The sequence below is a fragment of the Pseudophryne corroboree genome, chromosome 1, assembly GCF_028390025.1.
Source record: "Pseudophryne corroboree isolate aPseCor3 chromosome 1, aPseCor3.hap2, whole genome shotgun sequence".
NCBI lineage: Eukaryota > Metazoa > Chordata > Amphibia > Anura > Myobatrachidae > Pseudophryne > Pseudophryne corroboree.
In genome coordinates, this window is record NC_086444.1 from 976,289,959 (window position 1) to 976,359,356 (window position 69,398).

Sequence of the window (69,398 nt, forward strand, 5' to 3'; positions counted from 1 at the left end):
CTGTGTCTGCTGCTAATATATAGACTGGTTGATAAAGAGATAGTATACTCGTAACTAGTATGTATGTATAAAGAAAGAAAAAAAAACCACGGTTAGGTGGTATATACAATTATGGACGGGCTGCCGAGTGCCGACACAGAGGTAGCCACAGCCGTGAACTACCGCACTGTACTGTGTCTGCTGCTAATATAGACTGGTTGATAAAGAGATAGTATACTCGTAACTAGTATGTATGTATAAAGAAAGAAAAAAAAACCACGGTTAGGTGGTATATACAATTATGGACGGGCTGCCGAGTGCCGACACAGAGGTAGCCACAGCCGTGAACTACCGCACTGTACTGTGTCTGCTGCTAATATATAGACTGGTTGATAAAGAGATAGTATACTCGTAACTAGTATGTATGTATAAAGAAAGAAAAAAAAACCACGGTTAGGTGGTATATACAATTATGGACGGGCTGCCGAGTGCCGACACAGAGGTAGCCACAGCCGTGAACTACCGCACTGTACTGTGTCTGCTGCTAATATATAGACTGGTTGATAAAGAGATAGTATACTCGTAACTAGTATGTATGTATAAAGAAAGAAAAAAAAACCACGGTTAGGTGGTATATACAATTATGGACGGGCTGCCGAGTGCCGACACAGAGGTAGCCACAGCCGTGAACTACCGCACTGTACTGTGTCTGCTGCTAATATATAGACTGGTTGATAAAGAGATAGTATACTCGTAACTAGTATGTATGTATAAAGAAAGAAAAAAAAACCACGGTTAGGTGGTATATACAATTATGGACGGGCTGCCGAGTGCCGACACAGAGGTAGCCACAGCCGTGAACTACCGCACTGTACTGTGTCTGCTGCTAATATATAGACTGGTTGATAAAGAGATAGTATACTCGTAACTAGTATGTATGTATAAAGAAAGAAAAAAAAACCACGGTTAGGTGGTATATACAATTATGGACGGGCTGCCGAGTGCCGACACAGAGGTAGCCACAGCCGTGAACTACCGCACTGTACTGTGTCTGCTGCTAATATAGACTGGTTGATAAAGAGATAGTATACTACTAATATTATATATACTGGTGGTCAGGTCACTGGTCACTAGTCACACTGGCAGTGGCACTCCTGCAGCAAAAGTGTGCACTGTTTAATTTTAATATAATATGATGTACTCCTGGCTCCTGCTATAACCTATAACTGGCACTGCAGTAGTGCTCCCCAGTCTCCCCCACAATTATAAGCTGTGTGAGCTGAGCAGTCAGACAGATATATAATATATATAGATGATGCAGCACACTGGCCTGAGCCTGAGCAGTGCACACAGATATGGTATGTGACTGACTGAGTCACTGTGTGTATCGCTTTTTTCAGGCAGAGAACGGATATATTAAATAAACTGCACTGTGTGTCTGGTGGTCACTCACTATATAATATATTATGTACTCCTGGCTCCTGCTATAACCTATAACTGGCACTGCAGTAGTGCTCCCCAGTCTCCCCCACAATTATAAGCTGTGTGAGCTGAGCAGTCAGACAGATATATATAATATTATATATAGATAATAGATGATGCAGCACACTGGCCTGAGCCTGAGCAGTGCACACATATATGGTATGTGACTGAGTCACTGTGTGCTGTGTATCGCTTTTTTCAGGCAGAGAACGGATTATAAATAAAACTGGTGGTCACTGGTCACTATCAGCAAAACTCTGCACTGTACTGAGTACTCCTAATGCTCCCCAAAATTAGTAAATCAAGTGTCTCTCTAATCTATTCTAAACGGAGAGGACGCCAGCCACGTCCTCTCCCTATCAATCTCAATGCACGTGTGAAAATGGCGGCGACGCGCGGCTCCTTATATAGAATCCGAGTCTCGCGATAGAATCCGAGCCTCGCGAGAATCCGACAGCGTCATGATGACGTTCGGGCGCGCTCGGGTTAACCGAGCAAGGCGGGAAGATCCGAGTCGCTCGGACCCGTGAAAAAAAACATGAAGTTCTGGCGGGTTCGGATTCAGAGAAACCGAACCCGCTCATCTCTAGTTGTTATTATTATTATTATTATTATTATTATTATTATTATTAGAGATGTGCACCGGAAATTTTTCGGGGTTTGTGTTTTGGTTTTGGGTTCGGTTCCGGTTCCGTGGCCGTGTTTTGGGTTCGAACGCGTTTTGGCAAAACCTCACCGAATTTTTTTTGTCGGATTCGGGTGTGTTTTGGATTCGGGTGTTTTTTTTCAAAAAACCCTAAAAAACAGCTTAAATCATAGAATTTGGGGGTCATTTTGATCCCAAAGTATTATTAACCTCAATAACCATAATTTCCACTAATTTTCAGTCTATTCTGAACACCTCACACCTTACAATATTATTTTTAGTCCTAAAATTTGCACCGAGGTCGCTGGATGACTAAGCTCAGCGACCCAAGTGGCCGACACAAACACCTGGCCCATCTAGGAGTGGCACTGCAGTGTCACGCAGGATGGCCCTTCCAAAAAACACTCCCCAAACAGCACATGACGCAAAGAAAAAAAGAGGCGCAATGAGGTAGCTATGTGAGTAAGCTAAGCGACCCTAGTGGCCGACACAAACACCTGGCCCATCTAGGAGTGGCACTGCAGTGTCAGGCCGGATGGCCCTTCCAAAAAATACTCCCCAAACAGCACATGACGCAAAGAAGAAAAAAAAGAGGCGCAATGAGGTAGCTGTGTGACTAAGATAAGTGACCCTAGTAGCCGACACAAACACCTGGCCCATCTAGGAGTGGCACTGCAGTGTCACGCAGGATGGCCCTTCCAAAAAACACTCCCCAAACAGCACATGACGCAAAGAAAAAAAGAGGCGCAATGAGGTAGCTGTGAGTAAGCTAAGCGACCCTAGTGGCCGACACAAACACCTGGCCCATCTAGGAGTGGCACTGCAGTGTCACGCAGGATGGCCCTTCCAAAAAACACTCCCCAAACAGCACATGACGCAAAGAAAAATGAAAGAAAAAAGAGGTGCAAGATGGAATTGTCCTTGGGCCCTCCCACCCACCCTTATGTTGTATAAACAGGACATGCACACTTTAACCAACCCATCATTTCAGTGACAGGGTCTGCCACACGACTGTGACTGAAATGACGGGTTGGTTTGGACCCCCACCAAAAAAGAAGCAATTAATCTCTCCTTGCACAAACTGGCTCTACAGAGGCAAGATGTCCACCTCATCATCATCCTCCGATTCATCACCGTGTACATCCCCCTCCTCACAGATTATCAATTCGTCCCCACTGGAATCCACCATCACAGCTCCCTGTGTACTTTGTGGAGGCAATTGCTGCTGGTGAATGTCTCCATGGAGGAATTGATTATAATTCATTTTAATGAACATCATCTTCTCCACATTTTCTGGAAGTAACCTCGTACGCCGATTGCTGACAAGGTGAGCGGCGGCACTAAACACTCTTTCGGAGTACACACTTGTGGGAGGGCAACTTAGGTAGAATAAAGCCAGTTTGTGCAAGGGCCTCCAAATTGCCTCTTTTTCCTGCCAGTATACGTACGGACTGTCTGACGTGCCTACTTGGATGCGGTCACTCATATAATCCTCCACCATTCTTTCAATGGTGAGAGAATCATATGCAGTGACAGTAGACGACATGTCCGTAATCGTTGGCAGGTCCTTCAGTCCAGACCAGATGTCAGCATCAGCAGTCGCTCCAGACTGCCCTGCATCACCGCCAGCGGGTGGGCTCGGAATTCTGAGCCTTTTCCTCGCACCCCCAGTTGCGGGAGAATGTGAAGGAGGAGATGTTGACAGGTCGCGTTCCGCTTGACTTGACAATTTTCTCACCAGCAGTTCTTTGAACCCCTGCAGACTTGTGTCTGCCGGAAAGAGAGATCCAAGGTAGGTTTTAAATCTAGGATCGAGCACGGTGGCCAAAATGTAGTGCTCTGATTTCAACAGATTGACCACCTGTGAATCCTTGTTAAGCGAATTAAGGGCTCCATCCACAAGTCCTCCATGCCTAGCGGAATCGCTCAGTGTTAGCTCCTCCTTCAATGTCTCCAGCTTCTTCTGCAAAAGCCTGATGAGGGGAATGACCTGACTCAGGCTGGCAGTGTTTGAACTGACTTCACGTGTGGCAAGTTCAAAAGGTTGCAGAACCTTGCACAACGTTGAAATCATTCTCCACTGCGCTTGAGACAGGTGCATTCCACCTCCTATATCGTGGTCAGTTGTATAGGCTTGAATGGCCTTTTGCTGCTCCTCCAACCTCTGAAGCATATAGAGGGTTGAATTCCACCTCGTTACCACTTCTTGCTTCAGATGATGGCAGGGCAGGTTCAGGCGTTTTTGGTGTTGCTCCAGTCTTCTGTACGTGGTGCCTGTACGCCGAAAGTGTCCCGCAATTCTTCTGGCCACCGACAGCATCTCTTGCATGCCCCTGTCGTTTTTTAAATAATTCTGCACCACCAAATTCAAGGTATGTGCAAAACATGGGACGTGCTGGAATTTGCCCATATTTAATGCACACACAATATTGCTGGCGTTGTCCGATGCCACAAATCCACAGGAGAGTCCAATTGGGGTAAGCCATTCTGCGATGATCTTCCTCAGTTGCCGTAAGAGGTTTTCAGCTGTGTGCGTATTCTGGAAAGCGGTGATACAAAGCGTAGCCTGCCCAGGAAAGAGTTGGCGTTTGCGAGATGCTGCTACTGGTGCCGCCGCTGCTGTTCTTGCGGCGGGAGTCAATACATCTACCCAGTGGGCTGTCACAGTCATATAGTCCTGAGTCTGCCCTGCTCCACTTGTCCACATGTCCGTGGTTAAGTGGACATTGGGTACAACTGCATTTTTTAGGACACTGGTGAGTCTTTTTCTGAGGTCTGTGTACATTTTCGCTATCGCCTGCCTAGAGAAATGGAACCTAGATGGTATTTGGTACCGGGGACACAGTACCTCAATCAAGTCTATAGTTGGCTCTGCAGTAATGATGGATACCGGAACCACGTTTCTCACCGCCCAAGATGCCAAGGCCTCAGTTATCCGCTTTGCAGCAGGATGACTGCTGTGATATTTCATCTTCCTCGCAAAGGACTGTTGGACAGTCAATTGCTTGGTGGAAGTAGTAAAAGTCGTCTTACGACTTCCCCTCTGGGATGACCATCGACTCCCAGCAGCAACAACAGCAGCGCCAGCAGCAGTAGGCGTTACACGCAAGGATGCATCGGAGGAATCCCAGGCAGGAGAGGACTCGTCAGAATTGCCAGTGACATGGCCTGCAGGACTATTGGCATTCCTGGGGAAGGAGGAAATTGACACTGAGGGAGTTGGTGGGGTGGTTTGCGTGAGCTTGGTTACAAGAGGAAGGGATTTACTGGTCAGTGGACTGCTTCCGCTGTCGCCCAAAGTTTTTGAACTTGTCACTGACTTATGATGAATGCGCTGCAGGTGACGTATAAGGGAGGATGTTCCGAGGTGGTTAACGTCCTTACCCCTACATATTACAGCTTGACAAAGGCAACACACGGCTTGACAAATGTTGTCCGCATTTCTGTTGAAATACTTCCACACCGAAGAGCTGATTTTTTTGGTATTTTCACCTGGCATGTCAATGGCCATATTCCTCCCACGGACAACAGGTGTCTCCCCGGGTGCCTGACTTAAACAAACCACCTCACCATCAGAATCCTCCTGGTCAATTTCCTCCCCAGCGCCAGCAACACCCATATCCTCCTCATCCTGGTGTACTTCAACACTGACATCTTCAATCTGACTATCAGGAACTGGACTGCGGGTGCTCCTTCCAGCACTTGCAGGGGGCGTGCAAATGGTGGAAGGCGCATGCTCTTCACGTCCAGTGTTGGGAAGGTCAGGCATCGCAACCGACACAATTGGACTCTCCTTGTGGATTTGTGATTTCGAAGAACGCACAGTTCTTTGCTGTGCTTTTGCCAGCTTAAGTCTTTTCATTTTTCTAGCGAGAGGCTGAGTGCTTCCATCCTCATGTGAAGCTGAACCACTAGCCATGAACATAGGCCAGGGCCTCAGCCGTTCCTTGCCACTTCGTGTGGTAAATGGCATATTGGCAAGTTTACGCTTCTCCGACGATTTTATTTTAGATTTTTGAGTCCTTTTTTTACTGATATTTTGTGTTTTGGATTTTACATGCTCTGTACTATGACATTGGGCATCGGCCTTGGCAGACGACGTTGATGGAATTTCATCGTCTCGGCCATGACTAGTGGCAGCAGCTTCAGCACGAGGTGGAAGTGGATCTTGATCTTTCCCTATTTTTGGAACCTCAACATTTTTGTTCTCCATATTTTAATAGGCACAACTAAAAGGCACCTCAGGTAAACAATGGAGATGGATGGATACTAGTATACTTATGGATGACGAGTGACTGACGACACAGAGGTAGCTACAGCCGTGGACTACCGTACTGCGTCTGCTAGTATAGAGATGATAATGATATAAAAAATATATATAGATCACTACTGCAGGTATATATAATATAATGACGGACCTGCTGGACACTGTCAGCAGACTCCTAAACTACTAGTATGAAGAAGATAGAAAAAAAAAACCCACCACAGGTAGGTATACAATTATGGACGAGCACTGACGACACAGAGGTAGCTACAGCCGTGGACTACCGTACTGCGTCTGCTAGTATAGAGATGATAATGATATAAAAAATATATATATATCACTACTGCAGGTATATATAATATAATGACGGACCTGCTGGACACTGTCAGCAGACTCCTAAACTACTAGTATGAAGAAGATAGAAAAAAAAACCCACCACAGGTAGGTATACAATTATGGACGAGCACTGACGACACAGAGGTAGCTACAGCCGTGGACTACCGTACTGCATATGCTAGTATAAAGATGATGATATAAAAAATATATATATATCACTACTGCAGGTATATATAATATAATGACGGACCTGCTGGACACTGTCAGCAGACTCCTAAACTACTAGTATGAAGAAGATAGAAAAAAAAACCCCACCACAGGTAGGTATACAATTATGGACGAGCACTGACGACACAGAGGTAGCTACAGCCGTGGACTACCGTACTGCGTCTGCTAGTATAGAGATGATAATGATATAAAAAATATATATATATCACTACTGCAGGTATATATAATATAATGACGGACCTGCTGGACACTGTCAGCAGACTCCTAAACTACTAGTATGAAGAAGATAGAAAAAAAAACCCCACCACAGGTAGGTATACAATTATGGACGAGCACTGACGACACAGAGGTAGCCACAGCGTGGACTACCGTACTGCGTCTGCTAATATAGAGATGATAAAGATGATAGAGATGAACAAAAAAAATATAACACTACTGCAGGTAAATATTTATATAATATAATGAATGACGGACCTGCTGGACACTGTCAGCAGAATGCGTTTATAGAATAAAAAAAAAAACACCACAGGAGTGTTTAACTTTTTCAGGCAGACAATATACTGGTGGTCACTGGTCAGTCACACTGGCAGCAAAAGTGTGCACTGTACTCCTGCTATAACTGCACCCCAGTCTCCCCCACAATTCAGCTGTGTGAGCAGTGAGCACTCAGCACAGTCAGATATACATATAGATGATATTATCATGCAGCACACTAAGGCTGAGCACAGATATGGTATGTGACTGTGTATCGTTTTTTTCAGGCAGAGAACGGATTATATTAAATAATAAATAAAACTGGTGGTGGTCAGTCACTAGTAACTATCAGCAAAACTCTGCACTCTGAGTACTCCTAATGCTCCCCAAAATTACTAAATAATCAACTCAAGTGTCTCTATCTATTCTAACAGAGAGGACGCCAGCCACGTCCTCTCCCTATCAATCTCAATGCACGTGTGAAAATGGCGGCGACGCGCGGCTCCTTATATAGAATCCGAGTCTCGCGATAGAATACGAGCCTCGCGAGAATCCGACAGCGGGATGATGACGTTCGGGTGCGCTCGGGTTAGCCGAGCAAGGCGGGAAGATCCGAGTCTGCCTCGGACCCGTGTAAAAAGGCTGAAGTTCGGGGGGGTTCGGATTCCGAGGAACCGAACCCGCTCATCTCTAATTATTATTACCCTTTATTTATAGGATGCCACAAAGGGCCCACAGCACTTTACTTAGTACAGTCACAGATAAAGTACAATATAATATAAGGTGCATAACATTACAATACAAACAAGTTCTATATTTCTCTGACGTCCTAAGTGGATGCTGGGGACTCCGTCAGGACCATGGGGATTAGCGGCTCCGCAGGAGACAGGGCACAAAAGTAAAAGCTTTAGGATCAGGTGGTGTGCACTGGCTCCTCCCCCTATGACCCTCCTCCAAGCCTCAGTTAGATTTTTGTGCCCGGCCGAGAAGGGTGCAATCTAGGTGGCTCTCCTAAAGAGCTGCTTAGAGTAAAAGTTTGTTAGGTTTTTTATTTTCAGTGAGTCCTGCTGGCAACAGGCTTACTGCTACGAGGGACTTAGGGGAGAGAAGTGAACTCACCTGCGTGCAGGATGGATTGGCTTCTTAGGCTACTGGACACCATTAGCTCCAGAGGGAGTCGGAACACAGGTCTCACCCTGGGGTTCGTCCCGGAGCCGCGCCGCCGACCCCCCTTGCAGATGCCGAAAAGTGAAGGTCCAGAAACGGCGGCAGAAGACTCTTCAGTCTTCATAAGGTAGCGCACAGCACTGCAGCTGTGCGCCATTGTTGTCAGCACACTTCATAGCAGCGGTCACTGAGGGTGCAGGGCGCTGGGGGGGGGCGCCCTGGGCAGCAATGATAGTACCTTATTCTGGCTAAAAATACATCACATATAGCCCCTGGGGGCTATATGGATGTATTTAACCCCTGCCAGGTCTCAGAAAAACGGGAGAAGAAGCCCGCCGAAAAGGGGGCGGGGCCTATTCTCCTCAGCACACAGCGCCATTTTCCCTCACAGAAATGCTGGTGGGAAGGCTCCCAGGCTCTCCCCTGCACTGCACTACAGAAACAGGGTTAAAACAGAGAGGGGGGGGGGCACTTATTTGGCGATATGTATATATATATTAAAATGCTATAAGGGAAAAACACTTATATAAAGGTTGTCCCTGTATAATTATAGCGTTTTTGGTGTGTGCTGGCAAACTCTCCCTCTGTCTCCCCAAAGGGCTAGTGGGGTCCTGTCCTCTATCAGAGCATTCCCTGTGTGTGTGCTGTGTGTCGGTACGTGTGTGTCGACATGTATGAGGACGATGTTGGTGAGGAGGCGGAGCAATTGCCTGAAATGGTGATGTCACTCTCTAGGGAGTCGACACCGGAATGGATGGCTTATTTAAGGAATTACGTGATAATGTCAACACGCTGCAAGGTCGGTTGACGACATGAGACGGCCGGCAAACAAATTAGTACCTGTCCAGGCGTCTCAAACACCGTCAGGGGCTGTAAACGCTCATTTACCTCAGTCGGTCGACACGGACACTGACTCCAGTGTCGACGGTGAAGAAACAAACGTATTTTCCTTTAGGGCCACATGTTACATGTTAAGGGCAATGAAGGAGGTGTTACATATTTCTGATACTACAAGTACCACAAGAAGGGTATTATGTGGGGTGTGAAAAAACTACCTGTAGTTTTTCCTGAATCAGATAAATTAAATGAAGTGTGTGATGATGCGTGGGTTTCCCCCGATAGAAAATTATTGGCGGTATACCCTTTCCCGCCAGAAGTTAGGGCGCGTTGGGAAACACCCTTTAGGGTGGATAAGGCGCTCACACGCTTATCAAAACAAGTGGCGGTACCGTCTCCAGATAGGGCCGCCCTCAAGGAGCCAGCTGAGAGGCTGGAAAATATCCTAAAAAGGTATATACACACATACTGGTGTTATACTGCGACCAGCGATCGCCTCAGCCTGGATGTGCAGCGCTGGGGTGGCTTGGTCGGATTCCCTGACTGAAAATATTTATACCCTTGACAGGGACAGTATTTTATTGACTATAGAGCATTTAAAGGATGCATTTCTATATATGCGAGATGCACAGAGGGATATTTGCACTCTGGCATCAAGAGTAAGTGCGATGTCCATATCTGCCAGAAGATGTTTATGGACACGACAGTGGTCAGGTGATGCAGATTCCAAACGGCACATGGAAGTATTGCCGTATAAAGGGGAGGAGTTATTTGGGGTCGGTCCATCGGACCTGGTGGCCTCGGCAACAGCTGGAAAATCCACCTTTTTTACCCCAAATCACATCTCAGCAGAAAAAGACACCGTCTTTTCAGCCTCAGTCCTTTCGTCCCCATAAGGGCAAGCGGGCAAAAGGCCAGTCATATCTGCCCAGGGATAGAGGAAAGGGAAGAAGACTGCAGCAGGCAGCCCATTCCCAGGAACAGAAGCCCTCCACAGCTTCTGCCAAGTCCTCAGCATGACGCTGGGGCCGTACAAGCGGACTCAAGTGCGGTGGGGGGTCGTCTCAAGAGTTTCAGCGCGTAGTGGGCTCACTCGCAAGTGGACCCCTGGATCCTACAAGTAGTATCCCAGGGGTACAGACTGGAAATTCGAGACGTCTCCCCCTCGCAGGCTCCTGATGTCTGCTTTACCAACGTCTTCCTCCGACAGGGAGGCAGTATTGGAAACAATTCACAAGCTGTATTCCCAGCAGGTGATAATCAAAGTACCCCTCCTACAACAAGGAAAGGGGTATTATTCCACACTATATTGTGGTACTGAAGCCAGACGGCTCGGTGAGACCTATTCTAAATGGGAAATCTTTGAACACTTACATACAAAGGTTCAAATCAAGATGGAGTCACTCAGAGCAGTGATAGCGAACCAGGAAGAAGGGGACTATATGGTGTCCCTGGACATCAAGGATGCTTACCTCCATGTCCCAAATTGCCCTTCTCACCAAGGGTACCTCAGGTTCGTGGTACGGAACTGTCACTATCAGTTTCAGACGCTGCCGTTTGGATTGTCCACGGCACCCCGGGTCTTTACCAAAGTAATGGCCGAAATGATGATTCTTCTTCAAAGAAAAGGCGTCTTAATTATCCCTTACTTGGACGATCTCCTGATAAGGGCAAGGTCCAGAGAACAGTTGGAAGTCGGAGTAGCACTATCTCAAGTAGTTCTACGACAGCACGGGTGGATTCTAAATATCCAAAATCGCAGCCGTTTCCGACGACACGTCTGCTGTTCCTAGGGATGGTTCTGGACACAGTCCAGAAAAAGGTGTTTCTCCCGGAGGAGAAAGCCAGGGAGTTATCCGAGCTAGTCAGGAACCTCCTAAAACCAGGAAAAGTGTCAGTGCATCATTGCACAAGAGTCCTGGGAAAAATGGTGGCTTATTACGAAGCGATTCCATTCGGCAGATTCCACGCAAGAACTTTTCAGTGGGATCTGCTGGACAAATGGTCCGGATCGCATTTTCAGATGCATCAGCGGATAACCCTATCTCCAAGGACAAGGGTGTCTCTCCTGTGGTGGTTACAGAGTGCTCATCTTCTAGAGGGCCGCAGATTCGGCATTCAGGATTGGATGCTGGTGACCACGGAGGCCAGCCTGAGAGGCTGGGGAGCAGTCACACAGGGAAAAAATTTCCAGGGAGTGTGATCAAGTCTGGAGATTTTTCTCCACATAAATATACTGGAGCTAAGGGCAATTTACAATGCTCTAAGCTTAGCAAGACCTCTGCTTCAAGGTCAGCCGGTATTGATCCAGTGGGACAACATCACGCCAGTCGCCCACGTAAACAGACAGGGCGGCACAAGAAGCAGGAGGGCAATGGCAGAAACTGCAAGGATTTTTCGCTGGGCGGAAAATCATGTGATAGCACTGTCAGCAGTGTTCATTCCGGGAGTGGACAACTGGGAAGCAGACTTCCTCAGCAGGCACAACCTCCACCCGGGAGAGTGGGGACTTCATCGGGAAGTCTTCCACATGATTGTGAACCGTTGGAAAAGACCAAAGGTGGACATGATGGCGTCCCGCCTGAACAAAAAACTGGACAAGTATTGCGCCAGGTCAAAAGACCCTCAGGCAATAGCTGTGGACGTTCTGGTAACACCGTGGGTGTACCAGTCGGTGTATGTCTTCCCTCCTCTGCTTCTCATACCCTAGGTATTGAGAATTATAAGACGTAGAGGAGTAAGAACTATACTCGTGGCTCCGGATTGGCCAAGAAGGACTTGGTACCCGGAACTTCAAGAGATGCTCACAGAGGACTCATGGCCTCTGCCGCTAAGAAGGGACTTGCTTCAGCAAGTACCATGTCTGTTCCAAGACTTACCGCGGCTGCGTTTGACGGCATGGCGGTTGAACGCCGGATCCTAAGGGAAAAAGGCATTCCGGAAGAGGTCATTCCTACCCTGGTCAAAGCCAGGAAGGAGGTGACCGCACAACATTATCACCACATGTGGCGAAAATATGTTGTGTGGTGTGAGGCCAGGAAGGCCCCATGAAGAAATTTCAACTCGGTCGTTTCCTGCATTTCCTGCAAACAGGAGTGTCTATGGGCCTCAAATTGGGGTCCATTAAGGTTCAAATTTCGGCCCTGTCGATTTTCTTCCAGAAAGAATTGGCTTCAGTTCCTGAAGTCCAGAAGCTTGTCAAGGGAGTACTGCATATACAACCCCCTTTTTGTGCCTCCAGTGGCACTGTGGGATCTCAACGTAGTTCTGGGATTCCTAAAATCACATTGGTTTAAACCGCTCAAATCTGTGGATTTGAAATATCTCACAGGGAAAGTGACCATGCTGTTGGCCCTGGCCTCGGCCAGGCGAGTGTCAGAATTGGCGGCGTTTGTCTCAAAAAAGCCCATATCTGATTGTCCATTCGGACAGGGCAGAGCTGCGGACTCATCCCCAGTTTCTCCCTAAGGTGGTGTCAGTGTTTCACCCGAACCAGCTTATTGTGGTACCTGCGGCTACTAGGGACTTGGAGGACTCCAAGTTGCTAGATGTTGTCAGGGCCCTGAAAATATAGTTTCCAGGACGGCTGGAGTCAGGAAAACTGACTTGCTGTTATCCTGTATGCACCCAACAAACTGGGTGCTCTTGCTTCTAAGCAGACGATTGCTAGTTGGATGTGTAGTACAATTCAGCTTGCACATTCTGTGGCAGGCCTGCCACAGCCAAAATATGTAAATGCCCATTCCACAAGGAAGGTGGGATCATCTTGGGCGGCTGCCCGAGGGGTCTCGGCTTTACAACTTTGCCGAGCTGATACTTGGTCAGGGGCACACCCTGACTGAGGAGGACCTGGAGTTCTCTCATTCGGTGCTGCAGAGTCATCCGCACTCTCCCGCCCGTTTGGGAGCTTTGGTATAATCCCCATGGTCCTGACGGAGTCCCCAGCATCCACTTAGGACGTCAGAGAAAATAAGAATTTACTTACCGATAATTCTATTTCTCGTAGTCCGTAGTGGATGCTGGGCGCCCATCCCAAGTGCGGATTGTCTGCAATACTTGTACATAGTTATTGTTACAAAAATCGGGTTATTATTGTTGTGAGCCATCTTTTCAGAGGCTCCGCTGTTATCATGCTGTTAACTGGGTTCAGATCACAGGTTGTACAGTGTGATTGGTGTGGCTGGTATGAGTCTTACCCGGGATTCAAAATCCTTCCTTATTGTGTACGCTCGTCCGGGCACAGTATCCTAACTGAGGCTTGGAGGAGGGTCATAGGGGGAGGAGCCAGTGCACACCACCTGATCCTAAAGCTTTTACTTTTGTGCCCTGTCTCCTGCGGAGCCGCTAATCCCCATGGTCCTGACGGAGTCCCCAGCATCCACTACGGACTACGAGAAATAGAATTATCGGTAAGTAAATTCTTATTTTTATATGTTATATATGTGTTAAGCGCCTCGAGTCCTATTGGAGAAAGAGCGCTATATAAATAAAATTATTATTATTAATTATTATTATTATTATTATTATTATTATTATTATATACATAGTAAACAATTGTGCATATGCAGTCAGCTCTGGCTGAAAACTGTACCAAAGTTGATAGATGCATTAGACATGTTCAGAACTACTGCAAGCATGGGGGCAGATGACAAAAGTGAGTACAAGAGTGAAGAGGATCCTGCTTGTGGGATCTTACAATCTATAGGGGTGAAGACAAGAGTGACATAGCGGAGTGGGGTAAACAGGGTTGGACTGGCCCACAGGGGTGCAGTGGATTCCGCCGATGGGCCCCACCTACTCCTGTAGGGATCACGTTCCAGTTTGTGCACTTGAATTATACATTATACGTATGTTACCTTATACTGCTCAAGACTATTGTGTATTTTCTACAGTGCATTGCTGTTATTAATCTGGTACATTATTATGCATGCACTAGTAGTAATTACTATATACACTGCTCAAAAAAATAAAGGGAACACTTAAACAACACAATGTAACTCCAAGTCAATCACACTTCTGTGAAATCAAACTGTCCACTTAGGAAGCAACACTGATTGACAATCAATTTCACATGCTGTTGTGCAAATGGAATAGACAACAGGTGGAAATTATAGGCAATTAGCAAGACACCCCCAATAAAGGAGTTGTTCTGCAGGTGGTGACCACAGACCACTTCTCAGCTCCTATGCTTTCCGGCTGATGTTTTGGTCACTTTTGAAAGCTGGTGGTGCTTTCACTCTAGTGGTAGCATGAGACGGAGTCTACAACCCACACAAGTGGCTCAGGTAGTGCAGCTCATCCAGGATAGCACATCAATGCGAGCTGTGGCAAGAAGGTTTGCTGTATCTGTCAGCGTAGTGTCCAGAGCATGGAGACTCTACCAGGAGACAGGCCAGTACATCAGGAGACGTGGAGGAGGCCGTAGGAGGGCAACAACCCAGCAGCAGTACCGCTACCTCCGCCTTTGTGCAAGGGGGAACAGGAGGAGCATTGCCAGAGCCCTGCAAAATGACCTCCAGCAAGCCACAAATGTGCATGTGTCTACTTAAACGATCAAAAACAGACTCCATGAGGGTGGTATGAGGGCCCGACGTCCACAGGTGGGGGTTGTACTTACAGCCCAACATCGTGCAGGACGTTTGGCATTTGCCAGAGAACACCAAGATTGGCAAATTCGCCACTGGCGCCCTGTGCTCTTCACAGATGAAAGCAGGTACTCACTGAGCACATGTGACAGACGTGACAGAGTCTGGAGACGCCAAGGAGAACGTTCTGCTGCCTGCAACATCCTCCAGCATGACCGGTTTGGCAGTGGGTCGGTAATGGTGTGGGGTGGCATTTCTTTGGGGGGCCGCACAGCCCTCCATGTGCTCGCCAGAGGTAGCCTGACTGCCATTAGGTACCGAGATGAGATCTTCAGATCCCTTGTGAGACCATATGCTGGTGCGGTTGGCCCTGGGTTCCTCCTAATGCAAGACAATACTAGACCTCATGTGGCTGGAGTGTGTCAGCAGTTCCTGCAAGATGAAGCATTGATGCTATGAACTGGCCCGCCCGTTCCCCAGACCTAAATCTAATTGAACACATCTGGGACATCCTGTCTCGCTCCATCCACCAACGCCACGTTGCACCACAGACTGTCCAGGAGTTGGCGGATGCTTTAGTCCAGGTCTGGGAGGAGATCCCTCAGGAGACCATCCGCCACCTCATCAGGAGCATGCCCAGGCATTGTAGGTAGGTCATACAGGCACGTGGAGGCCACACACACTACTGAGCCTCATTTTGACTTGCTTTAAGGACATTACATCAAAGTTGGATCAGCCTGTAGTGTGTTTTTCCACTTTAATTTTGAGTGTGACTCCAAATCCAGACCTCCATGGGTTAATAAATTTGCTTTCCATTGATAATTTTTGTGTGATTTTGTTGTCAGCACATTCAACTATGTAAATAACAAAGTATTTAATAAGAATATTTCATTCATTCAGATCTAAGATGTTATTTTAGTGTTCCCTTTATTTTTTTGAGCAGTGTATATTTGTCAAGGGGTCCAAACCATGTACTGTCTAATGGTTAGCCAAACAGGATCGGTATGAGATCCCAACATCGGCATCTCGAGCATCGGAATGCTGTCAGGGGGGCGAGCGCCCACGCTGTAGGCTCGGTGGTGAGCTACGCAGGTTCACTCTCTATGGGTGTCCACGGCATCCATCGGCGGTATGGTGGCCCTGTTGGGATCCCGGCGGTGGTATTGTGACAGCCGGGATCCCGACTATCGGAATGCTGACTGCATACCAGCCAAACCTGTGTGGAGACTGGCCACACCTCCTCTGAAGACTGGTCAATATCCCCAAAGTTGTCCCCCCCCCCTCTTCTCCCATCTACCCTGTCTCTCTATTCTTCTACTCACAGTTGAAGCCCATGGAGTCCCACATCAGCGCTGCAGCCATGGCAAAAATCACCGGCATAATGGCCACCGCACATGCACAGTAGTGATTAGTCACCAGAACATAGCGGGTGCCATGTTTCCGGAGACCTGCGAATGCGCAGTAGACCCTGGCACAATGACAGAGTCTACTGCACTTTGGAGTGGAGGGGGCCCACCCAGAGTCTGCACACGGGCCCCCTGCTTTTATATGCCCCTGATTGACCGACATGTGCGGCCAACTATGTTGTCACCCACACATGGTCGTACGGAGAGCTGTGAACAGTGGTGTTGGACCCCAAACCCAGTTCTTTTCAGCTCTCTGCCACTTCACTACAGACCCCTCTTACTTGCTTTCTTCAGCATGCTTCACTGTGTACTCTGCATCTGTAGGTATTCACTAGAATCATTACTATAATAACTCTACAATATAAAGTCTACATATATCTAATTACTAACTTGCAATCAATAACTATTGTTATTGTGACTCTGCGATACTAACCCTGCTGAACTCTAAAGTGTCAAACTATAATTTATCACTACTGTCACAGGGGGAGAAGAACTAAGGGCCTAATTCAGCTCTCTCTGCACATGTTATATCTGCCCCACCTGCAGAGCACATGGTTTTGCCCATTAAAGGAAAATGTTGTTTTGCAATCAATATTGAATTAGGGCGGGATGTACTAACCTCTTCCTCTGCGGTATCTGGCTTTCTCTGCGCTCCCTGCGTGTTCTCCACGTTAACTGATCTCCTCCCGCTGCCCCTCGCTCCCGTTAGTTTTCTCCTCTCAATTGGCGTCACTGCGTTCCGCCTCATCACGGCCACTCAGTCCTGAACCATCCGTAGCGGTTGCTCAGTGCTCCGTTCCATCTGTCAGTCGCACATGCGCACTTGACTATGCTTCCTGACATGCGCACACTGGCACGTCAGTTAGAGCATACGGGATCAGTAAAGGGACAGCCGCATAGCGTGTCGGAAGTTAATACGTGACGCAGAAACTACAGGGAGCGACGGGCAGCGAGAAGAGACAAGTTAACGTGGAGAGCACACAGAAAGCCCAGAGAAAAGAAGATTTATGGTAGACTTACCATTGTTAAATCTCTTTCTGCGAGGTACACTGGATTCCACAGGGAATAACATTGGGGTGTAGAGTTGGATCTTGATCCGAGGCAACAGGCTAAAAACTTTGACTGTTCCCAGGATGCACCGCACCGCCTCCTCTATATAACCCCTCCTCCGTACACAGGAGCTCAGTTTTGTTAACCAGTTCAATGCAGTAGCAGGTAAAGAGATGGTAGATGTTAGTCATATAGAACCACGTTCTCACGACAAGAGAAGGGAGCAGAGGCTAATGCCATACAAACCCCAAGAAGCTAAGTGTGTCAGGGTGGGCGCCCTGTAGAATCCAGTGTACCTCGCAGAAAGAGATTTAACAATGGTAAGTCTACCATAAATCTCCTTTTCTGCAGCGGGGTACACTGGTATTCCACAGGGAATAACATCGGGATGTCCCAAAGCAGTTCCTCATGGGAGGGGACGCACTGTAGCGGGCACAAGAACCCAGCGTCCAAAGGAGGCATCCTGGGAGGCAGAAATATCAAAGGCATAGAACCTGATGAACGTGTTCACTTTGGACCACGTAACCGCCTTGCACAATTGTTCTGTGGACGCGCCACGGTGAGCCACCCAAGAAGGTCCAACAGACCGAGTAGAATGGGCCTTGATAGCAGCAGGAGCTGGGAGACCAACCTGCGCATAAGCTTGTGCAATCACCATTCTAATCCCTCTGGCCAAAGTTTGCTTGTTTGCAGGCCAGCCACGTTTGTGGAAACCAAACAGTACGAAGAGGAAATCAGACCTCCGAATGGAGGCAGTTCTCTCCACATATATATATACGGAGAGCCTGTACCACATCCAAAGACCATTCTTTGGAAGACAAGCCAGCAGAGATAAAGGCCGGAACCACAATCTCTTGGTTAAGGTGGAAAGATGACACCACCTTAGGCAGATAACCAGGGCGAGTACGGAGAACTGCCCGGTCACGATGAAATATCAGGAAGGACGGACGACAGGACAAAGCGCCTAAGTCCGACACTGTTCTAGCAGAGGCAATAGCCAACAGGAACAGGACCTTAATAGTAAGCCATTTCAGGTCCACAGAATCAAGAGGCTCAAAGGGAGACCCTTGCAGGGCATTAAGTACAACAGACAGACCCCATGGAGCCACAGGAGGGACATAGGCAGGTTGTATCCGCAAGACATCTAAGTGAAGGTATGAACGTCAGGAATAGACGCAATTTTCCTCTGAAACCACACCAACAAGGCAGAAATATGAACCTTGAGGGAGGCCATACGAAGGCCTAAATCAAGGCCCTGTTGCAGAAAAGCCAGAAGCCATGAGGTTCTGAACTTGTATACATCACAGTTCTTAGCAGCACATCAGGTGAAGTAAGCGTTCCAGACCCTGTAATAAATCCGAGCCTAAGCCGGTTTATGGGCCTTCAACATAGTTTGGATAACCGCCTCAGAGAAACCTTTGGCCCTCAGGAGTGACGCTTCAAGAGCCACGCTGTCAAAGCCAGTCTGGCCAGGTCTGGGCAGACACAAGGACTCTGAACGAGGAGGTCTGGGTGTTGAGGAAGTAGTAGAGGACGTTCCATTGACACACCCTGCAGGTCTGAGAACCAATACCATCTGGGCCACGCTGGAGCGACTAGAAGTAGTATTCCTCTTTCTTGCCTGAGCTTCCGCAGTACCCTGGGCAGGAGTGACACTGAAGGGAACACGTAGGGCAGCCTAAAGTTCCATGGAATTGCTAGAGCGTCCACGAACGCTGCTTGAGGATCCCTTGTCCGTGATCCGAAGACCGGAACTTTGTGATTGTGTCGAGACGCCATCAGGTCTACGTCTGGTAGGCCCCACTTGTCCACTAGGAGTTGAAACACATCTGGATAAAGGCTCCACTCTCCGGCGTGTACGCTCTGACGACTGAGGAAATCCGCTTCCCAGTTGAGGACACCCGGAATGAACACTGCCGATATAGCTTGCAGATGGCGTTCCGCCCATTGAAGAATTCTGGATACTTCTATCATTGCTTTTTGGCTTCAAGTGCCGCCTTGACGATTTATGTATGCCACCGCGGTGGTGTTGTCCAACTGTACTTGAACATGCTTGTTCCTTAACAGAGGGTGGGCTAGTGTCAAAGCGTTGAACACTGCCCGCAGTTCCAGAATGGGGAGGAGAGACTCCTCCGTGTTCCAGCGACCCTGGAGAGTGTGTTGCTCGAACACCGCGCCCCAGCCCCTCAGACTGGCGTCCGTCGTCAGGAGGACCCAGTGGGGAATCCAGGAGGGACGGCCCCTGCTCAACTGTTGATCCTAGAGCCACCAGGACAGGGATTAGCAGACCTCCGAAGTCAGGACCATCATTTGAGACCTCATCCGCTGAGGCAGACCGTCCCACTTGGAGAGGATTAACCGTTGGAGAGGGCAAGAATGGAATTGAGCATACTCCACCATGTTGAAAGTCGACACCATCAGGTCTAGTACTTGCATCGCTGAGTAAATAGACACTTTTGGATGAGAGAGGAAGTATCTGATCCTGTCCTGAAGCCTCAGGACCTTCTCTGGAGACAGAAACAGCCTCTGGCTGTGTGTATCCAGCAGGGTACTCAGGTGCACCATGTGCCGCACAGGGACCAGGGAGGACTTTTTCCAATTGATCAGCCATCCGTGGGCTGTGAGGAATTGCACCGTCAGCTGGAGATGACTCAGAAGGACTGGGAGCTTGCCAGGATCAGCAGGTCATCCAGATACGGCAGGATCCTGATTCCCTGTTGATGGAGATGAGCTGTCATCATGGCCATGAACTTGGTGAAAATTCAAGGGGGCCATAGTCAGTCCAAACGGCAGAGCCCTGAATTGATAATGGAGGTTGCCAATAGCAAACCGCAGATGCGAAAAGGCAATAGGTATATGCAGGTAAGCATCCTGTATATCCAGGGATACCATGTAGTCCTCAGGTTCCATGGCCAGTACAATGGAGCACAGTGTTTCCATACGGAACTTGGAAACTCTCACAAACTTATTCAGTGACTTGAGGTTGAGACTAGGCCGGGATGACCCATTGGGTGTTGGTACTAGAAACAGGATCGAGTAGTAGCTGCTCCCCATTTGGGAGATAGACACCGGCACCACCAGTCCTGTCTCCAGTAGTTATTTGCCAACCAAGTGTAGAGCTTGCACCTTCAACAGGTCAGATGGGATGACCGTTGCACAGAACTGGCGAGGGGGAAGTCTCTTGAAAGAGACCGCGTACCCGTGAGAGACAACTTCCTGCACCCACGCGTCTGAAGTGGTCCTCAACCAGACCTGGGTGAACTGCAGGAGTTGGCCACCCACCCTGGGGTACCCCAGGGGAAGGCCCACCCTGTCATGCTGGAGGCTTGTCCTGTTTGGAAGCAGGCTGACGGGCAGCCCAGGATTGTTTAGATTTGGGCTTACCGGTCTTGGAAGTACGAGGCTTGCTCAAATACCCCTGACCCTTTGATTTACCTGCGGTCTGAAAGGAACGAAAAGTAGTACTTTTAGCTTTCAGAGCAGAAGGAGTAGTATTAGGAAGGCATGCAATCTTAGCAGAGCTAAGTCAGTCACAATCTTATTAAGTGCTTCTCCAAAAAGGATGTCTCCCTTAAAAGGGAGCACCTCCAGAGTCTTCCTGGAATCTAGGTCCACCTTCCAGGACCGCAACCACAGAATCCTGCGAGCCAAAACAGACGTAGTGGATGCTTTGGATGCCAGAATACCTGCTTCAGAGGACGCCTCTTCAATATAATGGGAGGCGGTGGTAATATGAGACAGACACTGTTTGGCAATGTCAGAAATATCCTGAGGTAGCTCTTCCTCCAGTACCTGGACCCACGCATCAATAGCTTTTGGAACCCAGGAGGCCGCAACAGTGGGCATGTGAATTGCCCCAGTTAGGGAATAAATACACTTCAGGCAACCCTCCACACGCTTATCTGTTGGCTCCTTCAGGGAGGTGACAGTGGTGACAGGCAGAGAAGAGGAAACCACGATCCATGCGACGTGCGAGTCGACCGGCAGTGGAGTTTCCCACTTGTTAGTTAACTCCGCAGGGATAGAAAAATGAGCCAACATCTTCTTGGATAGGGCAAACTTCTTTCCTGGGGAGACCCCAGCCTCTTGACGTATGTCAATTAAAAGGTCAGAGTGAGGAAAAACTACCTTTGCCACCTTCTGACGCTTGAATTTATCAGGCTTTTTTTGATGCAGTAGTGGGATTAGCTTCATCATCAATCTGGAGAACCATTTGATAGCTTCCACTAATTCATGGACATCAACCGGAGGTACATGCTGCCCATCAGAGTCTGCTGAGTCAGAATCAGTCGGATCTGTATAGGCCCCATCTTCATCAGAAGAAGTATCTGAAACATGAGTGGATTGAGAGAAGGAAATCACACGCTTAGAGGGCCCCTTAGCCCCAGAGGGCTGAGGTGTAGACTTCTGTTTAACCAAGGATTTATTCAAAACCTGTATCTGGTTAGATAGTGTGTCCGCCCAAAGCGGATCTGCTACAGGGACAATTTGTGGCTGAAATGGCACAGGAAGTCCCACAGGGGGTGTAAGACGTGTTACCAAAGTATGTAACATACAAGAAAAGGCAGTCCACGGTGGCTCTTGGTTGGTCACGGGGGTCACAGGTGGAGTGGGAGATGTTAGGGACCCAGTACCCACATCCCCAGCAGCAGGTCCCCCTCCCGGTAAATCTGTGGGAGCAGCACTGCCTGTGGGAATTTCTGCCCTGTGTGGCAGACATTATGAGGAATGTAGCCGTGGGGCACACAGTACAATATAGCCAAACAATAGTAATACCGTAATCCCCTGGTTTATTTGCTAATAAAAGGAGGACACAAAGAGAGAAATGAATCGGTATGGGGTGACTGAAATACACAGAAAAAAATACACTGAGATGTATAGACTGTGTAGCACTATATATGTATATTTATACACAAATAAATGTGGACCCGGACGCACTTATCCTCACAGGGTTCAGAATATAGTGATAGCAAGGGTGTGATGCACTTGAAAAGGAGAGCACACACAGTAGCTATATGGCACACTCAGTCACAAACACAATTCAGGAATAATGTACACAACAATAATACTGCACTGGACAGGCAATTTACATACAATAGCAGATAGGTATATGCAGAGAGATATAACAATGCACAGCAGTACTGGATATATATATCACAGAATAATTGTACCACCTATTCTGTCAGTAACACACTTATTTCCTAACTAACACAGTCAAAAGACAGGTAGAATAATCAAGTGTCCTGTATAAGCACGGCGCAGGAACAGGCGGCTATACAGAGGAGACAGCACCCAGCAATCCCATAGAGAGCAGCCCTTCAGCTAAAATGGCGCCAGGTCTCAGCAGGGAGTGAGGAGAAAGTGAAAGCAGCTCCAGGGCGGGAACATCTGCAGTAGATGGCGCCCAGGGATGGGGGGAGGGGCTACAGGCAGTGCTTTATCCCCACAATGCTGTACTTCACCACCGGTAACTTAAGGAGCCTAAAAGAAATGTCTGTGCTGCATTTACTGCCCTGGTGGATATAGTGGGGTCCCTGAGCAGTACAGTGTCCACGGCAGCCGCCCGGTCCGTCTCCCATGGGCCGCGCGCGAATCGCGATTTGTACCCGGCGGTTCCCCCTGGGGGACCTTCTTACCTCCTCCCTAAGTCCTGCAGCCACGCGATCCTAGAAATAAGCAGCAGCGGTGTGCCAAAATACCGGTGCATCTCCGCTGTAAGTACCCGGGAACCAGACTGCGGGAGTATACAGCGCTGCAAAGGGGAGGTGATGGAGCCGCAGCACGGCATGTGTTCCAGACATAGAAGTGATGCGGCTCAGTAGCATAGTAAAAGCTTTCTTCATTTCTTCAAAGTCTTCAGGGCTGCCTAAGGCAGCCCCCTCTGTTAGTGACCTGCACTGCAGGCACCAATTTTAAAAGTGAGCTCCTGTGCACGGAGGAGGGGTTATATAGAGGAGGCGGTGCGGTGCATCCTGGGAACAGTCAAAGTTTTTAGCATGTTGGTGCCTCGGATCAAGAACCAACTCTACACCCCGATGTTATTCCCTGTGGAATACCAGTGTACCCCGCTGCAGAAAGCCAGATACCGCAGCGGGAGAGGTTAGTACTTCCCACCCTTAGGCCCTAAAGGTGTGCACACACGGTGAGATAAATCTCTAAGATTTTGACTATATAGTCGGTGCATATCTAATGGTGTTAGGCAGCTTGCGATACAGATTCGATCCCGATGCGGGCTCCCATTGGGTCAGTATCGTAAGGCTAGATAGACTGTGCAGGTCAGTCAATCTTGAATATCTAGTGTACAATCTAATACAAAGTATAGTCAAAATTGGCACTTAGTCAAAAGTACATATAGTCAAAATCTGTGTTATCTGGGCTCTGGGGGAGTTCAAGGGAAATCACATAGTCAAAATTGGGCATAGCAAAGATCTCACCGTGTGTACACACCTTAAGCCTTGAAAAGTGATAAGTACCAATCAATCAGTTCCTAACTGCCAGATCACAGGCTGAGTTTGAAAAATGACGGGAGCTGGTTGATTGGTACTTTATCACAGTGAAATATATGACTTTTCAAGGCTTAATGGGGCAGATGTATTAAGCCTGGAGAAGTGATAAAGCAGTGATAAGTGGAAGGTGATAATGCACCAGCCAATTAACTCCTGTCAATTTACATATTGGAGCTAATTGGCTGGTGTGTTATCACCTTGCACTTATCATTGCTTTATCACTTCTCCAGGCTTTATACATCTGCCCCAAGTTGCCCATACATCTGCAGTCGCAATTTATTCTTTCACAGATACAGAGATTTTTTTCCCCAGATTTATTGTTTTTACAATCCATCTGACTTTACCCATACATTACAGATTTTTCGTGGCTGCTGCCCCCCAGATCTTCCTCCAGCATCTTTATCTGGAGGGTGGAGGGCGGAGGCCATGTGAGCTCTTTTGCATTGACTGCCGCCCTCCCAGGACTCCGGAGTCTTCAGGAGCACTTGCCAGTTCCTCCTCTACCGTCGGAATGCCTGCCACGTCTTGCGCTGGCTAATATAGCCAGGCCAAGGGGGCGGGGCAATAAGACAGTGAGCAGCAAATTTAAGCAAAACCTTAAAATAAGAATTTACTTACCGATAATTCTATTTCTCGGAGTCCGTAGTGGATGCTGGGGTTCCTGAAAGGACCATGGGGAATAGCGGCTCCGCAGGAGACAGGGCACAAAAAGTAAAGCTTTAGGATCAGGTGGTGTGCACTGGCTCCTCCCCCTATGACCCTCCTCCAAGCCTCAGTTAGGTACTGTGCCCGGACGAGCGTACACAATAAGGAAGGATTTATGAATCCCGGGTAAGACTCATACCAGCCACACCAATCACACTGTACAACCTGTGATCTGAACCCAGTTAACAGTATGATAACAGCGGAGCCTCTGAAAAGATGGCTCACAACAATAATAACCCGATTTTTGTAACTATGTACAAGTAATGCAGATAATCCGCACTTGGGATGGGCGCCCAGCATCCACTACGGACTCCGAGAAATAGAATTATCGGTAAGTAAATTCTTATTTTCTCTATCGTCCTAGTGGATGCTGGGGTTCCTGAAAGGACCATGGGGATTATACCAAAGCTCCCAAACGGGCGGGAGAGTGCGGATGACTCTGCAGCACCGAATGAGAGAACTCCAGGTCCTCCTTAGCCAGGGTATCAAATTTGTAGGATTTTACAAACGTGTTTGCCCCTGACTAAATAGCCGCTCGGCAAAGTTGTAAAGCCGAGACCCCTCGGGCAGCCGCCCAAGATGAGCCCACCTTCCTTGTGGAATGGGCATTTACATATTTTGGCTGTGGCAGGCCTGCCACAGAATGTGCAAGCTGAATTGTATTACACATCCAACTAGCAAAAGTCTGCTTAAAAGCAAGAGCACCCAGTTTGTTGGGTGCATACAGGACAACAGCAAGTCAGTTTTCCTGACTCCAGCCGTCCTGGAACCTATATTTTCAGGGCCCTGACCACATCTAGCAACTTGGAGTCCTCCAAGTCCCTAGTAGGCGCAAGACACCACCATAAGCTGGTTCAGGTGAAACACTGACACCACCTTAGGGAGAGAACTGGGGACGAGTCCGCAGCTCTGCCCTGTCCGAATGGACAAACAGATATGGGCTTTTTTGAGAAAAAAACCACCAATTTGACACTCGCCTGGTCCAGGCCAGGTCCAAGAGCATGTTCACTTTTCATGTGAGATGCTTCAAATCCACAGATTTGACTGGTTTTAAACCAATGTGTTTTGAGGAATCCCAGAACTACGTTGAGATCCCACAGTGCCACTGGAGGCACAAAAGGGGGTTGTATATGAATACTCCCTTGACAAACTTCTGGACTTCAGGAACTGAAGCCAATTCTTTCTGGAAGAAAAATCGACAGGGCCGAAATTTGAACCTTAATGGACCCCAATTTGAGGCCCATAGACACTCCTGTTTGCAAGAAATGCAGGAATCGACCGAGTTGAAATTTCTTCGTGGGGCCTTCCTGGCCTCACACCACGCAACATATTTTCGCCACATGTGGTGATAATGTTGTGCGGTCACCTCCTTTCTGGCTTTGACCAGGGTAGGAATGACCTCTTCCTGAATGCCTTTTCCCTTAGGATCCGGCGTTCCACCGCCATGCCGTCAAACGCAGCTGCGGTAAGTCTTGGAACAGACATGGTACTTGCTGAAACAAGTCCCTTCTTAGCGGCAGAGGCCATAAGTCCTCTGTGAGCATCTCTTGAAGTTCCGGGTACCAAGTCCTTCTTGGCCAATCCGGAGCCATGAGTATAGTTCTTACTCCTCTACGTCTTATAATTCTCAGTACCTTAGGTATGAAAAGCAGAGGATGGAACACATACACCGACTGGTACACCCACGGTGTTACCAGAACGTCCACAGCTATTGCCTGAGGGTCTCTTAACCTGGCGCAATACCTGTCCCGTTTTTTGTTCAGACGGGACGCCATCATGTCCACCTTTGGTAATTCCCAACGGTTTACAATTATGTGGAAAACTTCCCCATGAAGTTCCCACTCTGCCGGGTGGAGGTCGTGCCTACTGAGGAAGTCTGCTTCCCAGTTTCCATTCCCGGAATGAAACACTGCTGACAGTGCTATCACATGATTTTCCGCCCAGCGAAAAGTCCTTGCAGTTTTTGCCACTGCCCTCCTGCTTCTTGTGCCGCCCTGTCTATTTACGTGGGCGACTGCCGTGATGTTTTATCCCACTGGATCAATACCGGCTGACCTTGAAGCAGAGGTCTTGCTAAGCTTAGAGCATTATAAATTTACCCTTAGCTATATTTATGTGGAGAAAAATCTCCAGACTTGATCACACTCCCTGGAAATTTTTTCCTTGTGTGACTGCTCCCCAGCCTCTCGGGCTGGCCTCCGTGGTCACCAACATCCAAAACTGAATGCCGAATCTGCGGCCCTCTAGAAGATGAGCACTCTGTAACCACCACAGGAGAGACACCCTTGTCCTTGGATATAGGGTTATCCGCTGATGCATCTGAAGATGCGATCCGGACCATTTGTCCAGCAGATCCCACTGAAAAGTTCTTGCATGAAATCTGCCGACTGGAATTGCTTCGAAGGAAGTCACCATTTTTTTACCATGGCCCTTGTGCAATGATGCACTGATTTTAGGAGGTTCCTGACTAGCTCGGATAACTCCCTGGCTTTCTCTTCCGGGAGAAACACCTTTTTCTGGACTGTGTCCAGAATCATCCCTAAGCACAGGAGACTTGTTGTCGGGATCAGCTGCGATTTTGGAATATTTAGAATCCACCCCTGCTGTTGTAACAGTATCCGAGATAGTGCTACTCCGACCTCCAACTGTTCCCTGGACTTTGCCCTTATCAGGAGATCGTCCAAGTAAGGGATAATTAAGACGCCTTTTCTTCGAAGAAGAACCATCATTTCGGCCATTACCTTGGTAAAGACCCGGGGTGCCGTAGACAATCCAAACGGCAGCGTCTGAAACTGATAGTGACAGTTCTGTACCACGAACCTGAGGTACCCTTAGTGATAAGGGCAAATTTGGGACATGGAGGTAAGCATCCCTGATGTCTCGGGACACCAGATAGTCCCCTTCTTCCCGGTTCGTTATCACTGCTCTGAGTGACTCCATCTTGATTTGAACCTTTGTAAGTGTTCAAATTTTTTTAGATTTAGAATAGGTCTCACCTAGCCTTCTGGCTTCAGTACCACAATATAGTGTGGAATAATACCCCCTTTTCTTGTTGTAGGAGGGGTAATTTAATTATCACCTGCTGGGAATACAGCTCGTGAATTTTTTTTTCCCATACTGCCTCCTTGTCGGAGGGAGACCTTGGTAAAGCAGACTTCAGGAGCCTGCGCAGGGGAAACGTCTCGACATTCCAAACTGTACCCCTGGGATACTACTTGTAGGATCCAGGGGTCCTGTACGGTCTCAGCGTCATGCTGAGAGCTTGTCAGAAGCGGTGGAACGCTTCTGTTCCTGGGAATGGGCTGCCTGCTGCAGTCTTCTTCCCTTTCCTCTATCCCTGGGCAGATATGACTCTTATAGGGACGAAAGGACTGAAGCTGAAAAGACGGTGTCTTTTTCTGCAGAGATGTGACTTAGGGTAAAAACGGTGGATTTTCCAGCAGTTGCCGTGGCCACCAGGTCCGATGGACCGACCCCAAATAACTCCTCTTCCTTTATACGGCAATACACCTTTGTGCCGTTTGGAATCTGCATCACCTGACCACTGTCGTGTCCATAAACATCTTCTGGCAGATATGGACATCGCACTTACTCTTGATGCCAGAGTGCAAATATCCCTCTGTGCATCTCGCATATATAGAAATACATCCTTTAAATGCTCTATAGTCAATAAAATACTGTCCCTGTCAAGGGTATCAATATTTTTAGTCAGGGAATCCGACCAAGCCACCCCAGCTCTGCACATCCAGGCTGAGGCGATCGCTGGTCGCAGTATAACACCAGTATGTGTGTATATACTTTTTATGATATTTTTCCAGCCTCCTGTCAGCTGGCTCCTTGAGGACGGCCCTATCTATAGACGGTACCGCCACTTGTTCTGATAAGCGTGTGAGCGCCTTATCCACCCTAAGGGGTGTTTCCCAACGCGCCCTAACTTCTGGCGGGAAAGGGTATACCGCCCATATTTTCTATCGGGGGGAACCCACGCATCATCACACACTTCATTTAATTTATCTGATTCAGGAAAAACTACGGTAGTTTTTTCACATCCCACATAATACCCTCTTTTGTGGTACTTGTAGTATCAGAAATATGTAACACCTCCTTCATTGCCCTTAACGTGTGGCCCTAATAAGGAATACGTTTGTTTATTCACCGTCGACACTGGATTCAGTGTCCCTGTCTGTGTCTGTGTCGACCGACTAAAGTAAACGGGCGTTTTAAAACCCCTGACGGTGTTTTTGAGACGTCTGGACCGGTACTAATTGTTTGTCGGCCGTCTCATGTCGTCAACCGACCTTGGCGCGTGTTGACATTATCACGTAATTCCCTAAATAAGCCATCCATTCCGGTGTCGACTCCCTAGAGAGTGACATCACCATTACAGGCAATTGCTCTGCCTCCTCACCAACATCGTCTTCATACATGTCGACACACACGTACCGACACACAGCACACACACAGGGAATGCTCTGATAGAGGACAGGACCCACTAGCCCTTTGGAGAGACAGAGGGAGAGTTTGCCAGCACACACCAAAAACGCTATAATTATATAGGGACAACCTTATATAAGTGTTTTCCCTTATAGCATCTTTTTTATATATTTCTAACGCCAAATTAGTGCCCCCCCTCTCTGTTTTAACCCTGTTTCTGTAGTGCAGTGCAGGGGAGAGCCTGGGAGCCTTCCCTCCAGCCTTTCTGTGAGGGAAAATGGCGCTGTGTGCTGAGGAGATAGGCCCCGCCCCTTTTTCGGCGGCCTCGTCTCCCGCTCTTAACGGATTCTGGCAGGGGTTAAATATCTCCATATAGCCCCCGGAGGCTATATGTGAGGTATTTTTAGCCAAAAAAGGTTTTCATTTGCCTCCCAGGGCGCCCCCCTCCCAGCGCCCTGCACCCTCAGTGACTGCCGTGTGAAGTGTGCTGAGAGGAAAATGGCGCACAGCTGCAGTGCTGTGCGCTACCTTAAGAAGACTGAGGAGTCTTCTGCCGCCGATTCTGGACCTCTTCTCGTTTCAGCATCTGCAAGGGGGCCGGCGGCGAGGCTCCGGTGACCATCCAGGCTGTACCTGTGATCGTCCCTCTGGAGCTAATGTCCAGTAGCCAAGAAGCCAATCCATCCTGCACGCAGGTGAGTTCACTTCTTCTCCCCTAAGTCCCTCGTTGCAGTGATCCTGTTGCCAGCAGGACTCACTGTAAAATAAAAAACCTCAGCTAAACTTTTCTAAGCAGCTCTTTAGGAGAGCCACCTAGATTGCACCCTTCTCGGCCGGGCACAAAAATCTAACTGAGGCTTGGAGGAGGGTCATAGGGGGAGGAGCCAGTGCACACCACCTGATCCTAAAGCTTTACTTTTTGTGCCCTGTCTCCTGCGGAGCCGCTATTCCCCATGGTCCTTTCAGGAACCCCAGCATCCACTAGGACGATAGAGAAATTTGAAAAATGGCACCGTGTGTGAACCAATGACCGCTCACGGCACCATTTTTTAAAAGGACATGGTGCCCAATCAGGAGACCTCAGACTAATATACCTGCAAGGCTGCAAAAAAACAAAAAAACAAACAAAGGAAGGGTAAATACACCCTGCGCTGCTTCAGACGGGACCCACCCCCCAGCCTGCTACCAAATGCCACTACAGACCGGACCGCAGCTCCAGACAGTCTTCAACCTGGTGGCACTACTAGCCGGACCACACTAAGGGGGTAATTCAGACCTGATCGCTGCTGTGCGTTTTCGTACAGCGGGCGATCAGGTCCAAACTGCGCATGCACCGCAATGCGCAGGCGCGTTGCATGGGTACAAAGCGTATCGCTGCTCAGCGATGGGTTTGTGCAACGGAACTTTTCGCATGGGCGATCGCAAGAAGATTGACAGGAAGAAGGCGTTTGTGGGTGTCAACTGACCGTTTTCAGGGAGGGTCTGGAAAAACGCAGGCATGTCCATGCGTTTGCAGGGAGGGTTCCTGACGTCAATTCCGGTCCCGGACAGGCTGATGTGATCGCAGTGGCTGAGTAAGTCCTGGGCTGCGCAGAGACTGCACAAAATCTGTTTTTTTGTACAGCTCTGCTACACATGCGTTCGCACACTTGTACAGCTAAAATACACTCCCCCTATAGGCGCCAACTATCTGATCGCAGCAGTGCAAAAATTGCTTGCTAGTGATCAGGTCTGAATTAGGCCCTAAATACGTGGACCCACCCACTTCCACCGCCTCCGTCCGTCTCCACCTGCTAAAAAAATATATATTTTACCTGAGGTCGCAACAGGTAACAGTCTCCGTCCAAATTCCCCATTGTAAATCTCTGACTCTGCCCTCTCCGAAACCCTGCCCAACATTCTATGGGAGGGAGGATCGGACTTTCGACTGATCCTTTCCCATACATTAGTATTTGGATGATAAATCTTGATTTTTAAACATGTTTAAAAATCACAATTCCGATCATTTTTTGATCGGAATCGCCATTAGGAGCCCATACATCAACGATAAATTGACACTCATCCCCAGAATGGAGGATTGTCACCAGGTCTGTGTATGGTCCCCTTTAGAACATCTGGCCCATAACTCCACTACTCTAAAGTTTGATTCAACTACACCTACAACACATTGTACAATACAACATCTCTGACTGTAATCTTAATGGGGGTCTTAGAAATTAAGCACAGATCTCTCCGTGTGTATACCTTAAGGGCAGTACACACGGGGAGAGATGTGTGCTGAGCGATCTGTCACAGACCGCTCAGAACACATCTATTCCCCCGATCAGGCGAGGCACAATCCAGTACATCGCTCACTTCACCGATGTGTGAATTGAGTGTCGTCTCCCCCCCTCCCCCGCTCAGCACACTTTTTGATCACTAAGCAACCGCAGGTTGGTTGACAGGAGGCGGACGTTTGGGGGTGGCAACTGCCCATTTTCTGGGTGTGTCAGGAAAAACTTAGTCGTTCCCAAGTGTTTTCAGGGAGGGTGTGTGACGCCAGCTCAGGACCCGATCAGCCTGCTCTCATCGCACTGTAGGAGTAAGTCCTGGGCTACGCACAGACTGCACACACTGGAAAAAAAAAACATTAGACGGTGAGTGAGTTGCGAACGGATTTGCACGTCATACGCAGACTTGCACGGGGCGGAATTTCACACTCTCTGGGCAGCGACTATCTGATCGCAGACCTCTGTAAATTCGCAGATGAGCGATCAGTTCTGAATTAGGCTCCCATATCAGAATCAGCCCCATTATGGTCCTCATGTATACTGTAGTTCTGATTACACTGGATAATTGCCTCAGTGTTTACACAATGAGATCACTGAAAGATAGTGAGGTTTCAAAGTTTCAGAATTTGGACATTAGTGACATATTAACTTACAACATATTTGTTTTATATTTATGCTACAGGTACAATGGGCCATAGTTAATTAAATGGATTTCTCTCGAACATTTATCAAAACATAACTTTACCTTGCTTTACTTTCAAATCTGATTATAATAGTTTGAGATATGCATTTGTAAGTGACACTTGTCTGGCATTAGTCCTTTTGTAGGGATTCAATGCATAATCTATAACACGGTTGTTCCTGTGTGCAATCCCCATGTGGCCCCCACTCTCACTGGCACATGTGCAGTGAGTCACATATCTCCAGGAAAGTGGCAGGGCAGTGATTTCATTAGTGGTAGCCTCCAGGTAAGTGTATTCCGTGGGTGAACAGCATCCCCTGCACTCATTATAGATAATACCCAAACACTTTTCCAAAACAATTGTTCAATTCATCTCTGATAATTAATCTAAATAAAATACTGTACACTCCTGATTTGTAGATATGTAAACTCGATGGTTTACGTACATCTCAGATAATGGGGCACCTGCGCATGTGCTGAACAGTTACTGCATGGTAGCACACAGTGTCCCCAAGCCCGATTGAGAGGCTGCAGGCATTTGGGAGCGGAAGTGGGGAGAGCTGGGCATCGTTCCTGAAATTGGCCATTGAATTGACCCATTTTCTGGTCTTGGTCTACTTACTCAAGACACCTCCTGCTGCTTTTGCATATTTTAATACAGCAGCATCCAAAGGTGCTACTGCTGTACGAACTGCGTCCATCTCTGAAGCAGGTCCAGAAATCAGTAATACATTAGCTTTTTTCTTATTTTAATTACAAACTGCATTGCAAAATGTCAGATTTGGTTGCTATGGGCAACACTACCTGTTCCTGTGCACCAGTTTTCATAAATGCCTCTCAATATAAGTACATCATTGTACTAGCTAAGGAGTAGTTAGTATGTATGCAGTTTAATTACATCCTAAGTGAACAGCACTGTATCTCTAAATATGATCACTCCAGGAAGGATCTATGAATTAGATTTTTTTTTTGTCTTTCATTCAGCTGTTGATAGTTCATGATGTTCCTAAACCAGGTTAAAGGCTACATGGGCCTGGTGCTGAATATTCAAGGGCCTACTATTAGAAGAGCGGGAAGTGTTTCCAGCGCTGGGTGTGGCCAGTGCCAAGTAGGTGTGACCAATGATGTCCGAGTGTGGCTAGTGCCATACGACATGTATATCTTTGCAGTATCAACCCCAATGTCTCCTTAAGTTCGTAAGTAAAGTATAAAAATGACATAATTTTTGGAGGCAAATAGAAATATAATTTTAATACTTATGATTTATGGCTGACCGTGTGTGGGCCAACTGGTGGTCGGTAACCATCATGTTATCATGATGAAAGGCCTATTTTTATGAGGAGGCCTGGAGCTGTAGTACCATCCACCCCTATACTAATCTGGCCCTGACTGGAACCATGGACACTATTTTGGAGCCATGGAGACTGCAAATGGCTTCACCCTGTCAGTCATCTTCCTATTTTCAAGCGAAGGAAATATTGGGAGGATAAAATATTGGTTTAAAATTTCTGACTAAGGCAGGGGTATAAAGACTTATTAGGAGGTGGTTTTGTATACAGTTTGTAAATCACCACAGTGAACGCAGTGGTGGATTTCGCACTAGGCATGAGAGGCTTGTGCCTAAGGTGTGACACTTGCTGGGGGGGGGGGGGGGGGGGGGGGGGGCGGCACAGCATGCTCACTTTCATTACCATTTATTTTTTATGTTGTAACTGGTGATAGAGGAGGGGGGAATGGTCAGTAAATTGTGGTGGTGGAAGGGATTAAGGTTGGTACTGATTTGATAGAAAGGAGGTCCCAGCATGAAGGGGGCAGGGACACAATGGGGGATGACCGATAATGTTGTGCCTAGAGGTGGCCTGACCCCTAAATTTGCCCCTGAGTGAATGCGGTTTCTAGAGCCAAACCTCAAGAGTTACTTGTACTACGCTGGGGTTTTGAAGCTGAAAATTCAAATAGCAGGTGATGTACCTAGAGCCCAGCCTACTCAGTATCAATCACTGCCCACCAAGTGGGACCAAAAAGTTTATCCCGGGCCCTGCACCTAAAGAGTATAGACTCTTTATATAAAAACCAAACAAACAAAATTATGTACAGTGTTGGTCATTCAAATACAATTATTATTTATATTATAGATATATAAATCTGATTTTGAAATAATGCACTAGTCAACAATTATAAAATTGAAGTTTAATAAAGGTAACATGGGCTGTATGACACAACTGTACACAATACAGTAATGTTTTCCTAATAGAAAATCAGAAACGTTAGCTGCTAATAAGATACAAACTATTGACCATTAACTGTATCATTTTCAAACCAAAGACCCATACATGTTAACAAACTAGTTTGCTCCTTTCTCTAAGTAAAATACTGAAATAATTATAGAACATATAAAATCATCCTCTTGTATTATAAAATAATAACTAGCGTAACATACACAGAAACATTTTTCTTCTTAAATGCAATAAATGTATGGACCCATGCCCTTGTACTATCTAGAACCTGATAGTTTTGCTTTTGTAGAATCCACCTTATTTGTTATATAGATGGTCTACTACTTGATCTGACATAAAGATTTGTAGGAAGTTATGCTTTGCCCACTTCACCTAACACCAATTTTTAGCAAAGCAACACATAATACAGCTTCCAAGTATAACTCAAACAATGGACTGAGATAAATCATTTATTTTATGACCATCTAAATTATATTCCATGAAAAATCAGATTCTGTAAATAGCTTTGTGCTCCTTGGAGCACAAATTGTCATATTTACATAGCATTATGTCCAACTAAAATGTTTACTTCTGTGCAGAATTAGCAAGATAAATTTGCCTATGCATTGGGATAGTCTTCAGGTTTTAGTGCTGCTTTCAGATTAGCCCAGAAGATTTGCTGTTCTTCTTCCTCTGTTGGCCACTCCAAGTAGGTTTTGGTGTTCATGAGCTTCCTCAGTTTGAAGAACCTCTTCGGAACAGTTGACTTTTCAATTTGCTCCAAAAGAACCAAAATGGCAGTATCATTGTTTTCATCAAAAAGACGAAAGTGAGAGAACTCCAGCTCATATTTGCACCACTCACTGTGGACAAAGTGCTCAGACAATATAAACAGAGTTTTGTAGCTCTTCTCCATGGCATCCATAATGTTATCAATAATCCATTTGCCAGGTACAAAGTCGCGTTTATGAAGACACACCTTAAGTGGAGGGTTTGAGTTTTCTAGCTCTGGAACCATCATATTCTCTACCCATTCAAAGTCTCTTTCACTGTACGATATAAATGCATCATAACAGATTTCTTGCTCAGGTACTTTTAAAGGCTTCCTCTTAGCTTTCAACCAGGCCCAGGTCATTTTCACATACCATACGACGTGAAGATAGTGACAAAGTGCCACAACAATGGCTATAGCCAATATCAAGAAGATGCAGGACAGTGCCACAACCAATGTCTTATGGCACATTATGAGCGGAAGATTTACTTGCTCTATCTGTTTACCTCTGAAAGAAGAAGGAGAATCGCAAATATAATGTTCTGGCCATCCCAAAAGTAGTTTATCTTTATGCTTTACGAAATCCACAAATTGACATGAGCAGAAATAATTGTTCTCCCTTCCATCTAGTCTTGTCAAATTTGGGAAGGAATACAAATCTGATTGGTAGAAGTCATTCAGTCTGTTTCTGCTAATTACAAGCAGGGCCAATGTTGGAAGGTGTGCCTCACCTGGCAGTTTGGCTAATCTGTTATTTGATATATGAAGCTCACGCAAATCGGGAAAACTGGCAACAAACTCTTCAAGATTATTAGAATTTAAATCTAACAGCTCCAAAGTGTCTGGAATGCAGCTATCGATATGGTTTAGCTGGCAATCAGAAAGATTCAAGTATTTCATATTTGCAGGCCACTTGCAAGAATAAAGGTCTTTTTCACCAAAAGCATTTTGACTTAGATCAATATTAATTAAGGATGGCACACTGGCAAGTACTTGGGAAACCTGGGACAATGATGATAAGCTATTTCTGCTGACGTTTAAAGTTCGTAATGACGGCCAAGCACCATAACCTTCTAAGTAACAGACTGAACCTGCCAAAACTAGGTCTGACAGCAGGTTCCCACTAAGATCAAGATATTCCATCATCTTAAAGGATCGGGAAAAATGACAAGGCATCAAAAAAACTTTGCTGTCTATACAGGTAACGCTTTTAATGTCATGTACTACTGTGTAAATAAAACTTAAGTCACTAAAAACATAAAAGTTTGGTATATACAAGTTCTTAATAACGATTGTTGATACTGAAGAGTTAAAGTCTTTCAAAACTGGAGTCCCACGCCCTGTTCCCCGAAGCTCTGAGTCCTCTAACACAATATGAGTAATGTTTTTCTGAAAAAAGAGAATTTCTATCAGTCTTGCTGCACTGGCATCAGTCACTACACTGTTTTTAAACATTAATATTCTTACACTCGTGTCATTGAGCACGGCAAAGCATTCTGCATCATTATAATTAATGAAGGATGTATTTCTGATATCTAACCAGGTGACAGAATATGCAATATCCTTTATTATTTCCGGCAATATGTTCACATTTGCAGCCAGAGTAATGTGCTCTATATCCTTTACAGTCTTTATGGTGCCATCTGTATATTGACGAAGGTTTGGAATATCCAAGTGAAGTTCATCTAAGCTCAGCACACCTTCAAAATCTTTCTTATGGATGGCAGCAAAGTCCCGATTTCCAAATTTTAAAGACCTCAGTGAGGTTAGAGTTGAGAATAGGGAGGCTTCACCAAGTGCAGTATATTGATTACCGAGCAGGTTTAAATGTTTCAACATGTTAAGGTTTCTAAACCAAGAGACTGACAAGCTGGTTAAGTTGTTATAGGAGATATCCAACTCTTCAAGACTTGTCAGCGACTGAAAAGAGCTATTGCTGATGCTATGGATTTTATTGTTCTTTAGAAGAAGAATACTCAGTTTCGAGTACAACGTAAGGTCTGTATCGGTGATCATCTGAATTAAATTATTTGACAAATCCAATTTCCATAATTGCCTTGGCAGGGTGGAAGGAATAGTGTGCAGCTGCTTAGAAGAGCAATCACAAGAATACATTGGGTCACATGGACAGTCCGTTGCATCTTTGGAATGTGTCACAGTCACCAATGCATAGATGAAGCAGCAACTGAAGATATAATACATCTTTATAGATTTGGAGCAACTAAAGAAAACAGAAAAAAAAAAGGTTATTAATTTTATATTTTTCTGAAAAATATTAGTTCTGTAATTACACAGCAGTTACACACACTCTCAGTCACATAGCCCAACATTACTGAAATATAAATATAACAGATTTAATAAAAAAAACTTTAATTGGAGAACCCAGTTAATTAAGGGAACATATTTTATCAACTCAAGATGGCATAATATAGCAAAAGATAAATGATTTTCTGAAAACAAAGTTGGCCTTATAAAGGAGAAACAAAAGACTAGTTCATGTGCTACTTAGAGTATACAATTTGCTTGTAGCCTGATGGGCCCTACACACTGGCCATTTTCTGCCGAGGTGACCGACGGCCGACCCGGCGGTGGTGGGGTGATGGTGGGGGGAGCCGGCACCAACGATGAAAGAGCGCGGGGGCCGCGCATCGTTCATTGTTGGTGTCTACACACTGAGCAATATGTACGATGTCTCGTTCATTAATTAACGAGATCGTGCAAATCGCTCAGTGTAATCGGTAAGTGTGTAGGGCCCATTAGTTGTTTTAACATGATCATATAATAGGGATCAAATGTATGCCTGTACAATACATATATTGCAGAACTGCAATTTTAATATTCTTTTGCCTTTTCTCCACCCACCCATTTCCAGCATATTTCCCCTTTCAAGATAAGTTTCTGTAACTATTAGTCAAAACTTTCATCATCAAAATGAACACTAGGTTCAACAAGTGGTGCTGCTGCCAAGGGCACAGGTCTTAGAAGGAGGCAACATAGCTGCTACATGGCACCTATATTTGCTTTGCAGGGTACCTGGAATAGCAGCCTACAAGTAAAGCCTTGAGAGTTTCCACTGAGCTGCCTGGAGCATTATAAAGACTCTGCTTCTTCCTGGTCATGCCAACCCCACCCCTTCATCGTAACATCATGATATCGTATGACTACGTATGGGACCTGCTACGGCCTTGTTGTCAGCAACTGCCAGCAATAGCTTTCTCCAGGTTTTTGCCGTCAAATTCTATGTTTCTATGTTTCCCAGAATGGCAATGTAAGTGTAAGAGTACTCTTACCGCTGCCACACAGTATCCCCAAGCAACTTTTTATTTGTAATTAGCGATAAGGTTCAATTATTAAGTACAGGGAGCATGGTAATATAGTTTCCATCACCCTGGCCCACTTGCTGCTGCACAATATTGGGAATAACACCCATCCACTATACTATTAAAGTAGATGGGGACAGGAGTCTGAGAGAACTTGTCAAAGTTTTTGAGTTCTAAAAATTTGGGGGAGTACACAAATATGGGTTAGGTTTAGAATTAGCTTCAGTCACCAGCTCAAGCTTTCTAAACCCTACCTGAAATCCTGACTCTGGTTTTTTTTTTTTGTTAGCATTTTTCTTTTTATTGGTAATAAGAGAATGGTACAGAAGAAAGTAGTTCACATGTGTGTATAGTATAGGCAACTAGTTATCTCAGTTCCCAATAGCATGTACCAAGATAACCTGCGATGTGCATGGAAGGCGCAACTAGTGTGCCCAAGTCTATGGCCCTTGCACACCTCAGTCTTTAATGGTGCGATCACCGGCTGCAACTACTTGCAGCACGGTGTACACTGCAGCTTGCCGCAATGCACATGCCTGTGCATGCGCATCACGGCAACGAGGAACCTGGCTACACCTGTACACGCTTAAAAGAAGGAAAAGTGGTAATATTAAACTAACTTAGAGACATAAATGCAATTTCTGGAACAGATTCCTGTGTGCCAGAAGATTCCAAAGATGCCATTATAATTCCCATTCACAAAGGTGACCCTACAAACTGTAAAAACTACAGAGGCACATGTTTACTAGCAACATCCAGCAGAATATTAAATCAATTATGCACTTAAGCCTATTAAAAACACTAGAAAGCAACTGCAGAGAACAACAAGTTGGATTTAGAACCAGTAGAAGATGCAGTGACTATATCAGGCAAATACTTGAATCATGCCTACAATCAAAGAAACAACTTTTTATAGTTTTTGTTAACTTTAAATGTGCCTTTGACAGTGTTGACTGAAAAATCTGTTTGGTGTGCCCTCAAGGCAGAGAACATCCGACATAACATCCTCAAGGTGCTGCAATCCCTCTATACAAATGGATCAAACAAGGTTAAAAATATGCAGGCATTATGTTCCAACCATTCACAATGTCAACTGGTATTAAGCACTTTAATATGCACTATGTAGACAACAGTTTCTAATTGAAATGGGCACCGTTACCGGCAAACATACAGCCCTCACGGATGTAGTCTACGCCGATGATATCATCTTCCGAGCCGAAAACATACAGGGCGCCAAAAGTATCCTAAATAAGCTCTGCACAAATGCAGCAAAGCTTGGCTTACAAATACAGAAAAAAAGTAAGTACATTTTTACTGGAACCATGCCTGTGCAGCTAAACCTGGATGGAAACATCATTGAACAAGTGGATAGCTTTACATACCTGGGTTCAGCTATCAATGGTCAACAGATAGATGGTTTAATGGTTAGCATTACTGCCTCACAGCACTGAGGTCATGGGTTCAAATCCCATCATGGCCCTAACTGTGTGGAGTGTGCATATCCTCCCTGTACTTGCGTGGATTTTCTCTGGGTACTCCGGTTTCCTCCCACAATCCAAAAATATACTGGTAGGTTAATGGCCAAATATTCTCTGTAAAGTGCTGCGGAATATGTGTGTGCTATATAAATAACTGGTAGTAGTAATAGTGCTTAATACCAGTTGACATGATATCTTCGGCGTAGACTACATCCGTGAGGGCTGTATGTTTGCCGGTAACGGTGCCCATTTCAATTAGAAACTGTTGTCTACATAGTGCATATTAAAATAATAATAATAATAATAATAATAATAATAATGATGATAATAATACAAGCAATATCAGTAGTCGTATAGGTGGTGCTACAGCTGCCTTTGCATCTCTGAAAAAAGTCCTCTTAATCCAACAGGACATATTGGTTCAAAAATTAAGGTATTCAATGCATCGGTTAGAACAATATTACATAAGGATCCGAATCATGGGCAATCCTTAAAAGCGACCTAACAAAACTAGAACGTTTTCTACTGTCGTTTTTGCCATTTTCGTGGTGAAAAGTTCATTTTTGCGGGTATGCACACTCGGGATTGCCGCGAAAATTGGTGTCGAAAGTGAAAAATGGGTAAATCTGTCCATACCCCCCCAAAAAAGCTAAACTAACATCGGATAAGTGTTTAAAAGTTTAGAACTGGTTATAATAAACATATTACTGGTATTTTAATTTGGTCAGATGGGTGTTATATGCATTTTTTTAAATGTAAAAAAAATTATAGAAATATTTTTTTTTTTTCAGGAAAACAAGTGCTAACATTAAACTTGGGGTACATAAAATGGGTTTAAGTATATATGTGGGTCATTTTAGGGGACCAATTACTGCCATCTGCAAGTCTAAAAACACTTGTCCCACTCATAAAGCACCCCAATATACCTTGTACCCCAATTTCCATCATTTTGCACTTTTTCACCCCAAAAATTACATGTCTTTATTGGGCAATTAAAAATAATTAAAAACGTCTAAGTGCCTAATTAATAATTCAGGGGGTTGTCCCAGGGGTTCAGAACCAAATCCCGACATTTTTAAATGAAAATAGGAATTTTCCAAGTTTATCACCTGCTCAGAATTGGTGAATTGAAAAATGTTTTCAGGGACAACTGAATAGGCATTTGGCAAAATGACCACGAATCACTGTAATTTTGCATCTTTTTACAGTGAAAACACATTAATTGAATACCCCCTTTAGAAGCAATTATTAAGTCAACTGGACAAGTTGAGTGTGCTATAGGGATGTAGTTATGTAACAACCTCCGCCTCAAAATCCTGACAGTCGGCATGCCAACTACCAGGGACTATTCCTACTCATGGATGTCCACGACACCCATAGAGTGGTAATAGTACCTGTGGCGAGCGCAGCTTGCCACTGAGCCTGCAGCATGGCGGGCACAGTGTGGTGAGCGAAGTGTGGCGAGCACAGCGAGTCCGCAATGGGCTTAGTTGCACTTGCCCCCGCGGGCATTCTAATCCCTGGGTTCCCGGCATCGGTATGGTGACCAGCGGGATCCCAAGCGCTGGTCACCCATACCCAACCCATGCTATGTATAGCTCAGTGGGAAAGTTTGAACATGATTACAGACATTTCTGTGATGTCATGATAGTGACATCATCAGGGATTTTAGTATGGGCAGGGAAGCCCATGTATTCTGCGTGTCACTGGTCAATGTGTAATACAGTTGTTGATACTGTATGTCAGGTACACTGACTGAATTAGTGCTCTGAATAGGGGAGATAAAAAATAAGAATTTACTTACCGATAATTCTATTTCTCATAGTCCGTAGTGGATGCTGGGGACTCCGTAAGGACCATGGGGGATAGCGGCTCCGCAGGAGACTGGGCACATCTAAAGAAAGCTTTAGGACTAACTGGTGTGCACTGGCTCCTCCCCCTATGACCCTCCTCCAAGCCTCAGTTAGGATACTGTGCCCGGACGAGCGTACACAATAAGGAAGGATTTTGAATCCCGGGTAAGACTCATACCAGCCACACCAATCACACCGTATAACTTGTGATCTGAACCCAGTTAACAGTATGATAACAGAGGAGCCTCTGAAAAGATGGCTCCCAACAATAATAACCCGATTTTTGTAACAATAACTATGTACAAGTATTGCAGACAATCCGCACTTGGGATGGGCGCCCAGCATCCACTACGGACTATGAGAAATAGAATTATCGGTAAGTAAATTCTTATTTTCTCTAACGTCCTAAGTGGATGCTGGGGACTCCGTAAGGACCATGGGGATTATACCAAAGCTCCCAAACGGGCGGGAGAGTGCGGATGACTCTGCAGCACCGAATGAGAGAACTCCAGGTCCTCCTCAGCCAGGGTATCAAATTTGTAGAATTTAGCAAACGTGTTTGCCCCTGACCAAGTAGCTGCTCGGCAAAGTTGTAAAGCCGAGACCCCTCGGGCAGCCGCCCAAGATGAGCCCACTTTCCTTGTGGAACGGGCTTTTACAGATTTTAGCTGTGGCAGGCCTGCCACAGAATGTGCAAGCTGAATTGTACTACAAATCCAACGAGCAATAGTCTGCTTAGAAGCAGGAGCACCCAGCTTGTTGGGTGCATACAGGATAAACAGCGAGTCAGATTTCCTGACTCCAGCCGTCCTGGAATATTTTCAGGGCCCTGACAACATCCAGTAACTTGGATTCCTCCAAGTCCCTAGTAGCCGCAGGCACCACAATAGGTTGGTTCAGGTGAAAACGCTGGAACCACCTTAGGGAGAAACTGAGGACGAGTCCTCAATTCCGCCCTGTCCGAATGGAAAATCAGATAAGGGCTTTTACAGGATAAAGCCGCCAATTCTGACACGCGCCTGGCCCAGGCCAGGGCCAACAGCATGACCACTTTCCATGTGAGATATTTTAACTCCACAGATTTAAGTGGTTCAAACCAATGTGACTTTTGGAACCCAAACTACATTGAGATCCCAAATTGCCACTGGAGGCACAAAAGGAGGCTGTATATGCAGTACCCCTTTTACAAACGTCTAAACTTCAGGGACTGAAGCTAGTTCTTTTTTGGAAGAAAATTGACAGGGCCGAAATCTGAACCTTAATGGACCCCAATTTCAGGCCCATAGACACTCCTGTTTGCAGGAAATGTAGGAATCGACCCAGTTGAATTTCCTCCGTCGGGCCTTACTGGCCTCGCACTACGCAACATATTTTCGCCAATTGCGGTGATAATGTTTTTGCGGTTACATCCTTCCTGGCTTTAGATCAGGATATGGATGACTTCATCCGGAATGCCTTTTTTCCTTCAGGATCCGGTGTTCAACCGGCATGCCGTCAAACGCAGCCGCGGTAAGTCTTGGAACAGACAGGGTCCTTGCTGGAGCAGGTCCCTTCTTAGAGGTAGAGGCCACGGATCCTCCGTGAGCATCTCTTGAAGTTCCGGTTACCAAGTCCTTCTTGGCCAATCCGGAGCCACGAATATAGTGCTTTCTCCTCTCCATCTCATCAATCTCAGTACCTTGGGTATGAGAGGCAGAGGAGGGAACACATACACTGACTGGTACACCCACGGTGTTACCAGAGCGTCTACAACTATTGCCTGAGGGTCTCTTGACCTGGCGCAATACCTGTCGAGTTTTTTAATCATGTGGACGACTTCTGGGTGAAGTCCCCACTCTCCCGGGTGGAGGTCGTGCTGAGGAAGTCTGCTTCCCAGTTGTCCACTCCCGGAATGAATACTGTTGACAGTGCTATCACATGATTTTCCGCCCAACGAAGAATCCCTGCAGCTTCTGCCATTGCCCTCCTGCTTCTTGTGCCACCCTGTCTGTTTACGTGGGTGACTGCCATGATGTTGTCCGACTGGATCAACACCGGCTGACCTTGAAGCAGAGGTCTTGCTAAGCTTAGAGCATTGTAAATGGCCCTTAGCTTCAGGATATTTATGTGAAGTGATGTATCCAGGCTTGACCCTAAGCCCTGGATATTCCTTCCCTGTGTGACTGCTCCCCAGCCTCGCAGGCTGGCATCCGTGGTCACCAGGACCCAGTCCTGAATGCCGAATCTGCGGCCCTCTAGAAGATGAGCACTCTGCAACCACCACAGGATGGATACCCTTGTCCTTGGTGACAGGGTTATCCGCTGATGCATCTGAAAATGCGACCCGGACCATTTGTCCAGTAGGTTCCACTGGAAAGTTCTTGCGTGGAATCTAGCGAATGGGATTGCTTCGTAGGAAGCCACCATTTTTACCCAGAACCCTTGTGCATTGATGCACTGAGCCTTGGTTCGGTTTTAGGAGGTTCCTGACTAGCTCGGATAACTCCCTGGCTTTCTCTTCTTTTTTCTGGACTGTGTCCAGGAACATCCCTAGGAAACAGAAGACAAGTCGTCGGAACCAGCTGCGATTTTGAAATATTGAGAATCCAATCGTGCTGCCGCAACACTACCTGAGATAGTGCTACACCGACTTCCAACTGTTCCCTGGATCTTACCCTTATCAGGGAATCATCCAAGTAAGGGATAACTAAAATTTCCTTCCTTCGAAGGGATATCATTTCGGCCATTACCTTGGTAAAGACCCGGGGTGCCGTGGACCATCCCTACGGCAGCGTCTGAACTGATAGTGACAGTTCTGTACCATAACCTGAGGTACCCTTGGTGAGAAGGGTAAATTTTGACATGAAGGTAAGCATCCTTGATGTCCCGAGACATCATGTAGTCCCCTTCTTCCAGGTTCGCAATCACTGCTCTGAGTGACTCAATCTTGAATTTGAACCTCTGTATGTAAGTGTTCAAAGATTTTAGATTTTAGATTTAGATTTAGAATCGGTCTCACCGAGCCGTCTGGCTTCGGTACCACAATAGTGTGGAATAATACCCCGTTCCCTGTTGCAGGAGGGGTACCTTGATTATCACCTGCTGGGAATACAGCTTGTGAATGGCTTCCAAAACTGCCTCCCTGTCAGAGGGAGACGTCGGTAAAGCCGACTTTTGGAAACGGCGAGGGGGAGACGTCTCGAATTCCAATATGTACCCTTGAGATATTACCTGAAGGATCCAGGGGTCTACTTGCGAGTGAGCCCACTGCGCACTGAAATTCATTGAGAACGGGCCCCCACCGTGCCTGAGCTTGTAAGGCCCTAGCGTCATACTGAGGGCTTGGCAGAGGCGGGAAAGGGTTTCTGTTCCTGGGAACTGGCTAATCTCTTCAGCCTTTTTGCTCTCCCTCTGTCACGAGCAGAAAAGAGGAACCTTTTGTCCGCTTGCCAACAAAGGACTGCGCCTGATAATACGGCGTCTTATTTTGAGAGGCGACCTGGGGTACAAACGTGGATTTCCCAGTTGTTGCCGTGGCCACCAGGTCTAAAAGACCGACCCCAAATGTCCCTTTTCAAAGGCAATACTTCCAAATGCCGTTTGGAATCCGCATCACCTGACCATTTTACTGGTAGAATTGGACAACGCACTTATACTTGATGCCAGTCGGCAAATATTCCGCTGTGCATCATGCATATATAGAAATGCATCTTTTAAATGCTCTATAGGCAATAATATACTATCCTTATCTAGGATATCAATATTTCCAGTCAGGGAATCCGACCATGCCAACCCAGCACTGCACCTCCAGGCTGAGGCGATTGCTGGTCGCAGTATAACACCAGTATGTGTGTAAATACCTTTTTGGATACCCTCCTGCTTTCTATCAGCAGGATCCTTAAGGGCGGCCATCTCATGAGAGGGTAGAGCCCTTGTTCTTACAAGCGTGTGAGCGCCTTATCCCCCCTAGGGGGTGTTTCCCAATGCACCCTAACCTCTGGCGGGAAAGGGTATGCAGCCAATACTTTATAAGAAATTATCAATTGTTATCGGGGGGAAACCCACGCATCATCACACACCTCATTTTATTTCTCAGATTCAGGAAAACTACAGGTAGTTTTTCCCTCACCGAACATAATACCCCTTTTTGGTGGTACTCGTATTATCAGAAATGTATAAAAACATTTGCCATTGTCTCAATCATGTAACGTGTGGCCCTACTGGAAATCACGGTTGTCTCTTCACCGTCGACACAGGAGTCAGTATCCGTGTCGGCGTCTGTATCTGCCATCTGAGGTAACGGCCGCTTTAGAGCCCCTGACGGCCTATGAGACGTCTGGACAGGCACAAGCTGAGTAGCCGGCTGTCTCATGTCAACCACTGTTTTTTTATATAGAGCTGACACTGTCACGTAATTTTCAACAGTACATCCACTCAGGTGTCGACCCCCTAGGGGGTGACATCACTGTTACAGACACTCTGCTCCGTCTCCACATCATTTTTCTTCTCATACATGTCGACACAAACGTACCGACACACAGCACACACACAGGGAATGCTCTGATAGAGGACAGGACCCCACTAGCCCTTTGGGGAGACAGAGGGAGAGTATGCCAGCACACACCAGAGCGCTATATACATACAGGGATAACCTTATATAAGTGTTTTTCCCCTTATAGCTGCTGTATGTTTTAATACTGCGCCTAAATAGTGCCCCCCTCTCTTTTTTTAACCCTTTCTATAGTGCAGGGAAGAGTCAGGGAGCTTCCCTCCAACTGAGCTGTGAGGGAAAATGGCGCCAGTGTGCTGAGGAGATAGGCTCCGCCCCCTTTTCGGCGGCCTTATCTCCCGGTTTTTTGTATATTCTGGCAGGGGTTAAATGCATCCATATAGCCCAGGAGCTATATGTGATGCATTTTTTTTTGCCATGTAAGGTATTTCTGTCATGTTTTATTGCGTCTCAGGGCGCCCCCCCCAGCGCCCTGCACCCTCAGTGACCGGAGTGTGAAGTGTGCTGAGAGCAATGGCGCACAGCTGCAGTGCTGTGCGCTACCTTATTTGAAGACAGGAACGTCTTCTGCCGCCGCTTTCTCCGGACCTCTTCGCTCTTCTGGCTCTGTAAGGGGGCCGGCGGCGCGGCTCCGGGACCCATCCAGGCTGAACCTGTGATCGTCCCTCTGGAGCTAATGTCCAGTAGCCAAGAAGCCCAATCCACTCTGCACGCAGGTGAGTTCGCTTCTTCTCCCCTTAGTCCCTCGATGCAGTGAGCCTGTTGCCAGCAGGTCTCACTGAAAATAACAAACCTAAACTAAAACTTTCACTAAGAAGCTCAGGAGAGCCCCTAGTGTGCACCCTTCTCGTCGGGCACAGAAATCTAACTGAGGCTTGGAGGAGGGTCATAGGGGGAGGAGCCAGTGCACACCAGTTAGTCCTAAAGCTTTCTTTAGATGTGCCCAGTCTCCTGCGGAGCCGCTATCCCCCATGGTCCTTACGGAGTCCCCAGCATCCACTTAGGACGTTAGAGAAACTAATAATAATAACTGGGGTTAGTGACACCCGATGCGCTGTATACCCCTGCTCTCACAACACTCAGCCTACATGCGAATGCCCCATTGCTGCCCAGTTACATCCATCAGTTACCACAAGTGGAGATGTGACTGAGTTATGACTCTTAATTGCCCATAGTTTCCCACAGTCAGTCACGGAGCATGTGCAGTTCCAAACATTACCAGATCTGCGTGCAAAATGGGATCACTTTTTTTTTTAATTAAAACTTGAAATAGAAATATGTTTATTTCACTATGCAATCGAAAGAAAAACTTATCTATTACACACACGCATATCCCTACCCACCCACAAAAACAGAAAGAAAGAGAAAGAAGGCAAAACCAGTGCAGCTTAGGGTTGTGTAAACGGAATACACATGATAGTGATGTCACTATACTGACAGTGGCATCCCGTGTGCCGGATTCCTGACAGCGAGTCCCCTCGCGGGCTCACCACACATCGGGCCCAGTGGCTCGCTTCTCCTGAACACCAGGATTCCAACAGCCAGTACATTCACTGCATCCCGTGTAAACCACCACCTCCACAACTCATGTGACCGGCCCTCGGGATCCCGGCAGTCACCATGCAGACGCCGGAATCCCAAGAGATCAAAAGCCCTACAGTCGGAATGCCGACTAACAGGGACTATTCCCACTGTTGGGAGTCCACAATACCCATACAGTGGGAATAGAACCTGTGGTAAGCGCAGTGAGCCTGCTGCGTGGTGAGGGCAGCGAGCCCGCAAGGGGCTTTGTTGTGCTTACCCCACCCCTGTCAGCATTCTGCAGGCCGGGATCCCCACCGCCGGTCACCCAGCCCCAACCTCCTAGACAAACAATAGCAGTAAATGTACATAGAAAAAAAGTGACCTATGGTCTGGTCACAAACATATAAAATACCCCAAGTCACCAATGTGTATATATATCAAATGTACACAATCATTACAAACTAATATAACACCTTAACTCTTACACAAGTGCATGTTATTGTTATTCATCTCTGCTTTTTTGATTGGTAATCACTTTGTGTGCAGGTACCATCACTCGCAGAGTACATCATTCTCATTTGCACTATACATGATGCAGTATCCAGGCTACATATAGACAATAAGTGTAAAACCATTTCACTTGTCACCTAATTACCCACTTCAGACGTACCTATGTGCATGCTCGTATTCTGGCTTTGTGCCCCATGTGCCTTCTTTGCTGGATTGGGGGTAGGGCTGAAAATATGTATTGCTGAAGGGTACAGTCTAATTTCTGTGTAAAATAAACATATCTCGCAGCATTCATATATGGACTAGGAAGTCTCACTTCTTTCCAAGGAAGTGATTTGATGCAATCTTTGGTAGGCATAGATTAATCCTGAGATGGTCTGAGAACCAGACATCTTGATAAGCATACTTCTGCACCATAGTACCCATAAAACACTAAATAGGCACATACAGACTCGGATTAAGGGAGGTGGTATGGTCGGATCATGTAATGGGAATTCACAGCTGGTCTGGCAAATTAAAGGTTAATGATACGCTGCAGGTGTGCAATTCGTCCTGGGAATTGTGTGCCGGATATCTTACAGGCTAAAAGGCAGAAGGCTAAAAGGCAGAAGAGTATATGAAATGTTAGTGCTGGAGGAAAATAAAGGGCTCTGAATGTCTTGCTAAGAAAGAAATGGTGGGTATATAATAAGATTTTACTTACCGATAAATCTATTTCTCGTAGTCCGTAGTGGATGCTGGGGACTCAGTCAGGACCATGGGGATTAGCGGCTCCGCAGGAGACAGGGCACAAAAATAAAGCTTTAGGATCAGGTGGTGTGCACTGGCTCCTCCCCCTATGACCCTCCTCCAAGCCTCAGTTAGGATACTGTGCCCGGACGAGCGTACACAATAAGGAAGGATTTTGAATCCCGGGTAAGACTCATACCAGCCACACCAATCACACCGTACAACTTGTGATCTGAACCCAGTTAACAGTATGACAACGTAGGAGCCTCTGAACAGACGGCTCACAACAATAACAACCCGATTTCTTTGTAACAATAACTATGTACAAGTATTGCAGACAATCCGCACTTGGGATGGGCGCCCAGCACCCACTACGGACTACGAGAAATAGATTTATCGGTAAGTAAAATCTTATTTTCTCTAACGTCCTAGTGGATGCTGGGGACTCCGTCAGGACCATGGGGATTATACCAAAGCTCCCAAACGGGCGGGAGAGTGCGGATGACTCTGCAGCACCGAGTGAGAGAACTCCAGGTCCTCCTCAGCCAGGGTGTGCCCCTGACCAAGTAGCAGCTCGGCAAAGTTGTAAAGCCGAGACCCCTCGGGCAGCCGCCCAAGATGAGCCCACCTTCCTTGTGGAATGGGCATTTACATATTTTGGCTGTGGCAGGCCTGCCACAGAATGTGCAAGCTGAATTGTACTACACATCCAACTAGCAATCGTCTGCTTAGAAGCAAGAGCACCCAGTTTGTTGGGTGCATACAGGATAACAGCAAGTCAGTTTTCCTGACTCCAGCCGTCCTGGAAACCTATATTTTCAGGGCCCTGACAACATCTAGCAACTTGGAGTCCTCCAAGTCCCTAGTAGCCGCAGGTACCACAATAAGCTGGTTCAGGTGAAACGCTGACACCACCTTATGGAGAAACTGGGGACGAGTCCGCAGCTCTGCCCTGTCCGAATGGACAATCAGATATGGGCTTTTGTGAGACAAAGCCGCCAATTCTGACACTCGCCTGGCCGAGGCCAGGGCCAACATCATGGTCACTTTCCATGTGAAATATTTCAAATCCACAGATTTGAGCGGTTTAAACCAATGTGATTTGAGGAATCCCAGAACTACGTTGAGATCCCACAGTGCCACTGGAGGCACAAAAGGGGGTTGTATATGCAGTACTCCCTTGACAAACTTCTGGACTTCAGGAACTGAAGCCAATTCTTTCTGGAAGAAAATCGACAGGGCCGAAATTTGAACCTTAATGGACCCCAATTTGAGGCCCATAGACACTCCTGTTTGCAGGAAATGCAGGAATCGACCGAGTTGAAATTTCTTCGTGGGGCCTTCCTGGCCTCACACCACGCAACATATTTTTGCCACATGTGGTGATAATGTTGTGCGGTCACCTCCTTCCTGGCTTTGACCAGGGTAGGAATGACCTCTTCCGGAATGCCTTTTTCCCTTAGGATCCGGCGTTCAACCGCCATGCCGTCAAACGCAGCCGCGGTAAGTCTTGGAACAGACATGGTACTTGCTGAAGCAAGTCCCTTCTTAGCGGCAGAGGCCATGAGTCCTCTGTGAGCATCTCTTGAAGTTCCGGGTACCAAGTCCTTCTTGGCCAATCCGGAGCCACGAGTATAGTTCTTACTCCTCTACGTCTTATAATTCTCAGTACCTTAGGTATGAGAAGCAGAGGAGGGAACACATACACCGACTGGTACACCCACGGTGTTACCAGAACGTCCACAGCTATTGCCTGAGGGTCTCTTGACCTGGCGCAATACCTGTCCAGTTTTTTGTTCAGGCGGGACGCCATCATGTCCACCTTTGGTCTTTCCCAACGGTTCACAATCATGTGGAAGACTTCCCGATGAAGTCCCCACTCTCCCGGGTGGAGGTCGTGCTGAGGAAGTCTGCTTCCCAGTTGTCCACTCCCGGAATGAACACTGCTGACAGTGCTAACACATGATTTTCCGCCCAGCGAAGAATCCTTGCAGTTTCTGCCATTGCCCTCCTGCTTCTTGTGCCGCCCAGTCTGTTTACGTGGGCGACTGCCGTGATGTTGTCCCACTGGATCAATACCGGCTGACCTTGAAGCAGAGGTCTTGCTAAGCTTAGAGCATTGTAAATTGCTCTTAGCTCCAGTATATTTATGTGGAGAGAAGTCTCCAGACTTGATCACACTCCCTGGAAATTTTTTCCTTGTGTGACTGCTCCCCAGCCGTTCAGGCTGGCATCCGTGGTCACCAGGACCCAGTCCTGAATGCCGAATCTGTGGCCCTTTAGTAGATGAGCACTCTGCAGCCACCACAGAAGAGACACCCTTGTCCTTGGAGACAGGGTTATCCGCTGATGCATCTGAAGATGCGATCCGGACCATTTTTCCAGCAGATCCCACTGAAAAGTTCTTGCGTGAAATCTGCCGAATGGAATCGCTTCGTAAGAAGCCACCATTTTTCCCAGGACCCTTGTGCAATGATGCACTGACACTTTTCCTGGTTTTAGGAGGTTCCTGACTAGCTCGGATAACTCCCTGGCTTTCTCCTCCGGGAGAAACACCTTTTTCTGGACTGTGTCCAGAATCATCCCTAGGAACAGCAGACGTGTCGTCGGAGACAGCTGCGATTTTGGAATATTTAGAATCCACCCGTGCTGTCGTAGAACTACTTGAGATAGTGCTACTCCGACCTCCAACTGTTCTCTGGACCTTGCCCTTATCAGGAGATCGTCCAAGTAAGGGATAATTAAGACGCCTTTTCTTTGAAGAAGAATCATCATTTCGGCCATTACCTAGGTAAAGACCCGGGGTGCCGTGGACAATCCAAACGGCAGCGTCTGAAACTGATAGTGACAGTTTTGTACCACGAACCTGAGGTACCCTTGTGAGAAGGGCAAATTGGGACATGGAGGTAAGCATCCTTGATGTCCAGGGACACCATATAGTCCCCTTCCTGGTTCGCTATCACTGCTCTGAGTGACTCCATCTTGATTTGAACCTTTTTATGTAAGCGTTCAAATATTTCAGATTTAGAATAGGTCTCACCGAGCCGTCTGGCTTCAGTACCACAATATAGTGTGGAATAGTACCCCTTTCCTTGTTGTAGGAGGGGTACTTTGATTATCACCTGCTGGGAATACAGCTTGTGAATTGTTTCCAATACTGCCTCCCTGTCGGAGGGAGACGTTGGTAAAACAGACTTCAGGAACCTGCGAGGGGGAGACGTCTCGAACTTCCAATCTGTACCCCTGGGATACTACTTGTAGGATCCAGGGGTCCACTTGCGAGTGAGCCCACTGCGCACTGAAACGCTTGAGACGACCCCCCACCGCAGCTGTTTGTACGGCCCCAGCGTCATGCTGAGGACTTGGCAAAATCGGTGGAGGGCTTCTGTTCCTGGGAATGGGCTGCCTGCTGCAGTCTTCTTCCCTTTCCTCTATCCCTGGGCAGATATGACTGGCCTTTTGCCTGCTTGCCCTTATGGGGACGAAAGGACTGAGGCTGAAAAGACGGTGTCTTTTTCTGCTGAGATGTGACTTGGGGTAAAAAAGGTGGATTTTCCAGGTGTTGCCGTGGCCACCAGGTCCGATGGACCGACCCCAAATAACTCCTCCCCTTTATACGGCAATACTTCCATGTGCCGTTTGGAATCTGCATCACCTGACCACTGTCGTGTCCATAAACATCTTCTGGCAGATATGGACATCGCACTTACTCTTGATGCCAGAGTGCAAATATCCCTCTGTGCATCTCGCATATATAGAAATGCATCCTTTAAATGCTCTATAGTCAATAAAATACTGTCCCTGTCAAGGGTATCAATATTTTCAGTCAGGGAATCCGACCAAGCCACCCCAGCGCTGCACATCCAGGCTGAGGCGATCGCTGGTCGCAGTATAACACCAGTATGTGTGTATATACTTTTTAGGATATTTTCCAGCCTCCTATCAGCTGGCTCCTTGAGGGCGGCCGTATCTGGAGACGGTAACGCCACTTGTTTTGATAAGCGTGTGAGCGCCTTATCCACCCTAAGGGGTGTTTCCCAACGCGCCCTAACTTCTGGCGGGAAAGGGTATAACACCAATTATTTTCTATCGGGGAAAACCCACGCATCATCACACACTTCATTTAATTTATCTGATTCAGGAAAAACTACAGGTAGTTTTTTCACACCCCACATAATACCCTCTTTTGTGGTACTTGTAGTATCAGAAATATGTAACACCTCCTTCATTGCCCTTAACATATAACGTGTGGCCCAAATGGAAAATACGTTTGTTTCTTCACCGTCGACACTGGAGTCAGTGTCCGTGTCTGTGTCTGTGTCGACCGACTGAGGTAAATGGGCGTTTTAAAGCCCCTGACGGTGTTTGAGACGCCTGGACAGGTACTAATTGGTTTGCCGGCCGTCTCATGTCGTCAACCGACCTTGCAGCGTGTTGACATTATCACGTAATTCCCTAAATAAGCCATCCATTCCGGTGTCGACTCCCTAGAGAGTGACATCACCATTACAGGCAATTGCTCCGCCTCCTCACCAACATCGTCCTCATACATGTCGACACACACGTACCGACACACAGCACACACACAGGGAATGCTCTGATAGAGGACAGGACCCGACTAGCCCTTTGGGGAGACAGAGGGAGAGTTTGCCAGCACACACCAAAACGCTATAATTATACAGGGACAACCTTTATATAAGTGTTTTTCCCTTATAGCATCTTAATATATATAATTATATCGCCAAATAAGTGCCCCCCCTCTCTGTTTTAACCCTGTTTCTGTAGTGCAGTGCAGGGGAGAGCCTGGGAGCCTTCCCACCAGCATTTCTGTGAGGGAAAATGGCGCTGTTTGCTGAGGAGAATAGGCTCCGCCCCCTTTTCGGCGGGCTTCTTCTCCCGTTTTTCTGAGACCTGGCAGGGGTTAAATACATCCATATAGCCCCAGGGGCTATATGTGATGTATTTTTTAGCCAGAACAAGGTATTCTCATTGCTGCCCAGGGCGCCCCCTGCAGCGCCCTGCACCCTCCGTGACCGCTGGTGTGAAGTGTGTGACAACAATGGCGCACAGCTGCAGTGCTGTGCGCTACCTCATGAAGACTGAAAAGTCTTCTGCCGCCGGTTTCTGGACCTCTTCGCTTTTCGGCATCTGTAAGGGGGTCGGCGGCGCGGCTCCGGGACCGGACTCCATGGCTGGGCCTGTGTTCGATCCCTCTGGAGCTAATGGTGTCCAGTAGCCTAAGAAGCCAATCCATCCTGCACGCAGGTGAGTTCACTTCTTCTCCCCTAAGTCCCTCGTTGCAGTGAGCCTGTTGCCAGCAGGACTCACTGAAAATAAAAAACCTAAAAACTTTTTCTAAGCAGCTCTTTAGGAGAGCCACCTAGATTGCACCCTGCTCGGACGGGCACAAAAACCTAACTGAGGCTTGGAGGAGGGTCATAGGGGGAGGAGCCAGTGCACACCACCTGATCCTAAAGCTTTATTTTTGTGCCCTGTCTCCTGCGGAGCCGCTAATCCCCATGGTCCTGACGGAGTCCCCAGCATCCACTAGGACGTTAGAGAAATGTATTTTATAGAGTATGTGGTATCTGCGCCATATGATTTATTCATGTTGATTAAGAGATGAGTCAGAGATGGTGAAATCAAATTATTGTCAGTGTTGGTAGGGTCAGTGCTAACGACCTTAGTGTCAGTGCTGTTGGGGTCTGTTGGTGACCTTAGTGTCAGTGCTATTAGGGTCCACTGGCAACCTTAGTGTCAGTCTTGTTGGAGTCCGCTGGTGACCTTAGTGTCAGTCTTAGTGGGGTCCGCTAGTGACTTTAGTCTTAGGCTTGGTGAGGTCTGCTGCCGACCTTAGTGTCAGTGCTGTTAGGGTCTGTTGGTGATTTTAGTGTCAGTCTTGGTGGGTTCCGCTGGCGACCTCAGTATCAGTGCTGTTGGCGTCTGTTGGTGACCTTAGTGTCAGTCTTAGTGGTGTCTTCTTGTGACCTTAGTGTCAGTGCTGTTGGGTTCCACTGGTGACCTTACTGTCAGTCTTGGTGGAGTCCACTGGTGCCCTTAGTGTCAGTCTTAGTGGGGTCCGCTAGTGACCATAGTCTCAGTCTTGGTGGGGTCTGCTGCCGACCTTAGTGTCAGTACTGTTGGGGTCTGTTGGTGATTTTAGTGTCAGTCTTGGTAGGGTCCGCTGGCGACCTTAGTATCACTGCTGTTGGGGTCTGCTGGTGACCTTAGTGTCAGTTTTGGTGGGGTCAGCTAATGACCTTGGTGTTAGTCTTGGCCGGGTCTACTGGTGACCTTAGTGTCAGTGTTGGTGGGGTTCACTGGCGACATTAGTGTCAGTGTTGGTGGGGTTCACTGGCGACCTTAGTGTCCATGTTTGTGGGATTCACTGGCAACCTTTGTGTCAGTGTTGGTTGGTATGCTGGAGACCTTATTGTCACTGTTGGTGGGGTCTGCTAGTGACTTTAGTGTCAGTCTTGGTGGGGTCCGCCCACAACCTTAGTGCCACTGTTGGTGGGGTCTGCTAGTGACCTTTATGTCAGTGTTGGTGGGTCCGCTGGCGACCTTAGTGTCACTGTTGGTGGGGTCTGCTAGTGACCTTAGTGTCAGTCTTGGTGGGGTCCGCCGGTGACCTTAGTGTCAGTGCTGGTGGGGTTCGCTGGTGATCTTAGTGTCAGTGCTGGTGGGGTTCGCTGGTGATTTTAGTGTCTTTGCTGGTGGTGCATATTGTATGATACATGGTCATTTAATGAGTTTAATAATTCTGGTCATTTTCTTGGAATGATGAGGACCACTTACTCATGGTGGCGTCAGTGTGCCGGTGACAGATTTTTCTTTAGGAAAAAAAGGACATGAGGGATGACACTTTGCTGACACCCACCTCCCCTTGCCTCCTCACCAAGCCTTAATGCAGCCCCGGGCATACAGTGTCATGAAACTGTGTGTGCACGTATATAAGTTACCTCCATTATCAGGAACTGGCAACAGAGCTTCCTTCCTATTGGTTGCAGCACAGTAACAGGTCTGTCAGAGAACGTAACAGCTGCGGTTCCAACAATAAAATAGCACAAAAACAAATGAAGTCTTTCAGACAATGATAACAAGTTTCAGTTACAGATGGAACGTATGAGAGTGACTGTGGAGCTCCTGCATGAGATAGTAGAATGGCTGCACTGGCTGCACTTTCTGTTTCCCTTCCCCTCTCCCGTGCCCCCTGGACCTGTGTGACACTGACGTTCTGTATTCCTTACTATTGAATGTATAAAATAATAATGTGCTAAAAGCCAGAAAGCATTTGTAGTGCCAGAGAGGGCAGCGTTACACCCCCAAAGGGACTACTCTGTGTGTGCCTTATCTACCATTATGTGTGTGCACATGTATTGGAACATTTAATGTAAAGAAAACACAAGAACTCGGTCTCCCCTTCCTCTAACGACACAAATTGGAGCTTGTGTGTAATAGGCAACAGGAGGCAGAACACATGAAACTACTAACCTGCCAGCAGCCTTCCCGTGCCCCTGCTCCGCGGCTGAGTCCCACTCCTGTCACTGATAACACATCTGAGGTAAGAAGCTGCACGCTTTCTGTCTGCAGGACACACACTGCAGCTTGTGCGATGCGAGGAGTCACTCACAGCCCGGACTATGGTGGGCGGGGAGTCACAGAGCACAGACAGGACGGCAATCACAGTCCTGCACACAACAATGCCCCATTCTTCTGCTCAGGAGAATGTGGTGTCATGCTCAGAGCAGCGTACTGTACTGTACTGACTGTATATTGGGCAAGGCGCAGGACGGGTGCTGGGGAGGACTTACCCGCAGTTTTCTTGATTCATCTTGAACTATGTGTAACCCAGTTTTGTGGTTAGGCCGGAGAGCAAGACTACGGAGCAAGCGCAGGAATTCCAGACGGGAATTCCCAAATTCTTCCTTTTGGAATAAAGAAAAACAAAACTTCCCACAAAAAAAAAAAAAAAAGCTGATTAGGAACGTTTTTGTGATGATTAATTAAAGTGCATGACTAATGATTAATATTAGTAATAACATTTATTAATATTCATATAGCACCAGTCTATGATGCAAAGCATGCCAGAATAATATATTTAAGAATTTTACACATCCCTGCCCTAGTTTAGCTGACCAGCTATGGGGGTAAATTTACTAAGGTGGGAGGTTTTTTTTTAGAACTGGCGATGTTGCCCATAGCAACCAGTCAGATTCTAATTAACATTTGTCTAGCTGCTTCTAGAAGATAATAGATTCTGATAGGTTGCTATGGGCAGCATCACCAGTTCTAAAAAAACTCACACCTTAATAAATTTACCCCATGGGGTCTATTCATGTCTGTTCGTGAAATTGCTACCTGAAAATATCACTACATATCGTATAATATCAGTGTAATATATGGTAATTTTTGGTAGCCATTCAGGAAAACTTACTTGTCCAGCAACGTCCCCCTATAAACAGTCCCTCTGCGATTCTGTTGAGCCTGCGGAGAAGTAATTACCCCGATTAGTGTCGTTTGCACTGCACATGTGCTGGCAGTTTAATAGGCGGCACAGCGGACCGATGGAACAAAGCAGCGGTGACGATGGCAGTTAGAGGTGACTCGGCATCTCTATAGATTGTGATATGCTTGCGAGCAGGGCCCTCCTACCTCTTTGACTGTTATTTCACAGTTTTGTTTTAGCATTGTTGCTTCTAATTGTAAAGCGTAGCAGAACTTGCTACACTGTATAAGAAACTGCTAATGAACAAATAATATGGACAGAGGGGCGGCAAGGACAGGTGGTAGTGAGCAGTTTGTCTTTAAAAAAAATAAAAAAATATATATATATTTTTTTTTTTTTCATACAGGCTTGGACTGGCCCACTGGGGTACAGGGGAGACCACTGGTGGGCCCTACTGCCTGGGGACCCACCTCCTGCTCTAAGGATCAGGTTCCAGACTGTGCACTTGAATTATACATTATACATATTTCTCTTACGTCCTAGAGGATGCTGGGGACTCCGTAAGGACCATGGGGTATAGACGGGCTCCGCAGGAGACATGGGCACTATAAAGAACTTTTAGTATGGGTGTGCACTGGCTCCTCCCTCTATGCCCCTCCTCCAGACCTCAGTTAGATTTTGTGCCCAGAGGAGATAGGGTGCATTACAGAGGAGCTCTCCAGAGTTTCTCTGAAAAAGAATTTTGTTAGGTTTTTTATTTTCAGGGAGCACTGCTGGCAACAGGCTCCCTGAAAATAAAAGAGAGAGAAGCAGACCTACTTAAATGATAGGCTCTGCTTCTTAGGCTACTGGACACCATTAGCTCCAGAGGAAGTCGGAACGCAGGTCTTACCCCGCCGTTCGTCCTAGAGCTGCGCCGCCGTCCTCCTCGCAGAGCCGGAAGATAGAAGCCGGGTAAGTATAAGAAGAAAAGAAGACTTCAAGGCGGCAGAAGACTTCAGATCTTCACTGAAGTTACCGCTGTGCGCCATTGCTCCCACACACGGAACAGGCACTGATGGGTGCAGGGCGCAGGGGGGGCACCCTGGGCAGCAATAAACCTCTGGACTGGCATATAAGGGTACATTAGGCTGCGGTGGCAGTAAATGCAGTGATACCCCCCATTTTTTGTATATTAAAGCGGGACCGAAGCCCGCCGTTGGAGGGGGCGGAGCTTGATCTCTCAGCACTAACAGCGCCATTTTCTCCACAGAACGCTGCAGAGAAGCTGGCTCCCCGGACTCTCCCCTGCTGAACTCGGTGACAGAGGGCTGAAAAGAGGGGGGGGGGGGCATTTTTAAGGCGCAGTAAGTGTATACACATTGATTATATATATAAAAAGCGCTATCTGGGTTTTATTCCAGTGTCAGTTGGCGCTGGGTGTGTGCTGTCTCTCCAAAGGGCCTGGTTGGGGAATTGTCCCCTTATAGATATATCCCTGTGTGTGTGGGGGTGTCGGTACGTGCGTGTCGGCATGTCTGAAGCGGAAGGCTCATCCAAGGAGGAGGTGGAGCATATGAGTGGTGTGTCTCCGTCGGCAACGCCGGCTCATGATTGGATGGACATGTGGCATATGTTAAATGCAAGTGTGGCCTCATTACATAAGAGACTGGACAAAGCAGAGTCCAGGGAGAAAGCAGGGAGTCAATCCACGGATTGGATTGGGTCACAGGGCCCTTCTGGGTCTCAAAAACGTCCCCTATCCCAAATAGTAGATACTGATACCGACACGGATTCTGATTCCAGTGTCAACTACGATGATGCAAAATTGCACCCAAGGGTGGCAAAAAGTATTCAGTGTATGATTATTGCAATAAAAGATGTTTTGCATATCACAGATGACCCCTCTTGTCCCTGACACGAGGGTGCGCATGTATAAGGAAAAGAAACCTGAGGTAACCTTTCCCCCATCTCATGGGCTTAACGAGTTATTTGAAAAAGCTTGGGAAACTCCAGATAAAAAACTGCAGGTTCCCAAAAGGATTCTTATGGCATATCCTTTCCCTGCTCAGGACAGGGTACGTTGGGAATCCTCTCCCAGGGTGGACAAGGCTTTAACACGCCTGTCCAGGATGGTGGCGCTACCGTCTCCGGACACGTCAGCCCTCAAGGATCCTGCTGATCGCAGACAGGAGACTACTTTAAAGTTTATTTATGTGCATACAGGTGCTTTGCTCAGACCGGCAATAGCATCGGCATGGGTGTGTAGCGCAGTTGCAGCATGGACAGATACCTTGTCAGCTGACCTGGATACCCTAGACAGGGATACCATTTTATTAACCTTAGCCCACATTAAAGACGCAGTCTTATATATGAGGGACGCTCAAAGAGACGTTGGGCTGCTAGGTTCCAGAGCCAATGCCATGGCTATTTCTGCGAGACGAGCTCTATGGACCCGCCAATGGACGGGTGATGCAGACTCAAAGAAGCATATGGAGGTTTTACCTTACAAGGGTGAAGTGTTGTTTGGGGAGGGGCTCGCGGACCTGGTTGCCATAGCTACCGCGGGTAAATCTACCTTTTTACCTTTTGTTCCCCAACAGCAAAAGAAAATTCCACAGTATCAGATGCAGTCCTTTCGGTCGCATAAGTCCAGAAGAGGTCGGGGTTCCTCCTTCCTTGCCAGAGGTAAGGGTAGAGGAAAGAGAACACCTGCTTCGGCTAGTTCCCAGGAGCAGAAGTCCTCCCCGGCTTCTACAAAATCCACCGCATGACACTGGGGCTCCCCTAAGGGAGTCCGCACCAGTGGGGGAATGCCTTCGACTTTTCAGCCAAATCTGGATTCTTTCAGAAGTGGATCCTTGGGCGATGGAAATAGTTTCCCAAGGCTACAAGCTGGAATTCGGAGAGGTGCCCCCTCGCCGATTTTTCAAGTCGGCCTTACCAGCTTCACCACAAAAGAGTCTTTTCCAAAACTCTCCTTTTGGCTTTCTTTGTACTTGATATCCTTTCCCTGCTCAGGACAGGGTACGTTGGGAATCCTCTCCCAGGGTGGACAAGGCTTTAACACGCCTGTCCAGGATGGTGGCGCTACCGTCTCCGGACACGTCAGCCCTCAAGGATCCTGCTGATCGCAGACAGGAGACTACTTTAAAGTTTATTTATGTGCATACAGGTGCTTTGCTCAGACCGGCAATAGCATCGGCATGGGTGTGTAGCGCAGTTGCAGCATGGACAGATACCTTGTCAGCTGACCTGGATACCCTAGACAGGGATACCATTTTATTAACCTTAGCCCACATTAAAGACGCAGTCTTATATATGAGGGACGCTCAAAGAGACGTTGGGCTGCTAGGTTCCAGAGCCAATGCCATGGCTATTTCTGCGAGACGAGCTCTATGGACCCGCCAATGGACGGGTGATGCAGACTCAAAGAAGCATATGGAGGTTTTACCTTACAAGGGTGAAGTGTTGTTTGGGGAGGGGCTCGCGGACCTGGTTGCCATAGCTACCGCGGGTAAATCTACCTTTTTACCTTTTGTTCCCCAACAGCAAAAGAAAATTCCACAGTATCAGATGCAGTCCTTTCGGTCGCATAAGTCCAGAAGAGGTCGGGGTTCCTCCTTCCTTGCCAGAGGTAAGGGTAGAGGAAAGAGAACACCTGCTTCGGCTAGTTCCCAGGAGCAGAAGTCCTCCCCGGCTTCTACAAAATCCACCGCATGACACTGGGGCTCCCCTAAGGGAGTCCGCACCAGTGGGGGAATGCCTTCGACTTTTCAGCCAAATCTGGATTCTTTCAGAAGTGGATCCTTGGGCGATGGAAATAGTTTCCCAAGGCTACAAGCTGGAATTCGGAGAGGTGCCCCCTCGCCGATTTTTCAAGTCGGCCTTACCAGCTTCACCACCGGAGAGGGAAGTAGTGTTAGCTGCAATTCAAAAGCTGTGTCAACAGCAAGTGGTGGTCAAGATTCCCCTGGTCCAACAGGGAAAAGGGTATTATTCAACCCTGTTCGTGGTCCCGAAGCCGGATGGTTCGGTCAGACCCATTTTAAATTTAAAATCCCTAAACCTGTACTTGAAAAAGTTCAAATTCAAGATGGATTCGCTCCGAGCGGTAATATCCAGCCTGGAAGGGAGGGATTTTATGGTGTCACTAGACATAAAGGATGCATACCTTCATGTCCCCATATACCCTCCTCATCAGGAGTACCTGAGATTCGCTGTACAGGACTGTCATTACCAGTTTCAGACGTTGCCGTTTGGGCTTTCCACGGCCCCGAGGATTTTCACCAAGGTAATGGCGGAGATGATGGTGCTCCTGTGCAGGTAGGGAGTCACAATTATCCCATACTTGGACGATCTCCTGATAAAGGCGAGATCGAGAGACCAATTGCTGAAGAGCGTGTCGCTCTCCTTGAAAGTGCTGCAACAGCACGGTTGGATTCTCAATCTGCCAAAGTCACAATTGGTTCCAACGACTCGGCTATCATTCCTAGGCATGATTCTGGACACGGAACAAAAGAGGGTTTTTCTCCCATTGGAAAAAGCCCAGGATCTCCAGAACATGGTCAGAGACCTGCTAAAACCAAAAACAGTGTCTGTTCATCAATGCACTCGGGTTCTGGGAAAAATGGTGGCAGCCTACGAGGCCATCCCCTTCGGCAGGTTTCATGCGAGGACTTTTCAGTGGGACCTTCTGGACAAGTGGTCCGGGTCCCATCTACAAATACATCAGAAAATAACCCTGTCCCCCAGGGCCAGGGTGTCTCTCCTGTGGTGGCTGCAGAGTGCTCACCTTCTAGAGCAGGGGTGGTGAACCTTTTTTCTACCGAGGGCCATTTGGATATTTATAAAATCCTACGGGGGCCATACAAGTCTGCCCCCACGCGCGCCAAAAAAATGGGTGTGGCCAGTTAAAATGGGACGTGATACACATATGCCCCCAATAGTGCAGTGCCAGATCCACAATTGCCCCCACAGTGCCAGGTATACAAATGCCCCCACAGTGCTAGGTATACAAATGCCCCTCACAGTGCCAGGTATACAGATGCCTCCACAGTGCCAGGTATACAAATGCCCCCACAGTGCCAGGTATACAGATGTCCACACAGTGCCAGGTATACAGATGCCCCCACAGTGCCAGGTATACAAATTCCCCTCACAGTGCCAGGTATACAGATGTCCCCACAGTGCCAGGTATACAGATGCCCCCACAGTGCCAGGTATACAAATGCCCCCACAGTGCCAGGTATACAAATGCCCCTCACAGTGCCAGGTATACAGATGCCCCCACAGTGCCAGGTATACAAATGCCCCTCACAGCGCCAGGTATACAGATGTCCCCACAGTGCCAGGTATACAGATGTCCCCACAGTGCCAGGTATACAGATGCCCCCACAGTGCCAGGTATACAGATGCCCCCACAGTGCCAGGTATACAGATGTCCCCACAGTGCCAGGTATACAGATGCCCCCACAGTGCCAGGTATACAAATGCCCCTCACAGTGCCAGGTATACAGATGTCCCCACAGTGCCAGGTATACAGACGCCCCCACAGTGCCAGGTATACAGATGACCCCACAGTGCCAGGTATACAAATGCCCCTCACAGTGCCAGGTATACAGATGCCCCCTACAGTGCCAGGTATACAGATGCCCCCCCTCCTTCCCGCGCTTACCGCTCCTTTCGGCGGGGACACGGAGGAGAGCGCGGCTATGTTGGGCGGCGGCGTGTAAGACTTGAAACCAGCCGCCGGTTCGAGAGCCAATCAGAGCTCGCGGACCGGCAGCTGCGGCTCCTGATTGGCTGCCGGTCCGCGAGCTCTGATTGGCTCACGAACCGGCGGCTGGTTTCAAGTCCTACACGCCGCCGCCGCCGTCCGACAATAGCCGCGCTCTACTCCGTGTGGTGACAGCTGAGACATGCTGCCGCCGGACTGTGCGGTGGCGTGTCTCACTGAGAGGAGCGGGTGGGCCGGACCAAACGGCTTTGCGGGCCTTATACGGCCCGCGGGCCGGAGGTTCCCACCCCTGTTCTAGAGGGTCGCAGGTTCGGCATTCAAGACTGGGTTCTGGTGACCACGGACGCGAGCCTCCGAGGATGGGGAGCAGTCACACAAGGAAGAAATTTTCATGGACTATGGTCAAGCCAGGAGGCTTGTCTACACATCAACATACTGGAATTGAGGGCCATATACAACGGCCTACGACAAGCGGAGAATCTTCTTCGCAGCCTACCGGTTCTGATTCAATCAGACAACGTTACAGCCGTGGCTCATGTAAACCGCCAAGGCGGGACAAGGAGCAGAATGGCGATGGCGGAAGCCACCAGGATTCTTCGCTGGGCGGAAAATCACGTAAGCGCTCTGTCAGCTGTCTTCATTCCGGGAGTGGACAACTGGGAATCAGACTTCCTCAGAAGACACGATCTCCATCCAGGAGAGTGGGGACTTCATCAAGAAGTTTTTGCAGAGATAACAAGTCTTTGGGGAATTCCTCAAATAGACATGATGGCGTCACACCTGAACAAGAAGCTTCGGAGGTATTGTGCCAGGTCACGGGACCCTCAGGCAGTAGCAGTAGACGCCCTAGTGACACCATGGGTGTTTCAGTCGGTCTATGTGTTTCCTCCTCTTCCTCTCATCTCAAAAATATTGAGAATCATAAGACAAAGAAGAGTGCAGGCAATACTCATTGTCCCAGATTGGCCTCGAAGGGCCTGGTACTCAGATCTTCAGGAAATGCTCACAGAAGATCTGTGGCCTCTTCCTCTCAGGGAGGACCTGTTACAGCAGGGGCCATGTGTGTTCCAAGACTTACCGTGGTTACGTTTGATGGCATGGCGGTTAAACACCGAATCCTAGCTGGGAAAGGTATTCCGGAGGAAGTCATCCCTACTCTGCTAAAGGCTAGGAAAGAGGTGACGGCAAAGCATTATCACCGTATCTGGAGGAAATATGTATCTTGGTGTGAAGCCAAGAATGCTCCTACGGAAGATTTCCATCTGGGTCGGTTTCTCCACTTTCTACAGACAGGAGTGGATATGGATATGAAGTAAGGCTCCATTAAGGTACAGATTTTGGCCCTATCTATATTCTTTCAGAGGGAATTGGCTTCTCTCCCAGAAGTCCAGATGTTTGTGAAGGGAGTGCTGCACATCCAGCCCCCCTTTGTGCCCCCAGTGGCACCGTGGGACCTTAACGTGGTGTTAAGTTTCATGAAATCTCACTGGTTTGAACCTCTTCAAACAGTTGAATTAAAATTTCTCACGTGGAAGGTGGTCATGTTATTGGCCTTGGCATCTGCAAGGCGGGTGTCCGAATTGGCGGCCTTGTCCCACAAGAGCCCCTATTTGATTTTCCATGTGGATAGAGCAGACGCATCCTCAATTTTTGCCTAAGGTGGTTTCTTCATTTCATATGAACCAACCTATTGTGGTGCCTGTGGCTACGGGGGACTGGGAGGACTCCAAGTCCCTGGATGTAGACAGGGCCTTAAAGATTTATGTAGCCAGGACGGCTAGGATTAGGAAAACAGAGGCTCTGTTTGTCCTGTACGCTCCTGCTTCTAAACAGACTATTGCTCGCTGGATCTGTAACACTATTCAGCAGGCTTATTCTACGGCTGGATTGCCGTTACCAAATTACGTAAAGGCCCATTCCACTAGGAAGGTGGGCTCTTCTTGGGCGGCTGCCCGAGGTGTCTCGGCATTACAGCTTTGCCGAGCAGCAACTTGGTCGGGTTCAAACACTTTTGCAAAATTCTACAAGTTTGATACCTTGGCTGAGGAGGACCTTGCGTTTGCTCAGTCGGTGCTGCAGAGTCATCCGCACTCTCCCGCCCGGTCTGGAGCTTTGGTATAAACCCCATGGTCCTGACGGAGTCCCCAGCATCCTCTAGGACGTAAGAGAAAATAAGATTTTAAACCTGCCGGTAAATCTTTTTCTCCTAGTCCGTAGAGGATGCTGGGCGCCCGTCCCAGTGTGGACTAAATCTGCAAGACTTGTTTATAGTTGTTGCTTTCATAAGGGTTATGTTATAGTTAGAATCAGTCTTTGACTGATACTGTATTTTGTTCATACTGTTAACTTGTTGCGTATATTCCAGGTTATATGGTATGATTGGTGTGGGCTGGTATGAATCTTGCCCTTAGATGAACAAAATCCTTTCCTCATATTGTCCATCTCCTCTGGGCACAGTTATCTCTAACTGAGGTCTGGAGGAGGGGCATAGAGGGAGGAGCCAGTGCACACCCATACTAAAAGTTCTTTATAGTGCCCATGTCTCCTGCGGAGCCCGTCTATACCCCATGGTCCTTACGGAGTCCCCAGCATCCTCTACGGACTAGGAGAAAAAGATTTACCGGTAGGTTTAAAATCTTATTTTTACCTTATACTGGACTATGGTGTATTTTCTACAGTGCATTGCTGTTTTTTAATCTGTTATTAATCTCGTACATTAACACCACTAACATAGGCCCCTACCACTGCATTCCCTCGGTGGGCCCTACATGCCCCAGTTCGACACTGTGTATGTGTGTGTGTGTGTGTGTGTGTGTGTGTGTGTGTATATATATATATATATATATATGTATGTATTTATATATATATATAGATATATATAGATAGATATATAGATATATATATATACAGGACAGAGCAGGGGTAGGGACAGCAGACAGTCAGAAGGTTACTTCACTAATATATACATTCAGAAAACTTCTCCAGTGGGTGCCACCCCTGGATCAGTGGTAGATATTTTATCTCTGCAGATTTTTCTCTGGGCACATTGGATAGAAGTAGAGCCGGCAACAGAAATCTTGGGGCCCGGTACATTAATTTCTCTGGGGCCTCCTCAGATCATTAATTATATATATATATATATATATATAGCAAGAAGACAGATGGCACGGCACTCCTAGTGACTATCATGCCGTCATGTGTTTGATTTATTAGTCACTTCTGTCTTGCTGCAATCTTCTTTGTACAGGCACCCAGTGCAATTGTCGGGCAGGATCGGGAGAGCCGGACCTACTGGACGTGTATATATATATATATATATACAGCGGGATTTGCTGTCCTTTATACAAAACGGTTGATAAATAAATATGTATATCTCCCCTTCCTCCCCCACACACACCACAGTCTGTGCCTCCCTCTCTCCTTCCTCCCACACACCCCACAGTCTGTCTCTCCCAAATGATTCTATGCTGCATTCCTAGCTACACCACCCCATCCCAAACCCCTCTATCCCCTCACCAATCCACGCTTAACCAGGGCCGGTTCTAGCTCTTGTGGTGCCCCGGGCGAAAATATGGGAGTGGCTTCACACAGGGGTGTGTTCAGTTATTCCCCCTGTAGAGTTGTGCCCCCATTTGTGCCCCCTGTAGAGTTGTGCCCCCATTTGTGCCCCCAGTTGAGTAGCGTCGCTTACAAAAAAAAATAAAAATTAATACTTACTATCCCCGCTCCTGATTCCCGACCGCTGCTGACCTCCGCTGCTGACCTCCGCCGACGACGCTCCTTGGATCTATGGGAGAGACGTCATGACGTCTCTCCCATAGCACAGCATAGACACTAGAGGTCAATTATGACCCCTAGCATCTATGTGCCAGTCCCACAATGCTGTGCGGTGCGCAATGACGTCATCGCACACCGCACAGCAAAGGTCCTTTCCACGAAGGGAAACTAGACGGGTAGCACTGACCAACAGTAGCGGACCTAGCCATGGCGGCGGCGCCCTCCGGAAGGCGGCGCCCCGGGCAAAAATCCTGTGTGCCCGTAGCAAGATCCGCTACTGCTCTTACCCTGGGAAGAGACTAACCTGCACTGCACTCCCCAGTATCCAGACCCGAACACGACACAACAGGTACCATGCGGCCCTCATACCCCACCAGAAGAGGGCAGAGCACATGAATCCTGGCCAGGGGAGCTGCTGGCCCTTCTGATCCTTGGGGCCCGGTACAGGTGTCCCCTTTGACCGCCCCCTGTCGCCAGCCCTGATAACTAGAGAAGGATCAAAAAATCAGCCGTCTGTTTCTCCCCATATACCCTCCTATCTCCTGTGGGCTACATAAAGGACAGAGGATGCCTTTCACTTATCTATTCTGCATGTGACCATGAGTAGTGTTGTTCCATATTGTGTAATTACTGATGCTTGGACATCTCGGAGGGCACCAGGGCAAGTACAGTAATTGGAAGAGTGGCGTGCTGGACTTTTTCTCATTCTCCCCACAGAGGGCGAGTGGTTTGACCCTGTGGGGTTACTCGATGTCCGATGGAGCGACTGTTTGCGCAGTGCAGGGGGAAACAGCCGCAGCTGGTGGGCGTCTCAGTAGACAATCCATCGCCTGCCTCTTTAGTGCCCTAGTCATAATCAGACCTTATGTACTTATCCGAATTAGGACAATATAATAAATATATCATAATGTATGATTGCTACAATACAAATAATACTCTGCCTCCCTTTAAAACCCATAAAGGACTTTGGACAGGATGTACTAAAGCACAGGTTCTCAAACTCGGTCCTCAGGACCTCACACGGTTCATGTTTTGCAGGTCACCTGTAGATTTTTAAAATGTGACAGTTGGTGATACACAGTGCACCTGCTGGGTGACATGGAAAACATGAAACGTGTGGGGTCCTGAGGACCGAGTTTGAGAACCACTGTACTAAAGTGATTCCCATATGTACCAAGCTCTGGAAAGAGATACTTTCCAGACCTTGGACCCAGTAGGCAATGCCATCTGTAGGTAGCCTTGCCTAATAGAAGCCTATGGGCTTCTTATTGATTTCTGAGAGGGATCTAAATGGATCCCTCCCAGTGTCCCCTGCGGTGCGAGCATCATTCTGTGCGTGAGCAGAATGACTCCTGGGTCCTAAACTCGGAAGTCCAATCATTGCACTTACTGAATGTACGGAATGATCTTGTGCGGAATTATTATTATTATTATTACATTTTATTTATAGGGCGCCACAAGTGTTTCGCAGCGCCGTACAAAGGACAGTACAGGGAGACAAAACTTAGCATAACAATAAATAACAAAAATGGAGTGCAGGTAACAAAGAGCAACACAATTCTAAAAACATAATACAGCTTAGATGTAAGTAGCGAAGGAGTAATCATTGTACTACTTGGGGCTGGCGGCCATAGATAGAGATGAGCCTTTACCAGCAGGAGAGAAAGCAGGTAAAGATGGTCGCTGAGTGAAATGTGTCAAGAAGAGGGTTTAGACAAGAGGAAAGAGGGCCCTGCTCTGAAGAGCTAACAATCTAGTGGGGAGGGGCAACAGACAGATGACATGAGGTGCAAGCAGGTAAGCCTGATGGTGGTATGCGAGCAAAGCAGAGATGTCCAAGGCATGGGGCAGGGGGATGGAGGAGCAACCTAAGGACTAGGTTATGTATTGGAGGGGTACGCTTTGATGAATAGGTGGGTTTTCAATGCCCGTTTGAAGCTTTGCAAGGTCGGGGAGAGTCTAATGGAGCGGGGGAGCGCATTCCAATGAAGGGGTGCAGCACGGGCAAAATCCTGAACTCGTGCATGGGAAGCAGTGACCAAGGCAGAGGAGAGGCGACGGTCATCAGCCGACCGTAGTGGGCGGGAGGGAGTATGAAGGGAGAGGAGGTTGGAGATGTAGGGAGCAGTGGAATTAGAGATGGCCTTGTATGTGAGGGTGAGGAGTTTGAAGAGGATTCTGTAGGGGAATGGGAGCCAGTGTAGATTTTGTTGAAGGGGAGTGGCAGAAGTGGTGCGGCGGGAGAGGAAGATGAGCCTAGCTGCAGAGTTGAGGACAGATTGGAGGGGAGCGATGTGGGAGCAAGCGAGGCCAGTGAGGAGAACATTGCAGTAGTCAAGTCGTGAGATGACCAGTGAGTGGATGATTAGTTTAGTTGCACTCTGGGAGAGAAATGGCCTGATGCGAGCAATGTTGCGTAGCTGGAACCGACAAGATTGCGCCAGAGCTTGGATGTAGGGTGCAAAGGAGAGGGAGGAGTCAAGAGTGACGCCCAGGCAGCGGAGTTGGGGA

At 47.5% G+C, this 69,398-nt stretch overlaps 1 protein-coding gene across 3 annotated transcripts; it reads right to left on the reverse strand.

The window, feature by feature from the left end:
- Positions 1–34,221: 34,221 nt before the first annotated feature.
- On the reverse strand, positions 34,222–56,845 carry TLR2 (toll like receptor 2). Of its 3 annotated transcripts, none has more exons than XM_063920519.1 (2): positions 56,757–56,845; positions 34,222–37,260 (listed from the first exon to the last, which is right to left on the reverse strand). In XM_063920519.1, the coding sequence occupies exons 1-2, from the start codon at positions 56,774–56,776 to the stop codon at positions 34,887–34,889; spliced, it is 2,394 nt and encodes a 797-aa protein (XP_063776589.1). In that variant the 5' UTR covers positions 56,777–56,845; the 3' UTR covers positions 34,222–34,886. The 3 variants fall into 3 exon arrangements, with proteins under 3 accessions (XP_063776589.1, XP_063776590.1, XP_063776591.1); XM_063920520.1 differs by lacking the exon at positions 56,757–56,845 and adding an exon at positions 56,437–56,646; XM_063920521.1 differs by lacking the exon at positions 56,757–56,845 and adding an exon at positions 55,905–55,973.
- Positions 56,846–69,398: the final 12,553 nt, after the last annotated feature.

Coding starts and splice junctions, on each gene's coding strand:
- TLR2 (XM_063920519.1), bottom strand. CDS start 56,776: ATGAATCAAGAAAACTGCGG. Junction 37,261..56,756: donor ATGAATCAAGAAAACTGCGG/GTAAGTCCTCCC, acceptor TGTTTTCTTTAG/TTGCTCCAAATCTATAAAGA.